At 39.7% G+C, this 61,857-nt stretch overlaps 5 protein-coding genes and 1 long non-coding RNA gene across 8 annotated transcripts in view; 5 read left to right on the top strand and 1 right to left on the bottom strand.

Moving 5' to 3' along the window:
* The window catches only part of zc4h2 (zinc finger, C4H2 domain containing), a 5,568-nt gene extending 1,237 nt beyond the window's left edge, over positions 1–4,331 (top strand). Inside the window, exons 2-5 of the mRNA XM_061249779.1 lie at positions 414–585; positions 1,268–1,440; positions 2,143–2,305; positions 3,170–4,331. Coding sequence (XP_061105763.1) covers positions 414–585; positions 1,268–1,440; positions 2,143–2,305; positions 3,170–3,283 — 622 coding nt within the window. The 3' untranslated portion in view covers positions 3,284–4,331. The remainder of the gene's footprint in view (positions 1–413; positions 586–1,267; positions 1,441–2,142; positions 2,306–3,169) is intronic.
* Positions 4,332–19,429: 15,098 nt separating this feature from the next.
* LOC133133723 (uncharacterized) lies at positions 19,430–32,197 on the bottom strand. 2 transcript variants are annotated; one of them, XR_009709208.1, is made up of 4 exons: positions 32,083–32,197; positions 30,288–30,492; positions 20,539–20,633; positions 19,430–20,440 (listed from the first exon to the last, which is right to left on the bottom strand). It is a non-coding gene; the product is annotated as an uncharacterized LOC133133723 (long non-coding RNA). The 2 variants fall into 2 exon arrangements; XR_009709207.1 differs by having other exon boundaries at positions 30,288–30,368; positions 32,083–32,185.
* On the top strand, positions 29,445–31,214 carry shisa2a (shisa family member 2a). The gene is made up of 2 exons (XM_061249886.1): positions 29,445–29,938; positions 30,277–31,214. The coding sequence occupies exons 1-2, from the start codon at positions 29,641–29,643 to the stop codon at positions 30,807–30,809; spliced, it is 831 nt and encodes a 276-aa protein (XP_061105870.1). The 5' UTR covers positions 29,445–29,640; the 3' UTR covers positions 30,810–31,214.
* A 1,253-nt stretch (positions 32,198–33,450) lies between the features above and the next one.
* mtmr8 (myotubularin related protein 8) lies at positions 33,451–46,869 on the top strand. The gene is made up of 14 exons (XM_061249854.1): positions 33,451–33,616; positions 34,610–34,732; positions 35,040–35,202; positions 35,377–35,534; positions 35,938–36,066; positions 36,879–37,013; positions 37,286–37,418; positions 37,671–37,780; positions 38,867–38,992; positions 40,073–40,122; positions 42,220–42,420; positions 42,731–42,859; positions 43,243–43,369; positions 43,772–46,869. The coding sequence occupies exons 1-14, from the start codon at positions 33,593–33,595 to the stop codon at positions 44,090–44,092; spliced, it is 1,929 nt and encodes a 642-aa protein (XP_061105838.1). The 5' UTR covers positions 33,451–33,592; the 3' UTR covers positions 44,093–46,869.
* A 2,643-nt stretch (positions 46,870–49,512) lies between these two features.
* On the top strand, positions 49,513–51,659 carry asb12a (ankyrin repeat and SOCS box-containing 12a). 2 transcript variants are annotated; one of them, XM_061249922.1, is made up of 3 exons: positions 49,513–49,655; positions 50,226–50,990; positions 51,138–51,659. In XM_061249922.1, the coding sequence occupies exons 2-3, from the start codon at positions 50,231–50,233 to the stop codon at positions 51,293–51,295; spliced, it is 918 nt and encodes a 305-aa protein (XP_061105906.1). In that variant the 5' UTR covers positions 49,513–49,655; positions 50,226–50,230; the 3' UTR covers positions 51,296–51,659. The 2 variants fall into 2 exon arrangements, with proteins under 2 accessions (XP_061105906.1, XP_061105907.1); XM_061249923.1 differs by having other exon boundaries at positions 49,520–49,655; positions 50,223–50,990.
* Positions 51,660–52,220: 561 nt separating this feature from the next.
* amer1 (APC membrane recruitment protein 1) lies at positions 52,221–60,187 on the top strand. Its single transcript, XM_061248627.1, has 2 exons — positions 52,221–52,347; positions 54,067–60,187. Exon 2 carries the CDS (start codon positions 54,162–54,164, stop codon positions 57,537–57,539), a length of 3,378 nt encoding a protein of 1,125 aa, XP_061104611.1. The 5' UTR covers positions 52,221–52,347; positions 54,067–54,161; the 3' UTR covers positions 57,540–60,187.
* Positions 60,188–61,857: the final 1,670 nt, after the last annotated feature.

Raw genomic sequence — 61,857 nt, 5'->3', positions numbered from 1 at the left:
AAAATACATTTTGGTTTCACCATGTATAGATTACAGCAGTGTTTATACAATGTTATGGAAATGAAAGTCGTCATGTTCGCCATTTTGTTGCATATCCTTTGCATGCAATGACTGCTTGAAGTCTGCGATTCATGGACATCACCAGTTGCTGGGTGTCTTCTCTGGCAATACTCTGCCAGGCCTGTACTGCAGCCATCTTTAGCAGATTCTTTTTTCAGGGGCTTGTCCCCTGAAGTTCTCTCTTCAGGATATGAAAGACATGCTCAATTGGGTTCAGATCAGGTGATTGACTTGGCCACTCAAGAAGCTTACCTTTGAAAAACTCCTTTGTTGCTGTATTAGTGTAATTGGGATTGTTATCTTGCTGTCATCTGAGTATGGCATTCTGGCATTCACTTGGCATTCTGTCATAGAAACAAGACCGTTCAAATGGACAAAATTCGATCCAGGCTGAAGAACGAATTTGAGGCGTTGGAGTCCGAGGAGAAGCATTTGAAGGAGTATAAGCAGGAGATGGACCTTCTGCTGCAGGAGAAGATGGCCCATGTGGAGGAACTGCGTCTCATCCATTCCGACATCAATGTGGTGTGTGTGTGATGACAGCCTAGAGGCTCCTGGGAGTTGTAGTCACCTGAAGGGGTCTGACCTGCAGACAATTCTGATTTATTTAATAGTACGTTACATTAATTTAGCAAATGCTCTTATCCATGGTGAAACATAATGAAAACGAGCTTAAGCCCATTCACCTGAGGTATATGAGCAGATCAACACCAAGTAAGCCAACTTGTACCACTAGAACCATAGTACATGGCAAGAGTAATGCACCATAACATTGTGCTAACATAATGCATAATCCACCATTTGCATAGTGCTACTTAGGTCCTCCCTCAATGGAATTCTACAGAGGGACATCCTTTGACTTCAACTGAGTTTTTGTAGCATCATAAAGAATAATGCAGAACTCTCTTCATGTAGTGTTCAGTTCTGTTTTTAATTATTATTTATTTGCCAACGCTGGTCTGTTTATGCAGCTAGGCAAATGTTGCTTCTGGGAGAATTAATGTGGATAATGTTCTACAAGCATAATGAGGACCCTGTAATTATACATGTAAACCCAGTGACTGCATCAGTCAATCAATGCATCCTTTTTACATGTTGATCTCCAAAGAGGCATTCCAATGTATGTATTGTTTAAATCACTCTGCTCATTACCACATTACCTTGTTTCTTTAAGACGAGGTGAACTGACCTTGTGTGTCGGCCCTAGATGGAGAACACGATCAAGCAGTCGGAGAACGACCTGAACAAGCTGCTGGAGTCTACAAGACGTCTTCACGAGGAGTATAAACCCCTGAAAGACCATGTGGATGCTCTGAGGATGAATCTAGGCCTGCAGAGACTGCCAGACCTATGCGAGGAGGAGGAGAAGCTAACACTCGAGTACGTCTTCGTGTTGGCTCTAATCTTCACTTCCAGGCTTCTGCAGTTAAACCTTTTTGATTCCTGAATTTTATTCCTTTGTCGAGCATTGAGAGAATACACCCGGTTGACACAGGGAATATGTTTTTGTTTCTGCGTAATGCAAGCCCATTTGTGAAAATGTTTTTGCTTTTGGAATGCCTTTGCTTTTGGAAAGTTTTGTTCCTTGCAATAGATTAGTGTTCACTACTGTAATGTAGAAAAGCATAATGTAGAAAAAAGTTATGTATTTTCATAGGTATAATTTCTGAAAGACTATGTTGCGAATCTGTGATTTTATAATTTATAATAATCAAATATAATAATTTGATATTTACTTCCAGTTGATTAGACTTGGCAGGGGACAATTCCTGTGTGGATCTTTTAGTGGCTACACCAGGGCTTGAACCACCAACCTTCTGGGTCCCTGTCATGTACTTTAGCCACTAGGCTACAGGCTGCCCTGTAGTTGCTCCCTTTTGGAAACATTCCACAGAAATGTGCATACCGATTACCATAATATCTAAGGAAATCTCATTTTCGTACAGCAGGTACTTGGTTGTTGTTGGTGAACTAAGTGGATGTGGACGTCTTCTGTCTGATGCCTTGTGGCTTTTCAGGTACAAGGGGTGTGATTCTCATTGTAATGAAGAAGTAATGCTCTCTTTCCTCCTGGTGGTCCAGCTACTTTGAGAAGCAGAAGGCAGAGTGGCAGACAGAACCCACGGAGCCCCCTATTCCTGAATCTCTAGCCGCTGCAGCTGCAGCTGCTCAACAGCTCCAGGTCGCCCGTAAGCAAGATATCCGACAGACTGCCACTTTCCGACAGCAGCCACCACCAATGAAGGTGAGTGCTCACTGTTGGCACTATATGAGGTCAAACCTGGACACTCAGAAATCACACTGGCAGCTTAATTTTGCATTTGTATATCTTAATAGGTTATGCTTGATTGACAACATCCATTTATGTTTTTGCTGATACCCTATACTGACAAGAAAAATAATTTATTTCAATAATAATAATTTATTTTGCTAATTATTTTGTACGGTTTCATTTTTGGCAATCTAGTGCAGTAATGATTAGGTGTGGGTCAGACTCTTTGGAGAAGAAATCACAGGTAGAAATCACAGTTCTATGTCCCAAAGGTGGTACATTATGCAATTAATTTAGTGTCCAAAGGGAAACATTAAACGAAATGACATTACCAGACCTGTGAATTTGCCTGGGCTATGCTCTTGGTTAGGACAGCCAGCAATGTTATACAGTGTATGCTTAAAGCCAATTGGGTGATTCATTTCTCTGAAGGAATGAAAGCGTGTTGAGGCGTGTGTGGCCGTTAACACGCTTGAGTGGAAAAGTAAGGCTGTTTTAATGATGAAAGGAGGCAAATCGCTTTCTTCCAGTATTAGACTTCTTCCTGTCTCCAGCTGAGCACAACTGTGAGAACATGCTGAGAAATCCTTCAGTCACTGTGGAAACACAGTGTATGTGCTTTAACAGTGTGCGCTAAAGGTAAAAATTGCTCACTTTTAAAAGGAAATTGTGGTCATTACTTGCTCCTATGTTAAATGTGCCATGCATACAAGCTTTAGGTTTAAAAGCTGTCTAATATTGCCTCGTGTCATTTCCTGAAATCGAAAATGTGCACTTATAAACTATAAAAACAAAATGTTTATGTTAATGACCAAAAATAACTTCTTTTTTTTTTAGGCATGTCTGTCTTGTCACCAGCAAATCCACCGGAATGCACCCATATGTCCACTCTGCAAGGCGAAAAGTCGCTCAAGAAATCCAAAGAAACCAAAGCGGAAGCCAGATGAGTAAATAGGTGCCGAACCAAACCTCAGCTTTGTGAAATCGGGTTACTGTGTTACATTACACATGCACCATTTACTTTATGTAGTTACATATGATGTAAACACAAACCCAAAGTTTAGGTTTCAGAAAAAGGGAGTGGCCATTTCATGTTTTTCTTTTCAGAAACTCATGCAATTCCTGTACCTTATAAAGGACAGTCGGGGTGGGCCTGTGAAAAAGAGCAACAAAGAATACGCAATGTATCTAGCGTTTTAGCGAGCCTTGTAAGGCTCTTTGACATTTGTGTGTGCTTTAAACCGCTAATCTAATGGGGTTTTGCTTTGGAATGTTTTTAGTTGCTTTTAGCGTATGTGAAGATGCAATTGTCATTTTGCCATCAAATACAAAATAGTTTTCATATCTGCTCTAGTATGAAATACTTTTTATTGAACCTAAAATAATTTCAAGACAATTCAGTACTAATATACTGTTTGTATTTAGGTATTTATTAGACTTTTTTATTTTTTATTGTTTACTCATTGGTCTTCTGCTGATGTAGCCCATCTACTTCAATGTTTGATGTGTTGTGTATTGAGAGATGCTCATACCACTGTTGTAATGTGTGGCTTTTGAGTTACTTTAACCTTCCTGTTTGCTTGAACCAGTCCAGTGATTGTTCTCTGACCTATCTCATTAACAAGGTGTTATCATTAAAGCAATATTTGGTTGCTATGCAACGGTTGGCAAAATGCTCAATAAAAAGATACTATTCATCATTAGTTGTGATGGAAAAGATCTCCGCAAACATGTTTGTTTTGTCTGGCACCTCCCAAATTCTGAAGGCTACCTGTGTTTGTGGTGAATAGGTAAAACCCAGATAGGCTGGTACAGTTAAAGCAAAAATAGCATTTTCAAAAAAGCCAAATATTTACATTAATATTTCCATTTTAGGCATTCAGCAGATGCTGCTGCCCAGAGCAATTTGGCTTATATTTAATATCCATCTAGTATATTTTCTGATCCCAGTGGTATACTTCTCTGGTATTTAATGTACACATCATGTAATTGTACTCTTTGTTGCTTATTTATAAAATAAATATAAAGTATAAAATAAAGAAAAGCTGTTTTTGTCTGCTGTTGAGCACAAACTTAATCTTCTAGGCCTACAGCATTTCACCTGTATGAAAATGTATGTTTTTTCTGTACTCCATGCAACTGACAAGGATAGGTTTGAATATTTTTCTGAGCCGCCCTTGGAATTAAGATTCTAAATGATCTGTGTCAGGTAAAGTAGAGGTAAAGTTACTAAGCATCAGAGAAGTCACATTCCAGTACGTGATTTCACTGATTCAAAGTATTGGAAGACTTATTTATACCATCTGACTTCATTGGCATTACATTTACCAGCAAATTGCTATTCTAATATAGTAGTTTTGAAATATAAAACGTAAAGAGTATTCCGGTATTCCTTTTAAGGTAAAGATATTCCTTTACCTACAGGTAGAAGTAGTGTGTACTGTTAAAAGTTGCTAATGTGATGAGCATTATTAAGTATAATCTTCTGTTAAAAGAGGAATGTTTACCTATAAAATGAAGTAAATGGAGTTGTATCAGTATTCTGCTGTTGCTCCAAATGTCGACTGCATTGTAAAGTTTCTTCAACCATGACCGTCTTAATCATGAATATTTCATTTTTGACCCCACAGTAAATGTAGATTATTCTGTTGAAACTGTGTGCTAAACATTTACATTTACCTTGTAATTATGATGGATGTCTGTGTCCACCTCACTCTTGTAATTGAACATCTCAGGATTTCCCATTAATGAACTAAATTGTAGCAGCCAAAATCTTTTCTCTGCTATAACGATCATAACTATAATAATAATAATAATACATCTACATGTTCTTTGCACTGACTATAGTCCCTTTTGAACACTGAAGTCCTGCATCTGAACTTCCACAAGCCATCAGCCCAGAACGCAGTCATTCTCTGCTGGACTGTGATTTGACCAAAATATGGCCCCGCCTCTCTGTGGAACCTCCTAAACAGTATAGTTTACTTCCTGAAAAGTGAAACACCAGAAATATTAAAATCCACTGCATTGAGAGAAAATGTTGCCCTCCTTAACGTTCTCTTCTTGTATACTCACAGTCTGCATTCGGGAGCACATTGCGTACTCATATAAGTATGCGGTATGTCTAGTAGATATACAAACATATTTTGAGGACCCAGTCATTAGAAGCATGTTCTGGACACAGGCCTGGTTTGCACCTGGTTTCAGTGGAAAACCAATCACATGCATGATCAGTTCATGTGCATTTTATTCTGCTTCTTCATGTCCCAAAGAGACACACCCATCTTACCTTCTGCTATTACTTAAATTAATTAAATGAATATGTATTTTTAAAAAATATATATGTATGACTGGCCCGTTTGGACCGGTTTCTGTAGCATCCCTAATTGGGTAGAAACATATCAGTGCCCTGGGATCAGTTCAAACCTCTTTGAAAGTCCATAAAATGGAATGATATCAATACATAATTGTCACTAGGCTGAACTTTCCAACTGATGCCTAATGCCTAAGATGGCCAACAGATGTCACTGTAACACAAAAACTGTCCATATATTTAAAAATAATTGTTTACGGAAGCTACTGTAATTCGTGCTTATCATGTATGTTTTCACCATTTAGGATTTTTCTAATGAATAATTGTCAAAACATCCTCACTTCACATCACAGGTACAGAGGAAGAGAACAACTTTCACCTGGGGGATGATTAGGTGGCAGGTGAGATTCAGGTTTTTAATTGAACCAGAACACTGGGCAACCCCTTACTCTTTGCAATGAGTCATGGGATCTTTAATAATAACAGTCAGCCAGGACATTGGTTTAAGGTGTCATCTGAAAGATAGCATCACCTGCAGCACAGTGTCCCCATCACTGTACTGGGGCATTATATTTGACCAGAAGGAAAATCGACCCCTACTGAGCCACCAATACCACTTCCATCTACAACTTTATCCCAAGAGGTATCCCATCCAATTATTAACCAAGCCCACACTTGGACTTGGGTAGTGCCCTAATTACTGGAAACACATTAATAATTGACTAGCTCTCTTTGCATAACTCTCAGTTATGAGGAAAAGACAACGTCAATGTGCCATTTTACCTTCCCAGCCTGCAAATGCCCCAAGGTTCTGGGAGATATTTTGATAACCTCACGAATTTCATAGACTGAAGAATGTAGCAATGTCTATGCTAATTAGTTTATAAAGAATGTTCTTGGCTTTTCCACATCTGTCCATCAAATAATTAGACATTATAAGTTACCTCAAGTACCGGATTTATGAAATACTTAAGAATTGTAAAGCTGAAAGTAATACAATATAATACAATATTAACAAAGCACATGCCATGTCTGCATGCTAAAATAAGCTATTTATTGGATATACACATACATATTTCTACAATGCAATAATCACAACTTCATATAATTACGTTTAAATTAATCAGCCAATTATTTCTTATAAAATAGTGCTGCAGAATCAAGGGGGGCAAGGACGTATGTATAAGGTAATTTTGTTTGTTATTTTGCTACTCACTGCAGTGTGAGGGCCTTTTAAAATTCCTTTTTGGCTCAGACAGAGTATGACACCTAACGAACTAATGAGAACCCTGTGTGAATTTGGGCCTTTCATCTCATGCCCAGCTAGTGCTATAAACCCATGTATTACCATCAGTAGTACATCATTAACAGGCCTTTACATCAGCTGGGTTTATAAACATCTTAATGGATTACAGATTCTTAATCGTTAAGAATAATTAGCAGCATTTCTCCCCAGTAGGACCAAATTCAGAAACTGCTTGATCCATGAGCAATGGTGTCAGGAAAATGTTTATACTTTAATGTTTCCCTCTAAGGCAGGATTCTGGGGAGACTCAACACAATGCAGACCTACCCAAGTCTTGCTTTAGCAAGAATTATTGAAATTTGTTGTAAAATCACACAAAAATGACTACGAATTCTTGGTTAAACGTTTGTTTATGATTGATGCTGAATATTTTTTCCCCTGTACCACACTTTGTTCAATACCAAAGTAACATTTCTATCTCGAAATATGTTTCTTGACAAAAATAATTATCATTCTGCTCCCTGCCTCAGGACTGTAAGGTACTGTAACAAATACATGAATAGGTATTAAATAAGTTTACATCCATTTCTATTATGCTATTGAATCCTTTGTTGTAAATGTTATGTCTTAATATGAAAAATTATACTGTTGACTAGACAGTATAAAAGCACCTACATTTCTAAAGATTACAGTAACTTAACAGACAAGTATAACTATGAGGGCCTTTTAATTTATTATAAGAATGAGTGATTATGCTAAAATGCCCTTAAGTCTACTTATGTAAGAGAATTAAATCATATTAGTGCTGATTAGTCCTGATTTTAAATGCATCATGGCTGAAAGAGACAGATGACCCTCCCATTGTGTTTGTGGCATGTGCTCTTCCCATCATGGCTGAATCACTTTCCATACCCTCCTTTGGGCTTTATGACTGTCTCTCACAGTGGAATGTGACACCAGACACCCTATCTATTAACCAAAATCAACTTCTCTCTGCAGGAGGCTCACTAGAAAAAGTGACGTTTATGGTGAATAGTTCATAATAGTTTTGAATGTGGGGTGGCTTTGTTTCTTGGACTTTAAGATTAAATTCATGTCTGAAAACATTTAACATCTGTCTAGTAATTATATGGCATATTTTAAAAGTGCTTATTTTAAGCAAAGAAAAAAGGCTGTTGTGCACATCCAACCCACGCAGGGTACAAGTGTAATGTGCAACTATCAGAGAAAACAAATAAATTTCCATACACCGAATTCTTGCTCCCATGGCTTATTCATGTAATGTATCGACCACCAGCAAGGTCTCTGTTCGACTAATACATAAACTGTGGTTTTATCTCCAATAAGTGAAAAAATGCCAAAATGTACATATGCAATTTTTTTATTTTTAGATCCAGATGAAGAAAAATCATGTTTATTTAGACCTAACCCTGCCGTTACCCCAAACACTAACCTAACCCTCTCCTTTGCCCAAAGCTAACCCTGTGGGCTGGTTTTCGTTACAACCACAATTGCAATCCCAAAATTTTAACAACTTCTCTAAATTAGGTAGTTGTCCTGTTTACCCTCTTAAGCCACATTATGTCTGACATTGCTATGCATGCCATGAACATGTGCTTATAATGTTATCTTAAGTAAACAATTTCATAAATGGGGTAACATTTTTTAGCTTATAGAATTAGAGAATTAGAGGTTGCTGAACACAGATGTTGAGCTCTTTCATAATTGTTCCCTTCAATAAACACTCACCGAGCACTTTATTAGGTATTTATTGGACTTCTACTGCTGTAGCCTATCCACTTGGATTTATGATGCATTGTGTGCGTGAAAATCCAAGGAGATCAGCAGTTTGAGAAACTCAAACCACCAGAAATGTATTATAATGATAAGAAATCTTACCAATTTCACTGATTTTCATCTAGTATGAATTAATAATTTTGTCAAGTTAGATCTTGAAGAATTACTTCTACTTTTTAGCAAATTCTGACGACTGATTCATTGGAATTGCTATTGGAATACCATGTGACTAGGCAATCCTGGTCATTTCATTCCATGGACTCTAATGTGAAATAGCCTCTTTCGTAACCCTTCCCTGTTCTAAATCAAATCTCCCCTAGGTCTCCTTTGTCTGAGACAAGAGATTAAAGTGTCTTATATCTCTGTCGGACCAGAACCTGCTATTTTCTTCTCTTCTTTTTCCAGAGATTTAGTATATTTTCAAGATGTGATCACCAGAGCAGAACGTGAAAAGAGCAAAAGAAAAGAAATAAAAGGCCTATCGGACATGGTGGGCTGAACGGCTGAAGGAGCCATGTTCTTTTCCACAGAGAATCCTCACATACTCGGGTTGGGTTTGGTCAGACAGTGCTCAGCTCTGACAAGCTTCACATCAAATTTCCTCTTTGGCTGCTTACAGTAATAAACAGTCCCATAACTAATTTACTTTAGCAAAACTTCAACTTTTACAACTCATGTTTCCTTGAAAGTTCCTTGGAGACTTGAAAGACGTACGTTTTAAAAACTTCAAGTCAAGCTGATGCAAATAGATTGACAATGAACTTTTCATCAAGATGAAGATTCATTTCTAATGGCAATGAAGATTAAGACAAGGTTAAACTAGCTATACAAGGAACAAAGCTTAGCACCCACTAATCATTCATAGTACTTTTGCAGTCCTCCAAAACCAAAAGATATCCCCCAGACTGAGCAGAACCTGATGCAGTGAACAGTGAAATGCAGGCACTTCAAGTGAAAGCACAGAGCTTGGTTTGGACAGGTGACCACATGACAGCGCGGCGACGGTTCTGAGGCAGTCGGATAATGAAGCCGTAATTCTGCCATCCCAGACAGAGGCGCATCACTGAGCCAGAGCACAGAGGGTGTTGATTTGAGATGTGAACAGTCCCTGAAGCTGACAGTTTCCGTGCAGGTCTGCAGCTGCTCCTGACTGTGGGTGGAAGGGAGGCAGTGGCACAATTACTTTGCGGCTGCCTTGGCTCTAAAATCCTTGTATAAAATCTTAACACTATTACAAAATCTCATATAAAAAAAGTAATTAGTACAATTATGAAAGCTAGATTTGAAATTGATGCTGTTTCTGTGTTTTGAAAAACAGTTCAGCTTAGGCGGATGCACTACCTTGGTGGTCTGTAGACAGGTGTTGACAATGGTCTCCCTGTAGGCAATGGGTTTGCAATGTTTATATCACAAATGCTCATTGTACTGTGTGTTTATAATATATTGCGTACACATCTATCTAGTTCCTGCATAACTAATCTTATAATTGCAAACACAGTTGAAAGCACACACTCATTCACACATAGTACATACCACACACTTGCTATACACACACACACACACACACACAGTACATACGTATCACAAACTGTATTTGCTGCACACACATACCTGTATACACACACACACACACACACATACCACACACCTCCTGTACACACACACACACACACACACACACACACACACACACACACACACACACACACTCAACCAGTGAGGTAAATGGTTGGGCGGAGGTAGCAAAAACGAAGGCTAGTGCAAACCGGGCACATCAGTATCTGTTGAGCAGGTTTCTCTCCCTCCACTTGCAATTGGTAAATAAACATTGTCTGTTTGAACCATTTGCTGCGGCTTTATTTTTGGAATTTGTAATGATCTAGGAAACCACTTCAAAAACGTAGAATTCTGTGACAAACGTTTTATGAATGAATTTGAAATGCCCATCAGGAAGGATGTTGTGCAACCTGTCTGCGGAGTGGTGGTGTATCTAGACAGTGTCATCATTAGCACACCTAAAAAAAGCCTTTTCTCCAGGACAATGGACCTTACAACATTGTCTGAGACTTCTAAATGCTTAAAATGTCTTCACATGCGCCAGGGCTTATCTGTCAGCTCATTAGCTTTCTGTTCTTGAGCTCAGTCGTCTGTCTACAGCATTTCACTGGGCTTATTTTGCTGTTGGCTGCTGGACCCTTTCTAGAGAGTTTTCCCCCTCTTTTTTCCCCTCTGCCTTCGTTAAAATTCTGTCAGCGCGGAGTTGTTATTTCTGACTGCAGTCAGAAATAGGCCAATGAGAAGTGCTCCTGAGGTGACTGTCAGCAACAACATTTGAAGGAAGTGGTCACAAATCCCACCTAGTATCAGCTAGGCCTCCTCTCCTTTTATGTTTTACCTCACTAAACTGCTTGGCTATAGAAAATATCTGAGAAATGTACAGGTAAGTCTATGCAATCATATTACATGTAAATGAACTTTTAACAGCTTGTAGCATAGTAACTAACATGACTTGGACCTGGAAGGTTGGTGTAGCCACGATAAGATCCACTTGAGCAAGGACCTTAACCCCACACTGCTCCAGGAGGGACTGTCCCCTGCTTAGTCTAATCAACTGCTTTGGATAAAAGCATCATATAAATAACAACATATTTACTTATTTATTATACATACTTCTGTGTAACAATGAATAAAATCTGAAAATGTCCAGTGCAATGACATTGTATCCTCTTATGTTCCATCATAATACTTTGTGTCTTTGGATCGTTATTGTGTTCAGTAATTATGAACACACCGTTAGCATTAAATTAATACAGTGAATTGCTTGCTTTCATTATACTGGTTTATACATTCTGTCACAACACTTAAAAACATCCTGTTTATCAGCTGGTTCTTATTTCAATCATTGTGGGGTGCACTTATTTTCTTTCTTGTTGTGCATTACATTTGATGTCACTTGGGTTCTTTTTATAATGTACTGTTATGCACCAGTGTGTAATATTCAAATATTATTGTGTTGTATTTTATTTTTCTCATGATAGTTTGTTTTTGCCTGTGTGGGATAAAATCCTAATAAATTGAATTGATCAGAAAATCAAAGAAGTTCCATTAACACAAACTGTTATTACGAGCAGGCACCTAGTGAGCCACCTGTGTATGGGACCTTTGAGAGACCCTTATATACACATTTATAGTGCTGAATTAGAAAGAATGTGTCTATACAGAACAGGGGGCCTCAGTAATCCTAGGTCCACACCAACTCAGCCTAACACTCCTTCCTCCCAAAGGTAGCTTTCAGACAAGGCGGAAGTGGATGAACAGCCAATGAGAGCAAGCATGCGAAAGAGGGTGCATTAAACACAAAACCTCAACACTTGCTAAGTCAGAAGGAAGCTGCTAAAAGGGTCTCATATCCCAGTAGAATCCTGTCTTCCAACCGTTGTGTCTGACATTTGTGCATAAAACAAAATGTGCCGGTGAGACTGTCCTCATTACCCTAAGGTGACAGATAATTGCTGCGTGTTCAGTTCCCATAGACTCCGTTATAACAGGTAAGTGAGAATCGTCAGCCACATACCACACAAAGCACATGAAGCACAAATGCAGAATAAAACAACATGCAATGGAGAATTAAACAAATTCTGAGTCTAGGCAAGACTAGAGTTATATAGAAGGACATGCAGCTGACCTTAATTGGCAATCAGACCACATGTGGCAGACAATTGGAATCAGTTGTCACCACGAGGGAATTGATTACCTAATCAATATTCATTGCCAAATTGGCAGAAATTGGCAAAAAGGTAATGCCTGGAAACAAATAAATATTTTCTCAAGTCACACAAGTTCTGAAATGTGAATAGCAGAGGATTTTTTCCCCCAAGATGGAAATCCCCATTTACTCCACATCAAGAACTGATGACTTGATATTAGAGTAAGAAATTCAGTTTTTAACCTAAAGATTGATGACTGGAGGGGCATATCTGTTGTGCAAAAAAGCAAGATGCAAAGTCCATGTGTGTTCTGACATATTGGCCCTTAAAATTAAATTAAAGTATTCAGTTTCAATTGAGAACTTACATGTCAATTGCAAATGCTTCAAAAACTATCAAACTCTTCATTGGTGTGCAAATTGCTGGTACTTTTTAATGACTGGGCTGAGACGATTGGAAGGCAATGACGATATTTTATGGAGATGAGGAGGGAGCTGGATTCTGAACTTTACACAAGTGTGGCTCCCATTTGTTTTATAAACTTCTCCACTGTGTGGATGGTGGTCCAACTGCCATGCTTCTTTAGTATTTGAAACTTTATTTACCTGTTATCATTTTGTCAATGCAAAAGTGGCTGGGATGACCTGTTTTCTATGGTTTGTCATGTTCTAGTTTCCCTTTGTTAAACCCCATCCACTCTACCCCCTTGTGGTTGAGTCATCGCCGGCTCAAATTATTGTTGCGTTCATATTTACAGTATATCATACAAAAAACTCTGACCTAATAAAACCGCAAAACTGTGATGCCAGATTGTTAAAAAGATTCTCTGCTAGCGAGAAGGCTAGATTTAGATTCTTATCAGCCGCATATTTGTAACGTTTTCTGACTAAAGTTGAAGTTTATTTTCTAATCTGTTCAGCCATGTTTTTGCCGGGACTATACCTAAGCAAATGGAATCTTGAACTAGTTATTGTTGCGTAAATGCATTGCTAGGTTATTTCAGTACCAAACTAATGTAAAACATGGCACACTTCTTGTACAAGGTTTCCTACCCTTTCCAACAATAATGTGTCATATTCAGGCGACGGACAGTTTAGGAATATTGCTGCATTCGCATAGCAGAATGAATATACAGACATGCGTTCCCTGAATTCCCAGGGAGCTGCAGTATCTGTGGGTTTTCATGGTTGCCTTTCAATCTGCTGTCAATGTGTGTGGATTCTTTAGCCAATCAAAGACTTAAATGAACCACAGGTGCGAGGAACAGCCCGAAAACCAGCAGACACTGCGGCCCTCCAGGACTGGAGTTTGACACCTGTGCTATAGATAAACCTTTAATTGTTCTAACGGGGATTTTTTTCTTTATTTTGTTAGAAAATGTTAGGTTGAGTAATCCTTTTTGGAGAGCTTTAGACTTTGGCTATGCTTTATAAAAACATACTCTGATATATGTGAATAAAACACACGTGAAGGTTAATTTTCTTCAATGAATCTGTTTTAATAGAACATATATGCAGATATTTTGTATTTGGTGAGATTTGGGGACACTTGATGACATCTGGGTGCAGTTTTGGGAAAACTCATGTGGAATTTGAATGCCTGTCGATATCTTTACCATATTTTGAACAGAAGTTGACATCAAGTTTATGCACAAATATAATGTAATTCTGGACTTATGGCTTGTTTGGCTCACTTTACACCTCTTGATTATAAATGAGCCCTCTGAGCCTCCTTGGTGACATGAAACTTTTGTATTGCTGAGACAAAGACTGATGGTCTCTGCTTTTGTTAGTCTCAGGGAGTGTCTGCTTAAAGGTAATAATGTTTTCAGGCTGTTCTTCTGACTCCTTTGTTCAGTGGGCTTGTCAATTCTGGCCCAATTTCTGAGTCTGGCTATTGTTATATGGGGTGTTAGGCTGTAACCATATCTAACTGTTTTATGCAGAGCTACTGGCATTTCACCAGAACCCTGTCAGAAAAGTCTGAATTTATGTAAATAACAGCATGATTTCAGCTGTGCTTCTGAAGGAAGCAAATGTCACCATCATTCAACTCACTGGTCAGTTGTGTCACTGGAGGGGTATACTGAAATACAAGAAAGACCTAACCAAATTTATAATCCAAACACATTTTATGTTTGGTCAACCATTTGCATTTGCCAGAAGCCTCAAAAGACAGGATGTTCATGCTAACATCAGCCTGCTCTTGATTAGCACAGATCGCTGAGCACCGATACAGTCCCGTATAGTAGGTACAGGTCTACAGTAATCACATGAAGTGCTTGGAGAAAATTACATAAGGGCTTGACATCCTGTCCAAAATAAACCACTTTTTTTTCTGACAGCATATTATTTTTGGTCCAGTGGAATAAAGATTTTGCTGATTTTCATACTGTCCCAAAGTGTTTTGAGACCAAAACTTGTAACACTGGAAGAAATGCAGGAATAAATCTGTCGTCTAGTCCAATGACACACCACAAATGTCACCTTCTCCAGTGCAACATGGAGCCCTGTTGCGAGATGGCATTTTGTGGGTGAGGGGGTGTCTTCCAGCTCATTGTTTTAGTGTCACGTAATTATCTCCGACCGTGTAGTTAATGAGCACGTTCAGCAAACTGCCGCTCACTGCCACAGTGGGGGGTCAGCGATTCTAATAAGCCTGCCAATTACAGGCCTCATCCTCACCAGCTGCGGCCAAATTTCATATCTTGCCATAAATGGAACAAATTAATCAATAAACCAATATGCCAATGTCACACGCCGTGACACACCCCTGGGCGGACAGAAGAGACGGACACAGGGAGGTAGAGCGAATCCCTGGTCGGGGAAGGGAGAGAGAACAAGAGAAAACAAAGAAAAAGGTCAACAAAAACTAAAATAAAGAAAACCAAAATCTTAACAGCAGCTTTTCAGCATAGTTGCGGTTCCACAAACACGCTCTCTCTCTGGCACCTTGGTCTCCAGTATCAGATGATCAGGGAAAGAGCACACATTCAACAATCTGGACTAATTCCTTGTGTAGTCCAGGTGTGTGCCTATTTAACCAGTAGGCATGGTCCTTGGACTGTGTAAGAATCCCCTCAGATACACCAAACGGCAGAAGTATCTAGGTGGTGAAGGAATGCATGTAGCCACACCTTGTGCTACTGGAATGGGATTAATTTCATACTATCTTGTGTATCCTCTGTGCTAACAGTTATACATAGAAGGAGACCGTGAATATAGGCTATGCTCTTTCTGCCTGTAGTGTGGCTCTATATGGATCTACATCTTGGTATATGTGGACATGCGACATGGGGGCGACATGGCTTAGGCAGTAAGAGCAGTCGTCTGGCAATCGGTGTTCAAAGATCTTTATTCAGTGCCCATCCTTGCCCACTTGATCCTGTGACAGCAGCTATCCAACAACACCAAAGTGATTAAACTGTATATGGAAAAAACTACTTCAATTAAGTTGCTTTGGAAGCATTCCACCAAGTTGGCAGAATGGGACAATAGCACTGTTTCTTTAGCAAACCTTTTGGTAATCCCACTGGCAAAGTCTGGTGAAGTCAATTTGATTCACTGGAAGTGTGTATGAAAGTCTGCATGAACCCCTTTGGGACTTGAGTCCTAATTCTAGCCATTCCACACTTAATGAGTGCTGTTAAATCTGGGGGAAAGACCAGACATTTGGTTTCAGCAACCATCTCACTGTCTAATCTTATCTGAAAAGGGCCAATGTTGATGCAGGATTTTGGTTTCAGACCAACACAAAGATACTTACTAGCAAGATTAGATATAAGATTAGATATAAGACCATGATTAGTTCATAATTAAATGAGTGGGCACGGTTTGCAGAAGGAAGCAGGGCAATCCGAGGACCAAGCCTTCTGGTTAAGTAGGCACACACCTGGACTACGTTTCAAATTAGTCCAGGCTGTTAAACGTGTGCTCTTTTCTGCAGTAGGTGTCTGAGACCGGGGAACCATGGACGAGAGAGCTGTTGTTAGAGAGAGACGGGGTTGAAACTGACAGAGCTGAAAAGTGACAGAGTGAAAGCTACAGCCTGCTTTGATTTCTTTTGCCTTTATTATTTTAGTTTATTATTTTTACCTGGATCCCATGAGGGTGATGGGCAAATATCTTTTGTTTATTTATAAATTCGCTCTCGCTCTCTCTCTCTCTCCCTTCCCTGCTCAGCATTGAACTGAATAGAACTCCGGTGAAATCCGGACTTTTGATATCTCCCAATGTCCAATTCGTCTATCCTCTCAGGGATGTGTATCAGCATGTGACAGGGTGCTAAAACAAAAACTTTCAGATTGAGTACCCCTGGTCTAACTCAAAAAGCATGCCACTGACCTACATTGCTAAATTAAGGAAGACCACAAATGGAAAATATAGAAGCACTGGAAGCATATTTCCATTTGGAAATATTCCACAAAAAAGCAAGTAATGTATTGACTCCTGAAAAAGGCCACTGCATGGGATTTAAGAGGAAATATCCATATTTCAAATAAAGCTATGTTTTGTGTTGTGGGATGAACTAAAATGAAACCTCATTCATCTGAATCCATGCAAAAAAGAACCAGTAAAAAAAAACATAAACTTTTTGAATGTCCGCATTCTCTGAAATCCCATTAATGTGACACAGCATGGTGCCTTATGGAAACGGGACAGACTGCTGGGCAGAGACTCAAAATCATGGAAGGAATGGCAAATATTTGTGGTAGGCTATAATGTAATTGGCACTAGACAATATAATATTAATAAGTATGGCATTTTCTAAATACTTAAGTTCAATAAACAGCACTGTAGAAAGCAGGGCACATGAAGTTCAGCTCTAATAACACAAATAAGAAATATGATTCCAATATGTACTTGCATATCTTAAACTGGAAATGCATGTGTATTTCATTTTATATTATATATATAATGAAAGATTATAGAAAGTATATTTGACTTACAGAATGCATAGGGACACTTACAATGCAGTATAAATATAATTTAATTACCATGCATTTTGCATGCATTTACAATATTTATGTACTGTAAACCTTTTTGTATAATAAAAAGGTATCGATTCCTGTATTTCTTTTAAGAAATGGAGTGTTATACTTTTTTGTATGCTTCAATTAAATCAAAATGAAAAAAAGGCAAAAAGACCACATTTCTATGGGTTTTTGTCATTTGGATTTCCCACATTTGAACAGCAATCATGAGAGTAGCATTCTGCAGTTTTGTAGTTGGAAAGTTCAGTTGTCAGGTAGTCTCTAATTAAAGGTGCTCAAGTAACTGAATTGTTTCCAAGGCAACAGTGCTATGCCCAAATGGCCGACATTGAGAGCTACTGTTGGCACCAGACAGTGCATGGCAAGTTCTGGCTGTCATACTGGCACAAGCTTTGCACTCTCATAACAACTGGTGGGATCAGGCACCCACACACTGAAACTGCATACACAGCTGTACCTCAATAGTAATGATGTACAGTGATATTTTAAGATGCAAGTTCTTGAGGGGTTGGGTAAACTTGGTTAAATGACTGTAATTGGTGTAACGAATAGGGAGGAAAATATCAGAATGGACTGAGAAGTGTGCCTTTGCAGTATACCCTTTGCTTCACATACGTAGTTTAATATGTCCATTATATGAAGTGGAATATACAAATGTTGCCATATAATGAATCCCTGGGAAGAATCCCTGTGTCATTAATAACCTCAATTCCCAATTTGTATCTGCTATAAACTCATTACATTACTCAGTACATTATCGATTTGTTTATGAAAAGGGTTGACCTGTTTTAAAGGGGCAAGTTAATGGGGCGCCGTAAACTTTTCATATGTGGTATCCGAATTAGTATCTAATGCGGTTTAGACATTCTTAAGAAAGAGCTGGAATACATCTAAGCAACACACCATACTTGTAAAGCTGTATGCTGTTTAAGGAACCATTAAACACTTGGGAGAGGGAGAGAGAGAGAGAGAGAGAGAGAGAGAGAGCAGGAGGGGAACAGAGGGAGGGAGTTTGACACTGAGGAACTGAGGAGGGAGGTTTCGGTTGCTCTGACTGCAGCACAGACAACAAGCCAATTCAGCAATATTCCCATCTTAGAAAGACATGCCTCACGCCCAGTTTCAGTTCATACACCGAGCTGTCATCTGGAGTTCCGTTTCCTTCCTTCACCAGGCAGCCTCTTGCACTTCATTTACCAAATTCCTCCGATCTCGCTGATGCACCAACAACTCGGGTAAGTATCCGTGAATTATTTTTTATTTAGTGTAAATGAAGATCCAGGTGGGAGAATATCTGAACGTGGGGACATTGCTGTCTGTTTGTGCTGTGGCATATCAAATGACCTGGGTATGGTCATTATGATGCATGGGCATGACATGATAATGAATAAGTGCGTGCTGTGTATGCATGGACAGACAGTTATTCTTTGGATCATTTGCTAAGACTACAGTGGAGTGGGCATTGCAGTTGTGTTATATGGTATTAAGTGAAATAGAAAGATATTTCTGAGATATTGCTATTACAATAGAGGAGGAGGATATCTTTCTAACAATGACATGCATAATTATACAAATTGCCATTCACAGTTTGTTATTTTGTTAATTTGACCCAAGGAACATTTTTATAAGTAATATGCTGAAACTTATTCTGTTAGAGATGTGTAAATGAAATATGTCTGAAGTGTTTGTTATCAGGTTAAGCTCAGTATTATATGTGTATATTTCTATTCAAATGATCTAAATTATAGACTGGTAGGTGAAATACATTAAAGAAGTCATTACTTTTGAAATATTATAAAATTTGCTTGCAAAATCCTGATGTTTTAATTGAACAGTGATGAGTTATGACAGTGTGATTCCCTGTCCTGTGTTCAAGGGTGCCCTCATCAGTGCGTGCTGAGCACTGCTGGGTGCCATTGTTCCCTCAGTCAAGCATGGCTACTGTCCCCTTAATGGAAATGTAAATTTAGCAGCATTTCTTAGCCTTGAGTTTCATGTCATGGCAGGACAAAATATCAGTACTCATCTTAAAAGTGAAAACTTTCTTAAATGTTTCCGTCCAAAGGTTTTTAATAGTTTCTTCCATTCACTTTGCCCATTTATGAAAATGGCAGATGAGAAATTACAATAATAAGTATCAGTAAAGCACCCAGACAGTAATGGGCACAGGGCCTCATGCTAGCACATAAAGGCTTAGCTACAGATCAGCTCCTGATAACAAGTAAGCTGGAGGAAACGGACATCAGAGAGAGTTCTCATTAAATTTCCCCGTCCTTGGGCAGACCAGAGAAACAAAAGTGAAAGTATTTCTCTCCTCATTTTCATTGGTAACATGTGAAATGTTACCAAAATCAAACTCAAATAACATTTATTTCCATTCTAGACTGAACCTTTGAAGATGCTGGCAGACGCCTTCTTTAATTGCTGAGGAAACGGGAGGGGTACTCAGCGAAAAGAATAAGGGAAGGAAGGATCTCAGAAGCATGTCTGGAAGAGACAACGAAAAACAACAAAATGAAAAGTAGAGCATCATGCAGAATCCCTTAAAGTGATCTGTGTGTCAGCTGTGTTGGTGTGACTTCCACACAGTCCCATATAAGGCAGACAGCCTCCAAATTTAGCTGCTGGTTCAGGGGTAATTTCAGCAGTTTCGCAAGGATGCATTGTTTTTGTAACTGGAGCAACATATAGGAGAAAGGCATATGGGGGCTAATGAGATGATTCACCTGATATAGGTCAGTATAGGCACTGCAAGTGAAACATTATCTTCGCCCCCCTCCCTCCCACTCCCGTAGACATATTTTGTTCTCGGTTGCCCCATTCAAGCTGTGCCTTCGAAATGAGACCCAAGGAACCGGGCGCCTCCGCGGACACCTTTCCGTTTGCCAATTTCACAGACGGGCCGGCCGGGTACGGTTGGTTCGATGAAGACTCCTCCTCCATCTTAGCTCTGCTGGTGGTGGTTACCCTGGCCCTTGCTGTGATGGTCACTTCCCTGGTGACGTTTCACTGTCACAGATCACAGCTGAAGGGCAGGAGGCTGCAGAGGGCACTGCACGAGTACGAAAGAGATTACGGGAAAAGTGTGAAGGAACAAGGCGCTGGGACCTGATGTACAGAAAGCACGAAGTCTCCGAGCACTCGTCTCACCTGGCTCTTATTGACATTGGGGCTCTTCTCCAGAGCGACGAACAACAAAGTGCAACGTGCATACCCATAACCAGGGACATGTGCGCGGAAAGACCCTAGAGGGAAGTAAAACTTCAAGTGCTAAGAGAGACAACAAAGATCGGGCCTATTTGATTTGTCTGCTTAATGGATTATATTTATATCTAAAAACTGTTTATACAGCACAACACAATAGAATGATATACACTTCCATATGAACAATAAACAGCTTACATAACCAAAACTGCATCAGATGAAGTCTCAAGGATTCATCTGAGGAAGAAATTCTATCCCATGAACCTTCAAGAAGTGAGATTTCAACAGAACATCTGGTGGTCTTACTTGTTTTTCCGTCTTAAATTGACCTTAATCGGGGAGGGCAATGCAATAACCGCATAATTCTGATGTAAAATTGTGTAGCCTTGGTTAACATAGCAGTGTTTAGCTATATGGTGAGTAATACAGTATTGTTCATATAACTCCCATTCATCCTTAGGTTTTGTCACAGTTCATGTTATGGCATATGATATAGACATGTATACAAATATAATCATTTCAAACTTTTCATTTTTAACTAAATCCATTCAATGTAATCCATTCAAACATATGTTGATTTATAAACCTTATGCCTGCCTGAATATATAATATGTTGAATCAATTATTGGCTGCTATGTTTCATAATTGTACTGACCCATATTCTATATTGCTATTTTTGGACTTTATATGCTTGAAGATTACATTTAATATAAATAAATATAGAAAAAATATAATACTTTTATATTTGTCATAATTACCAAAAAGTGATCAAGCTGCTTTTATAAGGTGAATGAATCATTGCTTGCATGTCTTCTGCATATCAGTTAAATATTCTTGTTGCAAGCAATTTTGAGTTGGCTACTTTTGGTTACTAAATCGTTTATTTTGACTTATTGTATGTGTTCAATCAGTGCAATCATTTCACTGTCCTAACCATCAAAATACCAATATATAAGTGGGTTTTTTTGCACTTTAATTTAGATATGTATGGTGAGCTCAATGCCAGGCTTCTCACTGCATCTGAGTGCAATGTGCGTAAGGGGGTTTTAATCTGGTCAGGGTTCTGACTGCATTCAGACGTAAGGGGGTTTTAGCTGGTCAGGTTTCTGACTGCATTCAGACGTAAAATGAGTTTAATCTGGTCAGGGTCAATTTAAGCTGGTCTGGTTGTAAAGGTTGTTTAAATTGGCCAGGTGGATTTATGTTGGCTGTAAACAGGCTTTATGCAAAAAAATGTATACTGATTCTGTTACTGTCACATGGATGCTTTTAAAAAATGCTTTGCTTCAATTTGCTTCCAATTATACTTTTTAGGTTCCCAATTTTAATTGTTTAGGTTCATTCAAATAAACGAACACATTTGACTCCGGAGAATGTGCACTAATCAGTCAAATGTGTAGCATTGAGATGACTGCAAACCCTTTCCTTCTTGGAGAAGAGAGGAAAATGTAATTAGTTGGAAGGTAATTGGTAGTACTGTATTTCAAAAATAGTTACAAAAATAGTCACAAAATCACCACCAGGGGGCAAAATAAAAAATCCATTATAGGAGTTTGCCAGGACTCAGCTTCCTATCTGAGGCACCCAGATTACCTACCAAGGTTTCCAAGTACTTTGTTGAATTGATTGTGCTATTGTTCGTAGTATCTTATGGTGCCCCTGGACCACTGGCAGCAAAACATCTCCAAAACATCAATGAGACCACCACCATATTTGACAGTAGGTGCTTCTCCTTGTATGCATGCCATTTTGCTGCCAAACATGTCGATGGTGTGTATGGCCAAATCATTCAATTTTGTCTCATCTGACCATAGTGCTCTTCCAGTCATAATTCCAATCAGGTTTGTCAAACTCGAGATGCTTGGTTTTGTTTATTGTGCTCAGTAATGTCTGTAAGTGCCACCCTTCCACAGAGTTTGCTGGTATGGAGGTGCCATTTTATGTTTTTGTTTTTGACCCCAAGACACAAACAATCTCTGCAATTCTTAAATTGAGATCCTGAGTTATTTATGGCCTCCCGCACCATCTTCCTTACTATCCATGGGGATAATATGCACTTCCTGGCAAGTTTGCAACCATTCCATATGTTTTACGCATTGTTTTTTTTTACAGAACTAAGTGATATGTTTAACCGTTTATGTATTTTGTATTTTTTTTGCAACCACATGACTTGTGATGATCAATTACCATCTGTGTCTTCTGAATTGACAGTATGTTGGCTTTTCCCATGTTGATGGTTGACAAAGGGATTTTGCATGCTTGTTACCTCATTTTTTATACCCTTGTGAAACAGGAAGTGATGGAATGACACAATATAGTTCTTTAGACTTAACTAAATAGATTTTATGTATACCAAATATAGTGATGGGCCAAGGATATCAATGCTTCTGGAAAGTTCTGCATGGAGTAATGGTCAAAAATCCCTCCAATTGTATTCTCTAATCGTATCACAACTATAGGAAAAGGTTCATGGCTGTCATCTTCGTCAGGGGTGTTTGTATTAAAGTATTAAACAAGGGGTGCCAATAATTGTGGAACCTGTTTTTTGCGGAAATATTTTTTATTTGAATTTGGTTTGATTCCATTGAATCATTAATAAAGTGCCCTACTTTACGCATGATGGAATAGTGCATGTCCATGTTGTTGTTGTGGTACAGCACTTTTTGTGCATATTTCCACCAATAATTCTGGAGCTCACTGTATGCAATTAAGAATATTTATAGATTTATTTTCATTTCTAGTATTTTTTTTCTTATTTCTTTGTACATCTACAAACTGAAAACACTTTCTGAAGGTTATTAACAATAACAAAAACAATACCAATAATTAACTTTGTCAAAGCCAGCAAGGAACTGTGAGGGTCCACGGATAGGAAAATGGGGAAACGGTCACTGGAAGAGCTGGATCAGTTTCTCAAATGTGTTGAACGTGAACATACCAGCATGTTGTAGCCAGAAAAAATAACTGGGACTGTGCAATGCCATAGGGATGACAGGCAGCTGTTCAGCGAAAATCCCCTTCCTCTGCTTTTACCACAGCCCCTCCCCTCCCCTCCCCTTCCCTCCCCCGTACCGTGCCCCAGCTAGTGCACTCAGACACCCTTCCGCTGCACCCTTTTGATCTGGTACGCTCCAGATCGAGGAATGAAAAGAGCCTTCATTTTTTAAAAAGCGTTTCCTGCTCCGGTCAATGTAAGCGGTAACCTGAGATATGGTGAGAGAACAATGGGCCTGAGCCAGCGGCCCTCTGGATGAAGTGCATTTCTGTTCTGCGGATCTGCTCCCCAACCTTAATTGAAGCTCCATTGTGGACGGAGCGCTGACAGCCAAACCTTGTCCCGAGACTCCTGGGATATGTTGGGTCTAGCTGAGCTTCTGCGATGGCTGCCATGAGTCAACCTGATAACTCATCTAAACAACACAACTCACACATAGAGGGAGAGATAATAATTTGATGAGGATAAAAATGTATTTTAGATCCATGAATGATGAAAATGACCCACCACTATGTTTAACAGCAGAGAAATCCTCAAAATGATCGTTTTTCAACTTGAAATTTGATGACACAACTTGAAGTTTGTGATGAGTTACAGGTTGTTTCTTCATGCAATATATAATTAAATTCATTAAATTCAATTAAGCTGCTTTATTTTGGGGGTTTAGTCAAGGCAGGTAATTTTTTACCCTTAGGACAAGGGGAGTATACAGAATGTTAAGACTACACAAGGGTTAAACAATAGAACAGAATATTCATACTTTTAAACTTCAGTTTAGAGATATGTACAGGGGCAGACCTTCACTGTAGACCTTGAGCTATCAAGCATATGGAATTTCTGGTTTGTTTTCTTACTTTGTTGCTCCTCTGTCTTATTTGATTAAATACAATGCTGCCCCTGCCAGACTGGCAGATCTCCCTGGACCAGTTTTTCCCTTTGCTTAAGCCAATCCCCTTTTCAAAGTCTCTCATTTGGAATTTGAATTACATTAATGGAGGCCAGGTCTCAGTTTCTCCTGCAACTGTACATATTCCAAATGGTAGATTACTTGAGGTTTTGCCCTGAAAGTGACCAGAAATGGTTCATATTCATATTCTTTATCAATTGCCCGAATTTCCAAAGATTATTCACTTATTTTCGGTTTCAGAAGAAGTTACTCCATAGAATTTTTTTTTTTTCCAGTGATGGAAAAAATCTTGTGCAGAATCTCAAACTCTGAAGATAAAGAAAAAAAAAACATGCAGTTGAAAGGGGATTCTGTAAGACAGAACAAAACAAAACATTAGCAATATTATTATTAAGGGTGATATTCATAGAATATTCAGTATTTTGTACTGCAGTACTTCTAGTTCCAGGAATTGTATCAGTCATCCATTGACTACTCCTTGTTGTGTTAGTACCAGCATTATTCAATTATAATAAACCAACATGGATGGCATGCCCTGGGCATGTCTTAGTTCATGCCCCCAAGAATCCATTTGTGTTATCATACTTTATGGATGCTTTTGGGATACGGATTTTGCTTTCAAATAGCCAAACAAAACTGGGGCTTAGAGCTTTGGAAAGTAGTGAAAGCAAACCCGTCTATGTATTTATTTATTTATTGTTCCTATAGATAGTTTTAATGTTTTTAAATGTGTGATCTGGACCAATTTACAACGTAGTCAGAAAGCTGTGGTTTCTGAGTTGTTGCGAAATGTTGTTAATCACCACAATGTCACTCCAACATCTGAAAAAAACATTTCAGATTTTGTACTCCCTGTCCTAACAAGAATCGACTACAGTTACCCGCTCTCTTACCATTGGGTGTTCATCTTTACTTCCAGAAAAGTACCCCTTCACAGTCAGCAGATTACTCAAACCCAGCTTTGAGTTTTCACACTCTCCGCATCAGTCAAATCAGTCTCACTGTTAAATCACTGTCACATGGAATGTTGGAGAAGTGTGCCTGAAGTGCACTGAGTGCACACAACAGACAGGCAGCAGAGCCATCGAAAAAAAAACTGCCATGACATGACATCAACTGGCCTAAAATCCATCGGTACACTTTCAGATGTAAATGGCATTCTAACAAATAAATAGAATAGTTCCAACTTTCAAATTTGAATAAGGGTTATAACCTAATTTAGTGGATAATTTCACAGATTGCTGCCCTATACAACAATTTCAGGCCAATTGGTTCTTCAAGCAATTTGCTGTATGGTGTATGCTGGAGCCAATCAGAGTTAACACTCTGAATCACCTCTCCTGCATCTTGTCTGAACAGAACCCCAGCCTCATTCACACATGTACATTTGTATAGACAGCTCATAATCACATGTAAAACATGACTGAGGCATGTAATAACCTGAATGTTTATGTACATCTCTCAGATCTTTTTTTTTTCTTTGAGGAGGGGATGGGGGGGGGGGATTCTAAAAGCACTTCCAGGATGTCAAAGGTCCTATAATTGTTACATCCAGTTGAATTCTTAAATTAAGGTTAATTATTACCACCCGACTTGCTTGCCATGCCTAATTAAGCCTGCAACGGGTATCCACACACTGTGATTAAAAAAAAAACATGTAATGTAGGCCTACATATAAAGATGGAACTCAAACTATTTCTCTGTTTTTTAGTTCTGACCTATCACACAGCTCAGCGAAAACATAGGTATTGTCAAGCACATCATTGGGGTGACTGGAAAGGCTGAATTACAGTACCTGCGGCCATGAGGGATGTGGCTGTGGAACCAATGAGAACATCGCCACTGGTGAGGGCCACACAGAAGCACAGGACCTGCCTTTTCATTGGCTGTGCAGACCGGCTCCAACAATCCTGACCTCTGCCACCTTTTTTGATTTACAACAGCTTGTTGCCTCAACAAACTACAGCAAGCTTGCCTGCTTGCGTCATTAGAACATCTCTGTGGGGTGACAAGCTAATGCCTTGCCATACCCCCTCATCACCCCAGTATATCTGCGGCTTTTCTCCAAGTGACAGTTAGGTAAGTTGTTAAAGGGTGGTCTAGCGAGATTTCCCTAATTGCTGGGGAGGTACCCCACTGATAGCCCTATTATCATAAGAACAGCCCTCTGACCACTCAGTTTACAATCTGATAACTGAGAAAATGCAATTGTGGCATCTACCCTATTTCAGCACAAGCTATAACCATGTGTAAATATAATCAGACATGTAAAACAAATGTAAACTGCATTATATGTTAATTACCCCTGTTCTACTTTATGGCAGGCCAATGGCATAAACAAGTGTCCTCAAAATGATTATCATTTTCTCCAAATGATGTTTTGTGGATATTTGCCATTTTCATTGGATGGCAATCATTAAAACAAGGATTATCAATCAATCAGATGATCAGAGGTAACTGTGAGACATTAAGAACATTTAAATTAAATTATTCAAATAAGATGTGGGTAACACAAAAAAAGATAAAGTGGCAGAAATTCAAATAAGGATCAAAATCCTTAGAACAATAGATTTCTTAACATTGGGGACCACACACACACACACACACACACACACACACACACACACACACACACACACACACACACACACACACACACACACACACACACACACACACACACACACACACACACACACGTATGTATATGGAAGAATTCTCTGGAAAAAACAGAAAATTTGAAGAAGGTTGGTCATGTCATTGTCTCATTAGTCCAGATTAGTAAAACCTGTTGAGCATAATTGTCCATTCTCTAAAGTAGCAGGGGATTAGCATGTGGCAAACAATGCCACCCACCTCTAGTGGTGTGATGCTAATTTTGTAAGCTTTTCTTACTGTATTTGACTTGGCGGGGGTACATTGCCTTTAACTATCTGCTAATCTATTAAATACATTCAAATGACAATGCACATTGCAGATAAATTCTTTACTGGCGGCATTGCAACAGAATTAATGAGCCCATGGAATAATGTGGATGTAAAATGCCTGATGCGACAAAGTGCAGATGTAAACTTAGTTTAAGATTGAGTTTATAAATGTGCAAACACATTTATGAACTCAATACTGATTTAAACAAACATTGCCTTAGATTCTTCACATTTAGTATATGCTCTTGTCCAGAGAGACTTACACAGATAATATTTCTGTCACAATGCAGCAGAAATACAATGTGCTCTTAAAGTTCTTGGAATGTAATGTCATGTAAATGTAGTTATGTCAACCAAAATATAAAATTGTATATGCCTATGTTCACATAAGTGCTCATATACTGTATTATCATCCATAATTACACAGGGAAAAGGGTATGTTGCCTTTCTGAAGTAATTCAATTACTCATGACATGCATTATTTCTAAACTGAGAGAGCATTTACAGAACTGAACCTTTTAGTCACATATATTGAACCAAATAACCATAAATGTCTTGCTTTGTGGAAATCCAATGAGGTAAAATGAATTATATCAAATTTGCCCCCCCAACAGAATATACTGTAACTGGTAAAATCCTTGCCCATGAGCATTTCTAAAGAGCAAGCTGTACCACAAGAAAATGGAGTAATGACCCACACCTCTCATTACATTACATTACATTATTGGCATTTGGCAGACGCTCTTATCCTCTCACAAGAGGCAAAAATGCTAATCTAGGTGCGGACTTGTCCAGAGCAATTTATGCAGTTCAAATCCTTACACACAATCTACTTATACAGCTGGATATTGACTGAAGAAATTCAGCTTCAGTATTTCTTAAAGATACAATGGCCTTGCTCCACCTGGCAATCGAACCTAGAGCTTCAAAATTGCTAGCGCACTCCTTCAAAAAATATTCTACACTGTCCTACATCCCAGTCCTTTCCATAACACCATTTCCAGACATGTTAGCTTGTCTTCAGCTACCTCCAGCCAACCGGGGATGCTAGCCTTCATGGCTTTTGCAGATGAGCTAGTTGCACTCGGCGCCACTCCCGGGACCAAAAAATTAGGCAATTAACCTAAAAGCCGCTCCCCTCCCCCCCACTGCACTGTCGTGGCTGAGCATGTTGTTTGCACAGTTGGTTTATTCGACCCTGTGGGTTGGACAGCTGGGGGATGGTTGGGGGAGGAAAGCGAACACCTGTCTGAGTCTTGTAGGTCCTGCACCGTCTAGAGGAAAGCCAGCTGGCGTCTGTAGTCTGGTCAGCCCACCTCGGGGAGCCACTGAAACGTACTGTATTAAGTTACTTCTGTTTTAAACACAGACCCTCTCCAATGTCTATGCAGAACAGCTTCTACCAGATAAAGAAAGGCACAGTATTTTGTGATTTTCTTTGGTGATAAATCAAATCTACTCTCATCTACTCCTATTTTATCATGAGAAAAAGCTCACAGATCCTTACCAGAATTTGCCCCACAGTATAAACCAATCAACAAATCAATGTCCACAAGACAACAAACAAGCAAACAGTAGAGATTAATATGACAATTCTGAAAACTCCTTAAAGACATTTAGTAGCTTTATAATTGTTAGAATGGAGTTGTTGATGAAAAAATTAAAATCCTAATTACCATTATGATAATTACAAAGTACAGTCATTTTTGTAGGAGTATTAGAGTGTCTTCTAAACCATTTACTTCGTCAACGCTGATAACATTTTTATCTTCACGTATTAAAATCGCAGTGTAGGATACACGTATATCTTGTGGGGAAAAAAACTTTTAAAGAACTTTGTGTGAGGTCAAAAGCAATTTAAAACTTTGTTGAACACCCCTGATGTTGCAGATTACTAGGGAGAAAACTTGTCGGCAATCGCTTTTAATTGGTCTGGAAGCCACCCCTGGACTCCACCCACCATTGAGAGGAGATTACCGTGAGGGGCAGGGGGATAAAATCCTGTTGCCGGAGACCCCAGTGGTGTCACATATCTCGTAGCTTTCAGACTTCGTGGAACCAATTTCATTGTACACGGCGTATCTGCTTTGTATTGTGGAACCCACTCGTTCGCCCACACGGATAATTTTGAAGTTGCCTACTTTTAACCTATTTAGAGCGTGCTTGTGGATATTTTATTAAACGGACCGCATTTACCGAGGTACGTTGGGTGGCTAACGATGGCCATTTGTTTTGTAGTTTGTTTTTTGTATTTGCTGGTCTCTGCTTTGCAACCAGAATGCGTGGATAGCACTGGAGAGTACTGTCACGGCTGGGCCGACGCATACAACGTCTGGCACACGGGCTTTCAATGTCCGGAGCTTTACGACGGCGAGGACTCGAGGTATTGCTGCGGGACTTGCACGCTGAGGTACTGTTGCACAGCGGCAGAGGCCAGGTTGGACCAGAGCAGCTGTGACAACGATAATTTTTTTGAGTTTGAAAAAGACGGGAAGACGGAACCTGAGCCTCCTCAAGGTGAGTCTAAATATCTAAATATTGGTACAAACAGTATAGTTTTAGTTCATAATTTAGACTTTTAATTTTGTTTATCGTTTGCTAGCATATTTTCTCTGACTGTGTTTTTGACAAAAAACAAAACAAAACTTATGTCTAAGGAAACCTAATCCTGTAAAGATTTGGAATTCGGTACGCTGCACTTTTTAGTGGCTCAAGGGGAGGTATTGAATTACATGTGTTTGGGAGTATGGTGGGGTTCACATTTTGCAGAACTGGTCAAACCACCTAACAGTTTCATTATGGGAACAGGCTAAAACGTTTTCAAACTTTAATTGTTCCCATTTGCCTTTCTACAGTACCCACATACTTGCCGTTCCTGATTGTCGCAAGTGCCTTTGTGTCCTTCGTGGTGGTTGGATCGGTCTTCGCCATTTGTTGCTGCCACTGCCTGAAACCCAAGCCCAGGGACCGTCAGGGTGGATCGGTGCCAGCCCAGAGCCGTCTGCTCGAGTCCAGCGGCCCCTCCTCAGACGGAATGACACCCTCCCGCCATTCCAGCGCCAGCTCAAGTTCTGCAGGGAGGTCCACCGTGACCGCCCGGCAGCAGAACATTTGCACCCCTGGTACGGAGGTTACTGTTAACATGTACGGGCCAGCGGGGGGCGGGTACCCGATTGCGGGCCCACAGGCCCAACAGTACATACCCGCTGCGCAACCCCATGGCCCCTTCTTCCAGCCCTACCTGAACTATGGGATTCCCCCAGAGCACAGCATGATGATGACTCAAGCCTTCTTAGACACCCGGTCTACCTACAGCCAGCAGCCGGCCCATGCCTTCCAACAGGCCCCCATGCACACTGAACAGCTGTACACAGGGGTGAACATATGAGCCCTCTGTCAGACTCTTGCAGCGATTGATCTGGGACCGCTACAGAGTGGTTTGTCATCCACATTAGGGTCATGCGAGGGAAGAGGCCCAGAGTTGAGAACCCTACAGAGATTGGATATGAGCGTTCCAGACGTGAAAGATGGCGGTCCATTGGATGCATGTTTGGCGCTCAGTGACTTTTCAACTTCCTGATCTTCACAAGGACCGCCATGGGGATTCTTTTATACAATGAGATCACGTTAAACAATGTTTATAAGATTAGAATATTATACTCCTAACACGATGTGCCTTTTTAATTATGTTTTACAGAATTGCTAATGTTTTGGATTGTATTTCTTAAAAGGGATATTTTTGCATGTAATATATTATCCATAGATGTGCAGGAAAAATGCATATTCATATTGAATGGCCACTTCTGTTTAGCAAGTACTTTAGATTAGTGTTGCTTCTGAAAAAGGAGTGCTTAATGTTTTATAACATTTTTGTAAAATGATACATTTTCACTGTTTTCAGTGCTCATTTAAATACTATTAAAAAAACAATGTGTCAATGTGCATTACTTGTTTATATTAATTCTAATAAGCAATGTATATCTCCATATTTTGCTTATTAGGATAATAGATGTTTTAAATCTGCACCATTTGACTGAGATTGAAAATGGTTAAGGGTATGCCTAAATCATACATGTTAAGATTTGTGTATGGGTGTATTAGTTTCACCTATCAATAACAACTTGATTACAGACACGATGGAAGCCTTTTTTTCCTCATTTAATCACAGTTTCAGCATGGTTTCCTAAGTAATTTAATAGCCCATGGTAATTACAAAAGAGTCAGTGCTTGCATTCTTAAATTGCAAGCATTTAGTTCTAGTAGTTCAATAGAGGCTATTTTCTGGGCTAAATGGGCCATGCTCTTGAGGAGTGGAATTTCAAGTGTTTGGTGCTGGTTTGTTTGGAATTGGTCTTAGTCTCAAAGACTTGGATTTCTATGCTTTAATGATGTGGTTCTGCTATCTTCACACCCACATGCCTCAATGATTCCAGGTTGGGAAGATTAATTAAATCTCCCTAGATTTGGGAGAGGTGTGAAAGTAAAGAAAATAAAATGGCCTGCTCCTTTAAGAAAATAGTGCACCTCAACAGCAAATGGAATATAAATTAAAATGTTGCACTGCAATTGTGCATATTTACTTCCATGGTATACAACATACTTACAGGTAGACATTGATGAATATACAAGGATTAAACATACATTTCTCTACCAACACTGACCTGAGGTTTGAGCAGTCTGCAGTTCTTACAATGTTGTTCTGGGATCTTTGACTACTTCTCTCTGATAAGGTTTGGTATGAGTGAGGTTCAGGGCTGGCTGCAGTCAAGCCTGGCTGCATTCAATCAACTGAATCAGATTATCAATTACATTTGATTAAATGGTTGAGTTACTTTTTCACATGGGTGATATGGGTGCTTGAACTTTTTTCATTAGATAAATTAAATTATTTTAATGGGGTTTGTGTTTATTCAGTTTCACTTTGTACATAAAGTTCATAGGCTACGTAATTATAGAGGAAATCAAGAAGGGGGCATTTACTAAAATACTATGCAAAATTCTATCACACCCAAGAAATGCAGACGAATAATGCCGAAGCCAGCATGATAGCCTACATGTCAATACAGATGATAAGCCTAGTGTCAATAGTCACAACAATTAGCCAATTACATGACAATGCCAAGACCATTAGTCGGGAGATTTTAGCCCTTGATGCAAATTAAAGCATTAGGCTAAATTTGTAGCCTGGGCGACTTAAAACGGGCATCCATCTTGTTACATTATACGCGTTCTTCTCCTACAGACCAAGATAAATAACGAAACTTTAAAAGTAAAATAGTACTTATGAAAACAGGGCAAGAAAGGTCTTCAATATCCACATAATCCAGGCTACTAATGGCCTACGTGTGTGCACGAGTCAGCACATGTGTTGGGATTGATGTGATAGAAATTAGTTGAATGGAGACATCTAGCGAGTGGACCAGAAACTACACAGGCTACAATCATCGGTGTTAAACTTTTAGCTGTATATTGGATAGACTGTAAACGTATCCGTAAGCATACAACACAGTAGGTGTTGTGTCAGCGCAATCCAAACTAATATTTTGTTGCCTAACACACTTATAGAAACGTAGCATATAAAATAGAAAGTAGCCTATAATACGTTCAAAAATAAAATACTTATTTCAAATTATCATATAGAGCTGCAAGTAGATAAAAATGCTTATCCTGGCAATTGCACTTTATGTGTTGGACTACCTTTGTATTTTGAATCGATATGTTGACGCAAGATATTGCTGGTATAATGACAATGGTAACTTTAGGCTCTTTCAAGAGACATTTGTAACATAAGATGATATGTTACTATAGCTAGACATTTAGATGATATGTTACTACCGCTATACATTTAGATGGCCAGATAGTATCGTGATTACTTCTATGGCGATGTACTGACGATGCGGATTTTATTTGAGACTAAATTGGTTTTGGAACATAGAATAATTTGTGCGTTTAACACTGTCAGATCACGGACCTTGCTCTCGCGTTAGTTGGGTTCCTTTGATCAGATGACTACGATAATACATGAGAAATATGGTGAAATGTGGAGGACGATTTCCTGTAGACCATAGTAGGAGGCAATATAAAGTAATAGATTTGGAGCAATAATCACATAATTCATAGATCAATTCTCCTGCGCCAAGAACAAGGATTTCCGTATACCATTGTCTTGTCATGGAGCACATTACAACGCCAAAGGTATGAATCTCGCTAGCTAATGTTAACGGAACCCTTTTCCGTGTTGCTATCTTGCTAGCTGGTTATATGCAGCTGGACAGCTAGCGAGCGCTGAGTACATGATTGATGCCAGCTAACTTTAGTGGGTAGCGAGACTTGGCACAGCAAGTTAGCTAACTGACTAAAACATCAGCTAGTAAATTGGACATGTGACTAACACAGAGATGACAGTTAACATGAAGCTGGCTGTTTGGAGCTTCCTTGATTGCTGGAACATTAGTCTGTGAACCGTAATAGCCTAACTTACCCCAAGTGTCCTCGAACAGTTAGTTTACCCACTTGCTGGTCAAGCTGGCTCAAAATCATAAACGTGAGTCTTCAATTTGGACTAAACTTTCAATTTATTATGTTAACAATCTGTTTTTTATTGCAGTATAATTGTATATAAAATCAGTGTCAATCAGGGATTGCATTGAAAAATAAATATATTTATTGGAACTTTAGATTTCTAGAATATCTCACAATCCCAGCATTACACCCTGTTTAATTTAGATATGTTTTCTATGAACCTTCTCGTGATCTGCTTACAAACGTAGTTCGTAGTTCGACCTAAATAGATTGTTCGATGCATAGGTCATTTTCACATTGTATTGGTCTGTGTTTATCACCGAACGAGACTCCTCAATTAGCTTGCGGGTCATTTGATATTCTCACGATTCTCTTGATTTAGGTATTCTAGATGAGCACTTTAGTATTTAACCGAATAGACTGCGATGTTCTGCAGACCAGGATATGAGATTGCTTTTCACATTAGTGCAAGTCAGCAGAGTAGCAGGAACTTCAGCTTGGTTTCCTGAAATGCTCGTGTGTCGTTTTCTTTTAGGCATTTTGGAAATGATACATTATGGAGATGTAGGCAATGAAACAAATATATACTTGTACAAGAAATGTGCTTGAACGCAGTTTGTCGTGAACTGTGTGCGAACTGTTCTGCATTTGTTTTGAACATGTCAGGTAGAACAAGTAAAGTTATTGGACAGATACACCTCTAAGAAGCCAGCAGTGGGCACACTTTATCTGACAGCGACACATCTGATCTATGTGGAGACGACCGCAAATGTACGCAAGGAGACCTGGGTAAGAATTTAATGCAAATAGTATTTCCTTTTTACCTTTTATTCATGCAGATATATTTGTGTGCACTCTCTGTGCATGCAATTATTGCATTTAGCCTCCATAATACCCCCCACTGTTTGCAACAACTAAATAAGTACATTTATTGCGGGTTTTGAAAAGCTGTTTACTCTACAATACAATAGAGTATGCCTAATATGTAGATATGGGGGTCTGACTCTAAATGAGTTTACAGGTTAATTGGATTTTCAGGAAGCTGTAACTATGAACATCCCAGATTTATGTAGTTCTTGTCATTCCTACTGGATAGATTCTGCACCATCACATTGCCACGGTAGAGAAGCTACCCTTAACCACCACTGGATGCCCACTTCTTATCCACTGCAAGAACTTCCGCGTTGCCCACTTTGTTCTTCCCCGTGAGAGAGATTGTCAAGAGGTTTCCCAGTCCTTGCTGAAACTCTCCCAGCCAGGTATTGTTGCTGTTCCCCATAGCTTGTGGGATTGTCCATTGATGACAAGTTTGAATCAATGAAATCAAGAAGAGCAAAGAACAAGCATCACTTGCTTGCGTGTGTGACCATGAGTATGTTATGCTTACTGTTGAACTACTATTCATCTGTAAGTCTGAATTCTTCTTTCAATAGCTAAAGAAGAAGAGCTGTACGCTTTTCTTTACAACCCTAAACAAGATGAAAATGACCGAAGAGTTGGATGGACTGCTGTGGACCTGAAAATGGAATTCAAAAGAATGGGGTTGCCCAATGACTTATGGGAGTTGACTGATCTCAACAAGAATTATGGGGTAACTGTTTTTCTGTGTCTTTGTGTATCAGGCTTCTTAAATTATTACAATTGTCAAGCATTACTGATGAATTACTATATTTGTTATGCATACATATTTGTATGTTTTCGTCTATGCACCCAGTTCAATTGAACTAATGGGTTTCAACAAAATTTAAAAAGAAAAAAAATATTTTCAAAATACTCTCAGGATTAGACAGAAGGGCATAACTGAGCCCTGTTATCACCATTTCCAGGGTTATATATTCAAATCTCTTCTGTAACTTGTTTTCTCATGGTACTTTCAGTTCAGCAACCCTCCAGGGTGACCATGGTACTCTCAGCAACCCTCCAGGGTGACCGTGGTACTCTCAGGAACCCTCCAGTGTTACAGTGATATTCCAGCTACCCGTTTTCTCCTACAGATCTGCAGCACGTACCCCGCAGATCTGGTTGTGCCCAAGGCAGCAGGCAAGGCCACGATAGTGGGAAGCACCAAGTTCAGGAGCAGAGGACGCTTTCCGATTCTCTCCTACTTCCACAAACAAACAAATGTAAGTTAAGTGGCTTAGTCAGAATGTCTCTCCAGTCGTTTTAGAACTAATTTCTTGATGTAACGCCAAGGATAAATCACTATGCAGTCGGGCCTGTTAACATGACGGGGTTTTGTTTCCTCTGGTGGTTGGTCCTCCTGCAGTACAGTCAGGCATTCCGCAGACCTTATCCAGAACAACATACACAGCTTACATTATTTCAATTCAGTTCATTTTTGTATAGCGCTTTTCACAGAAGACTGTCACGAAGAGGGTTTACAAAGTAACACAGAATGGAATAAAACATATTAGCCCTAAGCCCCCAAATAGCATATGAGGTAAACCACTCCCCTATGGGGAGAAACACCCTCAAAAAACACCCCGATGGGAAGCAATCTCTGGAGGAACCCGGCTGTAGTGGCATGCCTATCCTCCGCTGGAGGCTATTTATGTAAAGTCCATTTTTTTACTGATCTATCCTGTTGTAACCCTTATTCAATGGTGAAATGGTAGTGCTCCGACTGGAATTTGAACCTGCAAGCTCTAAGCTACTTTTAACTATTATGCTGCACCACCCCTCCTAAAATCTGTGGTATGAAGCAGCTTCATGTATAAACATGCAGCATGCCCCACAGACAGGATCATTTTATTTTTTAGCAAGGCCATTACCTGCTAAAATACAAATCTATTTGACTGTGGTGTAGTGTGTAAGAACATAGTCAGCAGTCAAATCCAGTTGTCCTGTGCCAGGGGAGATGGCAGTATAATATTAAGCTACTGGGTAATGTATCAGAGCTGATTCTGAGGCAATTCACTGTTCCCCCGGCTTTCAGGCTGCAATCTGCAGATGCAGCCAGCCCTTGTCCGGGTTCAACGCTCGCTGTGTGGAGGATGAACAGATGCTTCAGGCCATCAGCAGGGCTAACCCCAAGAGCTCCTTCATGTATGTGATGGACACCCGACCAAAGGTAGCCTATCATTTACATTGAAATGTTTAGCACAAGGCCTAACCCAGAGCAATTTGTGAGTAAAAAGGTTAGTTTTAACACTAGTATAAAGACGGATTGTCTGCTACATAATTGAAACGGCGTCACTGGTTTGCAAAAACACTGCTGTAATGAACTAGTTATTTCACCTAAATACTATACTATACTATACGAGTTGTTGCAGTAGCACACATTTTTAATGCAAGGGTTTTTGGAGTGGAGCACTGCCTCACAGCTGTTCCCTTCTTGAGCAGCTAAACGCCATGGCAAACCGTGCTGCAGGGAAGGGCTACGAAAACGAAGATCATTACTCCAACATCCGCTTCCAGTTTGTGGGCATCGAGAACATCCACGTGATGAGGAACAGCCTGCAGAAGCTGGTGGAAGGTGACAGGGCTGACATGACAACAGCAGACACAGCTCACCCTTTCTTGGTGTCTCAAGCTGTATAGACAAATCATTTACCAATTGGTTAGGTTGTAACTTATTTCTCTGGCATGAGTGGAACGGTTTAAATGCATATCGAGCAAACTTGCGAACCGTTGAGAGTTTGTTAGCTTGTAATTACTGCTGGGTTTGGCCAGTATATTGCACTGCTTAACAAATGACCCCCCCCCCCCCCTACATTTTGGACCCTAGTATGCGCAATGAAATCTCCAACAATGAGCGACTACCTGACGGGACTGGAGAATTCGGGCTGGCTGCGGCACATCAAAGCCGTCATGGATGCAGGGGTTTTCTTAGCCAAGGTATCGTACTGACGAAATGCCAGAGCCCCGTGTCTGGCATAGATTCCTATTTGTTTTTAATTTGGTAATATGGCGTACTTTAGCGAGAGTAAAATCCAAAGAAACCAACAATCATTCCACAGTCTAAGTCACTTAGATCACATTTCCTCCCCATTTGGTCTGGAAAACAGCTGAACCTCTTGACCACATCTGCCTGCTTTTATGCATTTTTGCTGCCACGTGATTGGCTGATTAAATGTTTGCATTGACAAGCTGGTGTCCAGGTCTGCCTAATAAAGTGGTCACTGAGTGTGTCAAGTACTTTTTTTGACAAGAACTGTTTTGAAAGAATATATTGCTGGAGTCCGTCAGTGCCTTCATGATCATCTTGTGTATGACTTGTGCAAGGTGAAACATGGTTCTCCCCAAAGCATGTAACTCAAATGTTCCCTCAATTGGGCCACTGCGTAATGATTTGTTCAGTCACTATAAAGCATAAGAGATTAATTTAATTGAGCGAATTTATTGTGGAGATGCAGCAGGTTATTATAGTCTGCCCGTTATTAGGTGAGAATGTGTCAAGCCCATTGTGAAACATTTCAATCTTCTTTAATGTTAAAATGTATCTCAACCTAGATTTTTACCTCTCTAGATATCTAAATCCTGGCTTTTGCTCACTGGAATATTGTTAAATTGACTCTGCGGTAGCCTCATCAGCAAGTTCAAGTGAATCCTGTAATGGTTCCACGCTTTTGTTTCAAAGCTAATGTGTAATTATTTTGAGATAAAATGCCATGTTGCATTTGACAAGTTGTTGAATGAAATGGCCTACAGGGTTTTGGCGTGAGACACCGGCTCTCACTCTACCCATCACGTAAAATAAAAATCCCAAATTAAAAACAAAGCTGCTCCCTCATTATACAAATTAATCAGCTCGTTGGGCAAAGTAAATTGTTTCAAACTAGACATTGCCATCAGAACTGTAGGCTGTTTTCCCACTGCCAAAAACAACACTGGTTTACCAGTATTGATGCCTGGCTTGGATTGTCAGCACTGGTAGGGATGTAAGGGGGGCTGATTTTGAGGCTGTCCTGCTGTCTCTGACAGGCCTTGGTGGACGAGAAGGCCAGTGTGCTGGTGCACTGCTCAGACGGCTGGGACCGAACTGCCCAGGTCTGCTCCCTGGCCGGCGTTCTTCTGGACCCCTACTACCACACCATCAAGGGCCTGATGGTAGGACATGCTGATGATGTTTACATTTTCGGCATTTTGCAGACACCATTACACACAGTGACTCGGGTGAATGTATAGGTTTGGGCAATGAACAGCAGTGAAGTTATCGGGGTCACAGTCAGTATATTAACTTGCTTCATAAACCTCTGTGCTGTAGTAGGTGTAAGAGGAAAATGGAGAATGCAGTATTATTAGGAATCAGAATGGTTAAGGATTATAGTTTTAGGTTTAGTATAGGTAGGGCTGTAATGGTAGTCACTTCTGTGGGGTTTGAAGCATGCAACCTATGAGTAGGTTATTGCTGGATCTAACCTTGATGCAGTCTCCTTGTGTTCAAACCTGCCACTGTAAAAAGCATATAGATATGTGAAACCTCAAAAAGGTTACATATGTGAAATGTCTATAATTTATGATAACATAATAATTTGATTTACAGCTGTTTTTCTTAAGTAGCATATAATTCTCCAAGGAAGAATTCACCTGAAATGTACAAAATATATTGTGTGTATATCTGCAGATGATTAGACAAAAAAAGCCAAAGAAGATGGCTTCGTTAACATTCAGACAAATGAATCCTGATGATTAAAGTGGGAAGACCTCTGCTCTGGTTTTAATATAAAACGTTAAATGTGCATCAGTGTTCAGGTTTAGTGTCCAGCTGATTGTTATTATCCTTCAAAAGCAATCAGTATGATTGAAGATACATATATACAAATATAAGCAAAGAGTGTACCCACTACCCAGTCGTACCCCACCTTGTCTCCCCGTAACTTATTTTGACGAGATGTCCCACTACTTATCCGTAAAATTTGTTTTACTGAGCATGACAGAATTGCAAAAAGATACAATTCATAAGCTATAAAAAGATATAAACTATATTTGGTTTGATTCGTACCACATTAATGTGTAAATTGGACAAATTGTGTTGAATTTTTCATTTTATTAAAAGCAGACTAACATGTTTTTGTGATAATGGGACTGACATTTAGCACATGGATGTGTAAAACTATTAACGATTGTATTCACCTGTTCACTTGAATGCTTGAATTTAACATGCCATTCTTTCTCTCTCATCTGAAGGTTTTAATAGAAAAAGAATGGATTTCTATGGGTCATAAATTCACACAAAGGTATTAATATTTAATATCTTTTTGAAACTAAGTGAGCTGCATAGTAGATTTGTATTACTTTAATGCCAGTTCAGCTCAAGAAGTCATCAGTTAGGGATATTTTAGAATATCTTCATACAGGTGTTTATGACAGTTCAGGTGTTTTCCATTGCTTCCTTGGTGAGCTTTCAGTATTTAGTCTTGATTCTATGTTTTTGGTTGCCTTTGGAATCTGTTATTGGCATTTGTCAACATAGGGCCAGAGTTGTGCCAGTGAAAGTCAAGGAAACCATTATGAAATAAGAAAAGAAAGAGTCAGAAACATAGGCCAAACACAAACTACCATTTGGACCACCATTAAGAAGAGAGTACTGGTGAGCTCAATAATCACAAAGGGCTTTGTAGGCCAAGGAGGACCTCTACCATAGATTACATACATAGGAGGCAGGCATGGATGTGTCAGTAACTCCTGTCCACAGGTGGTTACCAGAGGTATTGTAGTTTATTAAGCCTCTGGTGCCATCGTGAAATAATTTGGATGGAACTATGAGTTTTAATGCTTTCAAATGGTTTATTGTGTAACCATATTAATTGAAAATCTCACCACAAAAACTATTGCAAAACTATGTCTTTGTCCCAAGATTTATGGAGCTCATAGTATTCAAAAGGAATAGGTTTCATACTCCACCCTAGTATTGATTCTGACGTCATTCTAATAACATTGTTAAATCATTTGCCATCTTCTCATTGGGTTATAACAATATAATAACAGCAAGCTAGTCTTGCCCCATTTCCAGTCACCTTTCTAACAATGTTGTGATCACCAAAACATTGCTGTCATGTTCTAACCACACTCTGACTTCTAAAATCCCTGTCCTAACATACATTATATCGTACATTCCTATTCTAGTACAGACATAAAGGGAATGAAACTAAGCCTCTTTCTTGTGACTTTATTTATTATCCAAAGCTGCATTTGTGAAAAGTGTGGCAATTATATATAATCGCTTTGAAGTAAATTACTGCGAGATGACATCACCTAACAGAGTTTGTTGAACTGATGTGTTTTGGAACCGCTGCATGACTTGCACCTTTTAAGTGTTCATCTGTTATCAGAGACTTTCCTTTTACTCCAGATTGATGCTGCATATATAACATTATACATGTATTAATAATAGCTTTGTAGTTTATGGTTTTAATCTATTTGTGTTGACATTTAACCAAAAAACAAAATGTGTCGTGTGAGGGACACATGGTCTAACATAGCTGTCTTTTTCCAAGCATTATTGGTGTGTGCTCCTGTAATAGCTAAAAGCTTTGCGGCGATCAGTATGAGAACAATGACACTGGCTTGGGGCTCTGCAGTCTAATGTATCTCCTGCTTTTTTTCCATTATTGCCCTTTCCATTCATTCTTCACTCCATCTTCATTCCACTGTCCACAGAGAACTTAAGAGATTGGGGTCATTTATTTCAGTGTTCTCATAATAACACTCCATTCTAATAGGCCTGCTTTAATGGACTTTCTGTCATTTAGTCATTTTATCGGGCTTACATGTCTAGGGTGCTCTAAGCCAGCTGCTGGACAGTGTAGTACCAAATATGCAGATGTAATCGAACCAAGTCACTGGAGTTAAACATTAGATTTTAGTGCTGGGAGGTGTTTTTACTCCACAGTTATAAAAGGCTTTTAGAGTCAACACGTGACCATATTAAAATCTGAAGGCAAGAGTCCTGTCACTTAAATAATATCATTTTAGATAAATTATTTTGGTAAAAGGTTCATGTGCATCAATGTGTTTGCAAATTGCTCAAAGTAAAGCTGATGTCATATTAAAGATGTATTTATCAAAATATGTAGCTATTCAAAACTGTTTGCGTGTATTGTGATGATAGTTAAATTGCTGTGGGCCTTTAAAGTTAGGAGTCGGCACCTACACAAAAATACGTAATAGTTGAAATTTCTTGAGGTAATGTAGCTGATTCCATGCATTTATTGTGTGCTGTGTAGTTGTGTGTGTTTATACACATGTATCTAAATATGTATTATTTATGTGTAATATACACTTTATTAATAATATACACAGAGGTGTCATCCAAAGTACAAACTGTTTTATAGGTGTGGCCATTTAGAAGGGGACCCCAAGGAGGTGTCTCCTGTTTTCACTCAGTTCATTGAATGCCTGTGGCACCTGATGGAGCAGTACCCCTGTGCTTTTGAATTCAACGAAAAGTACCTCATCGAAATCCATGACCATGTTTACTCCTGCCAATTTGGGAACTTCATCGGAAACTGCCAGAAAGAGCGAGTAGAGCTGAGGTGAGGACCCCCTTGACTGACTTCACTGTGGTTTACTGTGACGGGAGGAAACGTCGTTTCTGCTCTCGGCAGGCTGAATATTCTGTTTCTGCCAGTGTTCTCGGCAGACGTTAAAGTGTGAACTTAGGCTGTTTGTTTTTAATATAATACAATCTAAGGTGACTATATTGGACCAAAACCTATTTTCTTATTTTGATTAGATTTCTTCTACATTCTCATCGGAGACATCGGACTGGATTTATGTTATTATAATTCTGTCAATTAGCATTCGTGCTGATAATTAAGTCTAACACTGCACATCACTGTTTAGGTTAGATGAGAGAACCTACTCTGTTTGGCCTTTCCTTCTGGAGAAGAGGGAAGAGTTCAGAAACCCTCTGTACAAAGGCCCCTTAAAGGTTGCCATGCTGAGACCAAACACTCTGCCCTTCAACTTCAAGTAAGTTCCAAGTTTCCATGTCACCTTGGGGTTTTGACATGAGCATGACCTCCTAGACATTTAGGGCTCTATTTTCTGTAATCGAAGGCACATGACAAATGGGCGCAGTCAATGGCCCAGCATATGGGTGCATGCACTGGCCGTGGCTACTGAATGTTGGTATTTTCATGCCCAGAGGCAAGGAGGAGGACATACTCATCAGAAGAAGCTTTTCTTGAGAGTGTAGGGTAGGAGCTTGTGATGGACTAGCCGGAAAACAGCCTTTAATGTCAATACTTTGCCTAGATGGCTGCAGTCATGGTCAGTGCTGTGTGTCTTCAGTTGCCCTTATGCTGCAGTGTATTTGTAATAGAAATAAGCTGAATGTAAACTAATGTCTCCAGGCTTTGGTGTGCCATGTATAACCGCTTTGACAAGGGAATGCATCCAAAGCAGTCCATCCTGGATCACCTGCTTACTCTCACGCGACAGAAGGCAGAGGAGGAAGAAAAGGTGATGGAACTTCAAAAAGTAAGCTATTTCTGTGCTATCCATTCCACACTGTAACTGAGGTCCATGCACATACTCTTGGTTATGGTGCCTGGCTAACAATTCCTTTTATAGTTTTCAAAGCTAAGATGGTAAGAAAAAAGGAGCATTTTGCAGCTTGTGTACAACATGGCATCCTGCGCAAGTATGGTACAGTTTACAGTAAAGTCAGGAGTGTATTGTTTGGTATTCTGTGGAAATGCAGTGAATATTTTGGTACAGTCAAGAGCGTATCCTGTGGAAATGTGGCACAGTTTACAGTGCAGTCTCTGTCATGACCCACCTCTTCAAATTAAACTGATAAACCGTGTGGGAGCATTCTGTTGTATATTTTGAAAGACATCTCCCTGATGTGTTGCCCCCTGTACTGTTTTTCCTATGAAGAAGTTGGCAGCAATTGATGGTGTCTTGGCAAATGAAGTCCATCTGTGTGAAGCCAGTGCTTCAGCCAAGCAGCCCACAGCAGTGCCACCCACTACCCACAGTTCCTCTGTCTGTGAAAGGGAATTAACGGCCCACTTGACCAATGGCACTTCAGAAGACACGAACCCTATCACGGGCTCAGCCAACGGGAAAGAGCAAGATGAATTGTCAGGCCTAGAATCCAGCCTGACTGTAACCAATGGCAAAGCACTTACCATGGAGATCCCCGAAAGCCAGATGGTTGAAGCAGAATCTCCTACAAGATCCACTGTGGAGGAATAGCATTGGCTGATATTTGGCTGTTATCTCTGAAAACCCATGGATCTTACTAGTAGCCAAGTAACATCCTACAAGGATGGCAGATTTCCAGCTTAATTGAATAATTACTTTAATTTTTACTAAACTATAGGAATGGTAATTGCAAGCAGGGAATATGCATAAAACATGAGGGTGAGACAAGACATTTAGTTTAATTTTGGATCATTGTTGTGAAAGGTTTGCTAATGACTGTCAGTCTTTTACAGAGAAAGAAGTGCGACCTTGTGTTCATGCTGTGAATGTAAGTGGCGACTGATTTGTGAGGTTGTAAGGGACACATTTTTAAGCAAGAAGCTTTGAGTTTGTGTAAGAGTTATATTTACATGTGGTTAACAATCTATGTAAAGGGATTTTGGTAGCACAAACACTTAAAGGGAAAACTTTCCAAATATATACGCCAAAATTAGTTTTGTTTTGTAATGTGTAAACTTTTTTTTGTTTGTGATTGTATTGTAACCTGCTTCAGTTAGACTGTAAGAACATTTTCTTTCCTACATTCAGAGACTTCTTTAGTCTGGAGATAGAAATGCATTGTACTATGCATATGCCTTTGAGCAATATAGCATGTGAATGAAAATGTGAAAAAAATGGAAAAGTTTTAATAATTAGAATTTGATCAATTTCTTTAGCAAAAGTAGCAGTCCTGAACAAATAATATGCAATGATGATACACTGTCAGTTCTGTCAGTTAGGTTCTTTTCACAGTTTGCACATATTACAGGAGATGTTAGCCATCTTCCCTGTGAATGTAAAAACAGATTACGTTAAAGGCTTACATAAAGAGTATTGATGTGCAAAATGAATGGTATGATTGTATTGTATGACAGTACGTTGAGTGTTGTGGCCAGTTCTATTTCTAGTCATGAGATGCAGAATTGGGTCCAGTCAGTATTATTGTTTTTCAGTGTAGTACTGGATAACATTCTCACATTTTAGGCATTCAGCAGACGTTCTTATCGAGAACGACATGCACAGATTACACTCTTTAGATATAAGCCATCTATACAGCTGGATATTTGCTGAAGCCATTCAGGTTGAGTTCCCTGATCGAGGGTTACGATGGCAGTGCCCCATATTGGAATCAAACCTACAATTTCTCAATAAATCCCAATTTCCTAACCATTAGACTTCACTGGACTACAGTTCAGTACCAGAACCTGTTGCTCCCAGAAAACAAAGAGTTGAACATGCGTGCCTCTCTCAATACTATAACAGTATCTAATTATGCCTTCATAGTATATGAAAGAAGAAAGACACTGGGATAATTTTTGTAATCATATATTTATCTATTGCTTAGTTTCATTACTATTTCCTATCTGTATTGTTCCTTCTTTTTTTTGCACTCAAAGCAATATTACTAAAGACTGTAGAAAAATAAGTCTGTGTGGAGATAATAAATGATCAAGTGCAATGGCAGTTCAAAATCCCAAATTGGACTACGGCTAAAATAAAGGTTTGATCCAGCTGCTAGATAAAGACATAAGCATTATTCCCATAAGACCTATTATTGGTGAGACAAGTTCAGTCAGTTTTGACATCAGATTCAGAGTCAGATTCAGGAAAATAATGGCACACTGTGTAAGCCAGTGTTATTTTATCACATTTGCGTACAGTACAAATGCCAAAATAAATGCCTCTCAATAATGACAAAATTAGAGGTAGTCACTCAATCTTGCCTGGGTTCTGGGTTTCTCTCAGATGACCAGAAAGCTTAGATGCATGAAATCTAGATGGAGAAATGTAAAACTATAAAATATATTTACAAGAAAAAAAACTGTCGAACCATTTCAGTGTGTTGCACACTGGCATTAGTTCCTGAGATTTGTATGTAATTGGGTTGTTACTGTTCAGGGTCTTATTGACCAGGTCTTGATGTGGGATGATATGAGCCATGTGTATCAAATGTATTCAAGACCGTACCAAGAATTTCTTTGGTTTCCTGAAAAATTTATTAGCTTGAAACGGTTCAAGCGAAGAAAAGTAGTTTGGTTGCTGGGTTTACTTGTCTTCCATTTCAAAAGCAATTTCTGTCAATAAAATATTTCCAAAATTATTTAAAATACCATGAAATAAATTATAAACATTCGTACCCTTTTTTTAACAGTATTTGACATGATTAAAGGTAAATAGTGTTTCTTTGTTGGAGGAAATGATAAAATCACTTTAGGGGTGGCAGAAGGGATATGGAGTTCTGTGAACATATTTCTAGTTTATATTATGAACGTTTTATTTTTTAGTTTAACATTTTCAAATCCTTCTAAACATGTATTACAACAGTGCTTCACTATGTAAACTTTACATATTATAAGCTTTGAATGTTGCTACTGTAAATCTTGATGATGTAAAAAGTTGTTTCAAACTTCTTTTAAATGCATTTGTCTACTCTAAAAACACTGTAAATCTTTGTTGATTCTGCTATTGTGAGAGCACAATACCATTTGGATGGACATTTCAGCTTTATTTTCTGTAAACGTATTAAATACAATTTGTTAATATCAAACTGATGGAAAAAGCTGTAGTGTTGAACAGTTGCCAAAGGGAAGGGTATTTGACTTACTGTATTATCATTTTATTTGGAATTTTTTTTAATTGAATCAGTGTAATTCAAATTGTTTACTCACAAGACTTTTGTACTGTATTTGATAATGGCACTTTTTGTTTTTTTCTTCTTTAAAGTGTTTGTAAGAACATGTTTTGTAAGAAAATTCTTCTTTTCCAGAATAAATGTTCTCAATATGTAATGTCCATATTTACTTCCTTGTGATCACAATGTAATTATTTTGCATGTGAATGTCATGCACTGTACATATCAGACTTAAAAGATATTGTTTGCGCTGAATTAGGTTAAAAATTTATGTTTGTACTGCCGTTTTTGGTGTAACTGAAAAATAGCCATTTCTGCAATCTTAACTGGATTGGTTTAGCCACTAGTTAAAGCAGTTCTATCGAGGGATACAAGTAACATGGGTGATGATTGTGTATTCTAAAAGGGTTAATTTAATGGACATGAGATTGAAGTGCAAATACGCATCAATACAGTTTTGTATGCAACTCCCTCCTATTGAGTTTCATTGCACTGTATACCAATAGCTGGTTAGATATAATTTACACAAAGTAATTGTTTTCCTTTAGATTGGACCATTTCCATCAAGAACCATGTCATTGTTTTGCCTCATTTGTTCCAAACTGCTATAAAAAATATATTAAGCCAAAATGTGACAAATAGCTTGTGTTATGGATGTGACGCAAAAAGTCAGGTATTTTGAGGAGACTATACACTTTCAAAAGAAAAAAATCTAATGCAGAAAGTTTGATCAATGTAATGTAGGAGGCTTCACTTCTTCCACATTTTGTTATGTTACAGCCTTATTCCAAAATTGATTAAATTCATTTTTTCCCTCCAAATTCTACACACAATACTCCATAATGACAACATGAAAAAAGGTTTTTTGAGATTTTTGCAAATTTTTAAAAATAGAAAACAAAGATTGAACTCTTTGGCGTGAATGCCAGGTGTCATGTTTGGAGGAAACCAGGCACCGCTCATCACCTGGCCAATACCATCCCAACAGTGAAGCATGGTGTTGGCAGCATCATGCTGTGGGGATGTTTTTCAGCGACAGGAACTGGGAGACTAGTCTGGATTGAGGGAAAGATGAATGCAGCAATGTACAGAGACATCCTGGATGAAAACCTGCTCCAGAGCGCTCTTGACCTCAGACTGGGGCGACGGTTCATCTTTCAGCAGGACAACGACCCTAAGCTCACAGCCAAGATATCAAAGGAGTGGCTTCAGGACAACTCTGTGAATGTCCTTGAGTGGCCCAGCCAGAGCCCAGACTTGAATCTGATTGAACATCTCTGGAGAGATCTGAAAATGGCTGTGCACCGACGCTCCCCATCCCTGATGGAGCTTGAGAGGTGCTGCAAAGAGGAATGGGCGAAACTGCCCAAAGATAGGTGTGCCAAGCTTGTGGCATCATATTCAAAAAGACTTGAGGCTGTAATTGCTGCCAAAGGTGCATCAACAAAGTATTGAGCAAAGGCTGTGAATACTTATGTACATGTGATTTCTTAGTTTTTTATTTTTAATAAATTTGCAAAAATTTCAAAAACTTCTTTCATGTTGTCATTATGGGGTGTTGTGTGTAGAATTTTGAGGAAAAAAATGAATTTATACCATTTTGGAATAAGGCTGTAACATAACAAAATGTGGGAAAAGTGAAGCGCTGTGAATACTTTCCGGATGCACTGTTATCTTCGTCTTGATTTTTTTGAGGAGATACCAGTGTTATGTATGTCACATGTCTGAAATGCCTACTTCCCAATCAAATTTTATCATAACACATTTATTGTTATCTGAAATGGTTCTGAATGTCAGTTTGACATTGAGAAAACCATCTGAAATGGTTTTGAATGTTTTCAAGTTGGCCGCGAAATAGCATTGATTTCAATGGTAATGCGACTAATAAATCAATTTCTAAGCATCTTCCCATTGTTAACCTACATTTGATCAGATTTCAAAATGGTCACAGTCTACTTTTTGGGACAAAAATAGGTTTAATTGGTAACTTACTCAGTATGTTTATTTTTTCATGCTAAGGTTGACATCACTGTGGAACTGCCCATATATACATGCTCAGTGAGCACTTTATTAGGTAGGCCTGTATACCAGTTTGCTAATGCAAATATTTAATCAGCCAATTATGTGGCAGCAACTAAAGGCATACAAGCATGCAAACATGGTCAAGAAGTTAAGCTGTTTTTCAGGTCAAATGACAGAATGGGGGAAAAAATGTGATTTTTGTGACTTGGAATGATTGTTGGTACCAGACAGGGTGGTTTGAGTATCACAGAAATTATCTCCAAGGATTTTCACGCACAACAGTCTCTAGAGTTTGCAGAGAATGGTGTGAAAAACAAAAAACATCCAGTGAGCAGCAGTTCTGGAGGCAAAACTGTGTTAATGAGATGTCAGAGGAGAAGGGCCAGACTGGGCAAAACTGACATGAAGGTGACTCATTACAACAGTGGTATGCAGAAGAGCATCTCTGAACACACAACGCGTCAAACCTCTAAGTGGATAGGCTACAGCAGAAGACCAATAATAATAATAATAATAATAATAATAATAAAAACCTAATAATGTGCTCAGGGAGTGTGAGTATGTGTGTGCTGCTAGCAAAGCAATACATTTTAAAATATGGACGAAAAGAAACGAGCGAATGCCTGGCTTTGATAGTCTCTTAATTACGTCATCTAACTTCAAAGGACGACAGGAACGGCCCCAAGACTATCTGGGTAAACCTATTTCTCATTGGCTAAAAGCTCTTAATCTACGTGTCAATTGGACAATTGAATGTCAATCACAGACCATACAGCACATTTACAGCCAATCACTTGTCAGTGAAGGGTTGTGATGTGAGCGGAAGGAAGGCTTTTACAGTAGCTTATGCGGTGTTTAAGCCAACAAACGCTAGTTATGAAATTTCGGAATCTAATATAATCGTAACGTCTTCTTATTAAGGTAAGTGATCTTTGTAGAAGCTGAATCTATCTGCCATTGTATTAAAATGAAGCAGTGACCCGGACGATGAGGCAAATGCATTAAGAAGCCAGTTTTCTAGCTTTAATAGCTGGAGACGAACTGCAGATAGCTGTATATCAAGCTTCAATGTCTGAGGTGTCGATTTGGAGTAGTTTATTCAGTGCGCTTGTGTCAGTTAGTCGACTTGGTTTAAATATTGCAGAATCTTATTCGTCTGTTAGCCTGCAGCGTATTGCTTTTGTGACATGTCAACAAGCTATATGCGTACCTATCTAACTGCGCGGTTGTGCTGCATATATTTTATATTAAGTAACGTTAGCTAGCCGTTAAGTAGTCCACCTTAGAACTATTAAATAACTTCTTTAAATGAAAATCGATATGGTTATTTATCAAGACATCAAATCATGATTTTATTTTTTTGCGGAATGTGTATTATAACGTTGTTCAACATTAATCGAGAAGCGTAGTCTACATGAAGGAAAACCTCAAGATAAGCGTTAGCCTACATATTGTAAATACGTTTACTAACAATAACATTTTCCCAAGTAGTTTTCATGCTGCATACAAAACGCGAGGACGGAGAGGACAACGGTGAAAGCCGACTACTCAACCAAGCAGTGTTCAAAGACGATGACAAACTCCTGGCCAGTCTACTCTCCCAGGATAGGTACAGGAAGTTCATCAACAGCAGGAGTGGCTGGGGGATTCCGGGTACGCCTTTACGGATGGCTGCATCTCGGGGTCACCTCCGGTGTATGGAGGTCCTTCTGGCCCATGGCGCGGAGGTGGACAGCCTGGATGTGAAAGCGCAGACCCCTCTTTTCACAGCTGTCAGTGGGAAGTATCTAAGTTGTGTCTTGGCTCTGCTCAAGGCAGGAGCCAACCCCAATGGCAGCATGTACAACAACTGCTCTCCTGTGCTCACTGCAGCACGGGAGGGGGATGTGGAAATCTTGAAAGAGCTCCTGCAGCACGGTGCAGAGGTCAATGCACGGTCAAAGGTTCTGCTGTGGGCTTCCAATGCCTCAGTCTCCAGCGGACCACTCTATCTGTCAGCAGTGTATGGACACTTGGACTGTTTCAAGGTCCTGCTTCTCCATGGGGCTGATCCCAATTACAACTGCACTGATGAGAAACTCTTCAGGAGGATCAAGCAGCCCAAGACGGTGATGGAGATGTGCCTGAGACATGGCTGTGGTGTGGAGTACGTACAGCTCCTGATAGACTTTGGGGCAAATGTTTACCTTCCCACTCTCATCATAGAAAAATCTACAAAACAGAATGAAGCAGTAGAACTCTTACTGAAGGAAAGAGGTGATTATGCTTCCTGTTGTGCATACAATGTGTAAACCTGTCTCTTAATGTGATGGCTCCTTAAATTCTGAATTGTAAGCAACCAGTCTTATTTATCTCATTAAATAATGGTTAATCCAAACTCTGCTCTGTTTTTCTCCATTGAAGGTTGTCCAAAATCCCTGATGTCACAGTGTCGACTTGCTATTCGAATGCACCAGAAAAAGATCAACAAAATGCATTTTATTGATGACCTGGAAATACCACCAGTCCTGAAGAACTTCTTGACTTACAGAACAACACCTTCAAGAAGCTTAACATTCTGACTTAAGTGTGTGACTGTGCCTTTTTAGACAATATTATCAGTTTACAATGTGGATAATGTGACACTTAGAGGACAGTGGTATATCTTCAGTGATTTTACTTTATTTTATTAGTCAAATTTGTATTTTATTTCCAAGCATAATCTCTTTGCAGCATTTTGGTTTATATATTTTCATCATTGTTCAATAATGGAAAACATCAAGAAGATTATTGTCCATCTCTCACTGCTCTAGAGGACTGGAGCAGAATCGAGTACTATGCTTATTTTGAGGCATTTCACAATGTCACAGCACTTCATAATACATGCTAGCCAAGCTTCTCTCATAAATGGAACCATTCATGGTTCAATAAAGTGCTGTCATCAAATGTCGGCTTTACATCGTTTATTTCCCTCTATTATTATTCTTGTTGTTATTATTATTAGTCATAGTAGCAATCATTTGATATGTTGCTTAAGCCTATTTGTGGAAAAACTTTTAACTTATTGTGCTGAAATGAATAGTCTTGCACCCCATAGAATGAGCATGCAAGTAACGCCTAAATCTGTGCGGCATTTATTTTATTTATTTGTATTAGGCTACACGATGTGTGCCAACCCATTATTTATCAAGAGTTAAAGTAATTACTTGAAAACACCACGGTGACGTCTGCTAATGATTATGAGTGTTATATTAGCACAAAATGTGCGAAATCAATCGACAGACGGTGTGCAGCGTGAAAATGAATCAGCCAACACTGAAAAAGTTTGTGATGATTTCAATGTCTATTTGAGCAATATCTGGTACTCTGGCTCCACCTACTCATACGTTGATCAGGCTACAACATTACATTTTCTGCTTGTCAATTGGACCGTTTCTCATCACTCAAATTCCCCGTATCGCTCCTCCCAAGTTTGTACTACTAGTGCCGCCAGTAGCTATGTTGCTTGTCACCGAGTTGCATTACCTAAACAGAAGGCTGAATCTGCAGAACAAAGTGGATCTGATTGAGCCGGTACAACTTAGTAGCGTTTAAACATTTTGGTTCCACCTTAAGGGATATTGCTGATAAGAAGGTGAGACAATTAATTTTCTCATCGCTTAATGATTTTCGAAGCTTTATCTACCAAAACAACAGAATGACATAGCTAGCTAAGTTCCCTATGCATTATAGCTAGCTAGCTAGGTAGCTGACCTTCCTTTGAAAATAACGTTAACTTCAATGGACTTTATTGTATAACCGCTATTTTAAACGAATGCTTTGCCAATGATTTAGATTTAACGCAAACATTTCAGCCTAGCACCACTGCACTCCACTTCATTTGTTGGAGAATATGTTGAAGATGTGCTAGCAAGCTAGCGACATACTGATGATACTCAGACAGTAGGCCCAGATGGTGGCTAGTTAGCGGTTTTTGCAGTAACGTTAAGGTGTAATGTTACACTTTGGTTGTGCTGGTTAGTCTGCAACTAACCTTGCACATGTTAAATTGCTACCAAATTAACTTGTTAACATCAGTTTCGATGTAAGCTATTTCTAGCTATATGAACGTATGTGCAACGCTGTCGAGTATCTGTGAACCAGAGCCCAGTCTGCTGTACAGGTTTGTCTACACTGTTGCTCGACTTTCCCTTACAGATTGAACAGAATGTTCCTCTGTTTGGATGTGTCCTCTATTGAATATTTTTTGGTTCTACACCGCAATGTCCTATCTTTATTCAACAATCCGATTGCTACTCATTATTTAATAACTACAGACACAAAGTGTGCAATGCTTGGTGCTAGGGCTATGCACATTCCCTAAACTGCGGTATGAGTGAGATCGAAACAAAAATAATGAATTCTAGATAAGAACGGTCTCGCCATATTTGGCTGTCAAGGTTACGAATGGGAATGGCAAAGTGCTTGCACTCCCCATTTCTGCGACCACTTCAGAATAGTGCTGCATCACCAGCTGGTCGACCTGCTCATGTAATTAACGTGAACGCACACTACAGAAACAGCAGTGATGTTAATTTAAGTAACGTTATAATGTATTTATTTACGTGTAAAAGACAATAGAAAAGAGATTAATTTACATTTTAGGTTTATCTCTCATACTCGCGCTGTGGCCACCACCCGCTTTATTAAGATCCGCCATATGATCGGACTAACCAGGGAATGTTTTCGATCCTTCAGGCAGTAGTTCAGAGGTACAGGGATGGATTCAATACTTCAGCGAAAATACACCTTTTAATTTTAGAATGTGTGCCACTGTACGTTTTTCTTTATAGAGGTGATCTATAAAACATGTTGACAATTCTGTAGTGCACATTAATTGTCTGATTCCTGTACACCCCATAACGTTGTGTTGTATATTAAAATATATATAATAATTGTATTTGTTGAAAGTAATTGTTCCTGGAAGTTTCAGGGAAAGGTGCATTAGGAATGGATCACTAGTTTCTGGTGTCATTAGCACCTGTTCAATGCCGATGGCATCATTGTACGAGATATAGAATGGTAGTGAGACAAGGACTTGTTTGATGTTGCATTTTTACATATTGGTACTTTTGCTGCAGCTTTCTTTGATTTAGGGACTATATAATTGTTTTCTATCGTAATCTGATACATTTTTATACGCTTGTTTATTTTTGTTTCCTTAAGCTTGTTAGAAGTGAATGTTGCTCAGGCAAATAACTTTCAGATGGATCTGTTGAATCATCCATGCAATATAAACAGTTTTCTGAGAAACAGATTTCATAGCCTCATTGTTCACGACCTGATTGTTTGTTTTCCTTTGTTTGAATTTCAGAAATGATGTCATCTTGTGGTTTCGAAGGAGACCCCGACAGCAGTGTTTTCAGCCATGTTCACTCTTGAGCGCATCCTCCAATAGACAGCGTTGCCATGGAGCCGAGCAGAGGAAGTGAGCTGGCAAGTAAAACAAAGCCTTTGTCTGATGGCTGTGAGGAGACAGCTAGGGGGAGCGAGGCCCTGCAGCCTGCAGCGGAGCCTCCGTCCGAGTCCCCTGAATCAAGTCCTCCTGAGCCGCAGCCACCCGGGAGGCTGAGGAAGACTGCCTTCAAGCTCTTCGGGGGCCGCAAGAGCATTTGCTCCTTGCCCAGCTTCTTTGGAGGTAAAAACAAAAGCCAAGGGAAGGGGTCTTCCAAAAAGGGAATAAGCAAGAGCAAAACACATGACTGCATCAACAGGTTGGCTTGGGATGATGGCAGAGGCGCCGGGTGCGTCACAGCCGGGGACTTTGAGTACCACAGGCAAAAGGGATCTGTCGGTAAAACCCTGACCAGCTCTGTGAGCGCGCATTCCATGAATGACCCTGGGAAAAGGACAGATTTTCCCAAAGGGGAGTCATCCCACACGCTCTCTTTGGAGGCCGGCGATCACAAACTCTCTGTCGACAAACCCGCTCTGTCCTTACCCCGTTCAAAGAGGGGGTTGAAAGGGCTGTTCAGCAGCATCCGGCGTCACCGAAAAAGTAAAAATGTAGAATCTGAGAAAAGCGAGACATTTGAAATGTCTGTTGACATCTCAAAAGACTTGGTGCCTGCCTGTCAGCCAGGCATTGATCAGCCTGATTCCAAACATGTGGATAGTTTAGCAGAACCCAATGTGCCTGTATTAAAGGTCAAAGATGGTTTTATCATTACCCATGAATGTATTAAGGATAAAGCTTTATCTGAAAATGATATTGCCCTAATCAAAGGGGACAGTGAACATTTGAAGCAAGGTTGGATTTTGAGAGAAGCAGTCAGCGATGTGGAGCAGCGGACTGGAATCCTGAAGGCAAACAATGAAGCTCTTTGCTCGAACTCCGAGTTCACATATCCACCCAGCATGAAACTAGGCTGCACGGATAACGACCAGCCTTCTCTTCACTCCTCGGATCAGCTCAACTACATTTTTGGGGATGTGGCTTCCTTGAAGAGTTTTGACTCGCTCACTGGCTGTGGAGACATCATCGCAGACCAAGATGATGACAGTGTTGCTGAAAGCACCGTCTCAGGGGAAAGGAGTCGTAATGCTGGAAAAAGGAGCTCTTGCTATGTCACTTACCAGGGTGGTGGGGAAGAAATGGCCACCCCGAACGAGGTTGATGGTGATTATCTCCAGGGCTTGTGGGAAGATGAAGGTAAAGCAGATGTTTGCTACACCGCCAGCCAACAGTCAGATCTTACGGAGCAAGGTGGGTGCCTAACAGCAGGTATGGTCTCTTCTGAGATGGAAGTTACCAGAAGTTCCACCTTCCCTCGTGCTGTTGTGGATGGTTGCCTCACACCTGGGGATGCACTGACCCCCCAAAGTGACCAGCAGGAGTCGGTCCCCAACAGCGATGAGGGTTACTACGATTCCACCACCCCAGGGCCTGATGAGGACGGAGACAGAGTTGGCGGGTTAGGAAGTGAGAGACTGCCGAGGGATAGTTACAGTGGCGATGCACTTTACGAGTTGTTTGAGGCAGATGACAGTCTTATGAGTCCCTCCCTTCAACACGAGTCCTCCTTAGAGACACAGCCACCTACCCCAGATCCATTGGAATTTTTGGGGGTCACGCTGGAGAGCAGTGACGCGAAATTACACCCTGCTTTCAGTCACAAAACGGGTCTGATGGAAACTGAGGAGGCCCGTTTAACAAAAATCCAACGGGACCTTCTCTGCTGCGAACTGCAAAGCATGCAGAAAGCACCAAAGGAGTCCATTGTGTTGGGAAAGGGCAGATTCTACCCTGAAAAAAGCCTTACTGAGTGTGTCCCCAAACTTAAAAAACAGCATCAACTCAGTCTCAAAGAAGATCGGGTTATTTCACAATCAGAAAGCCAAAAAGGAAAAAACGGCATGCAACAGAGAGCACACAGTCTTGAAGGAAGTCCAGCAGAGGCTGCCCCTTGCAATGGAGGGAGCAGTCAGAAGAAGCATGACAAAGCTCTGCACATAGATGCTGTTGAAGCAGTTTGCGGCACATGTATCTCCAAGACGTCACAACCATTACAAGAGTATGAGGAACAAGGCGAGCAAAGGGCCATTTTGATTGAGAACAAAAATGTATGCTCAAGCAAAGAAGAGCCTGAAGCAGAGCACAACCATACTGTTTGCTTTTCCCAAGCCTTGGTGGATTTCACGAAGCATTCCCAGCTCTTCAGCAGTTTGTCCGATGGTCTGGAAGGTTCAGAGTCCAGCTCTTCTTTTGCCCAGAATTTAGATTCACTTCCAGCTATGGTCACATTTGACATTGTGGACATGGAGGATGATGGAGAATGCAATCGCCAAATAAACATGGTGACGGACGAGGATATTGTGTCACCCCATGAAGCTTTTGATGAAAGCTACCTGCAGAAGGATGCTTTTGCTGAATGTGATAAAATGTTTGACTTCTATGACCAGGCTATGTTTCTCGGGAACACCTGGGGAGTTGCTAGTCTCCCACGGCACCTTAGCCTCACCAGGGTCAATCAACCCATGCCAGTCCCACTGTCTTTAAATAGGAGAAGCAGGTCCCTGGACACTGACAGTCTGGAGTTTGAGCTGGGTGGCATGTATCTAGGACAGTCCAAGGTTAGTCCCTCTCCGATTCTACCCCAGAGAATGGAGAGGGACACCAAGCGGGCATCATCCCTCCACAGCAGACGGACCGGGCACTCAGCTGGCTCAGAGATAACCAGAAACCTCACGGCTGCATCACGGCAACAAGAGCCTGTCGTGTCCTTTCCACTTTCTCCAGCAGATGGGAGGAGAGTGTGCCAGGGGCAGGGTCTCGTTCCTGCTCGGAAGGAAAGACCAAAGCCAACATGTGGCCTCACAGGACCACTTGAGGCTGAGCCAGATAATCGCACTCCCAGCCGTAAACCCAGAACCTCGATTTCAAAGCCTGAGGTGGAAGACTGTGGGGCCTGTAATCCTACACCACAGAGCCCCGGGCACTTGACTAGACCGTCCCATCTGCCCTTGAGGTCTGGAGACTGTGGCTCTCAACCCCAGCACACTTTAACCGGGGGATCCAGAGAGAGCTCGTGTGACAGAACCCATCATGCCTCAGATGACCGGAGTGCGTTGTACTTCGTGAATTATGCCTCAACACAGTACTCTGAATCGTCCAATCTGCATGCTAAGGTCAAACCCATAGGGGTCACCCAGGGGATGCCTCATTTTCACTCTGACACTAGTGGCGCATCAAAAGCAGCCATCTTTCAGGAACACCGAGAACTTGTTAAAGGAAGAAAAGTGGTTGATGGGGCATTGTCTGCTGAATGTAACAAACACACTACGTAGTCTGCACCCTCTGAACACAAGGCTTTTAGTATTTTTAGTTAAATTTGTATGTAGCCAATTTTGTCATCTCACATGCCACCAAAGACACCTTGCTGGATGTTTACTTCACCAATAACTTAATTGCTGGCCTAGTAGCTTTCTTTTTATCCTATACAGTATATGGCAAAAATGTGACACTTTTGTATGTAGTTTGTGAATGCTGCCAGCTCACCTCATGAACTTAAAAATTATATCTCAAAACCTAATCATGAGGTGCCATGCTGCATCGATCAAAGCTGTTCTGTAGTTAAGCCTCATAACTCCGTATCATGCTCTTTTGTCAAAATGTAGTTTAAAATTGTATAGCTCTAAGAGCTATAAGAGTTACTTATTATTTATAGAAGTAAGAAATGTGTTTAGGAAAAAGAATTTTACTTTTTTTATATATATATTTACTTGATAAGCTAGTATTTGTTGGAGGAAAAAGGTTTTCCTGGAAAGAAACTTCTCTTTTGCCTCATTCTGGAAGGTACTGGAAACATTGTATAGGATGAGAGCATCTGTTTTTCCAATCTTTAAGATGACCTGGCTTAAAGTCACAGCCACTATCTTCTCCACTCTCGGGCACAGATCAACAGTCAACGCTGCAGGACATTTGAAAGGATGTGTCTTGAAATGGCTCACTGGATGAATGGGACTAAGTTCAGTGTGCTCCTCTCACATGATATGGTTCTTATGTTTGTATGGTGGCTGCTGGATGCATCTTGGTTCTTTACATTGTTTTTAATGTTTACAACTATTCTTTTTTCACATTGTTCCCCTTTGCATAGTTTAGCAGTGAGTATGATTGGGAAAAGAAAAAAAAAAAAAAGGTCATTTCCATGTGTACATGAGTATACAATGCTGTGAAGACGTGCAGCAGGTGGTTTTTGGGCTGTGACCCAAAGTAGGATCGAAACCTACTAAACTACTGTTTTTTCATTGCTTTGCTTGTTTGTGATGGAATCTTCTGTGCCCAGTATCAGGGATGCACACATACATAACTATTTGTGGATAATTAATTTTTTATGCCACTGTGCTTAGTTTCAGTATGCTGAATACAACCGTTGTTGTGCATTAAATATTACTACTAAGCTTCCGTTTAAGCCAGTCAACATATAAATGTGTACCCTAAATGAGGGGTAAAAAAACCTACATCTTAAATGTTTCGATACCGCTTCCTTGACAAAGTCATGTGCTGTTTTGTGCCTTGTGTATAAATGCTTTGATGTGTAGCCCAAAGCATGCATGACATTTAGATGTCATGTAAAACATGGCTTACTCTTTCATATAAAGTCACAACATATTTCCAGAGAGATGTTAAATGCTTTCCTGAAAGCCTTTGGCTAGAGACGGCCACATACAAGTACAAAATGCATTCTAAACACAGATTAATCTGGATCTCTAAGCACTTACAAGAAATCTTTCAAATCTACCGTTCCATCCCCCTGTAGTATCCATTCCGTTCCAGTGTCAACTGCTGTGGTCCTTAGGCATAGTTTAACGAAGGCCAGGGAATTTGTTGAAGCTCCTAATCCCAAATTAAAATGGGGAAAGAATTTCCCCTCTTGATGAAAAAAAAAAAAATGCTTTGAATAGCTTGCTTCAAAGTCAATTGTTTGATATTGGTGTATACCACACTTTGGGATGCTGCTAGAACCTTTCGACACAATTCAGCATGTGATTTCCTATAACAAATGGGCAGATTAGGACAAAAGTTGGTGTGCACTCAAGTGCCTTTTCAATGTTGTGCTCACATACGAGTGAAACACTAGCTATTCCTTTGTTTCGTGTAAAGTGTCCTATTGTCTTTAATGCTCATTGCTCACTGTTGATGGTGTGTGCTTTGTTTTGTTGTTCACCCTGTCCTGACTCTGAAACTACGTTTGAACAAAGAATGTGCCCTCGTCTCCTGCCATCTGAAATGGAAGGTCCTCATCCATATCAGTCATTTGTATTCATTTTATTTGTGGTCCTGTTTGACGGACTGCTGCTGAAGCCTGGTCTGTGACCAGCTGTCTGCCTTTTGGTACCAAGTCCTAGTTGGTAACCAAAGAACGCTAGTTCATACAATCATTCGATGACACTTTTGAAGAGGTAAAACAACCAACCTCATGTTAAAAAAAGGTTTGATTCTTGTGATATTGTTTCTTCATTGAAACTTGAATATGTTGGTGATTTGTGAAATATATTGTTACATTGAAAGTAAATGGAAATGGTAGTTTTGAGACTGCAATTTAATATTCACAAATTTCCTTAATTCAGTTCTTTATCAGATTTACATTCTCACTTTGAATTGAGTCACCATAAATCATACTGTCATGTATGCAATTTTCCAGAGTTGAAGTCTACATTCTTAGTGGATATGAAGTGCCATTGATCGTGACAGCGTAGTGACATGATTCGTAGAGAAACATCGGTTTTGTTTTAGGTTTCTTTCATGTTTGTAATAATTGTTTTGTTTTATTTTTATTTTTTTAAAGAACATTTTAGTGTATTGTCTGAATTATTTTGTCATGCTTTGTTCACAAATGTTTTTCACTTATGTCTTCTTCTTTGTCTGATGCTATTGTGGCGACAGACATTGTGTTACAAGCTGTCAAAATAAACTTTAAACAATGCATATGAAACTTCTGTTAATCTTTCTGACAATTTTATCAATTTGCCCAATTCCCTAGAAATATAACAACTGAAAACTGAAATTGATGGACATTTATAGTTGTTGTTTGTTAAACTCTCAGAGAGCTGTATTTTCATGTTTTTCAATTCATAAAGAGTTGCCATATTTCAAATTTGTATTTGAAACTAGTCTGTCCTGGAATTTCCACTCATTTTTGGTTCCCAATATTCTGCAAAGCTTTGCATTTCAGTATCATCTAGATTTTGTTTGTCTATTGTGGTTTAATTAGGCATTTTTTGACCAAATAAAAATATGCTTTGGGGGATTTAGATGAGTGACAAGGGCAATGCCACCAGGAGCTGAAATCACAGTGATTCTTTCTAATTTTATTGTGGTGACCGTGACTTGCAGTGCTCAGATTGGTATAGCAACACCTGGGGCTTTAGTCTGCTTTTCCAAACAGCTGGATTTATCCTCTTTCTGATACATTACAAACAGAAAAGCCCTCAACCCTGAATCAGCGGGTTACCATGACAACCATGAGAATTTTCCCTGCTCTCTATTATCTCCTGTTATACAAAACTGGCCCCATTTTTTCCTTCACTGCTCACTTGCTTTCCTGACAGTGTATTGCAGTGATGGGCAATGATGGCTGTTTCTCTTCCTGAATTTCAGACCAACTTCTGCTCTTATTTAATTCGCCCAATCATTTACATGATCTGTCATTTTTAGCTACATTCTGTGAAACAGCTGCCGATAAATCTTCTTGTATTGTACCATTTTATTGTGCTCTAATTTGCAAGTGAATCAGACATTGTGCATATGGCTAATTAGCTGATTGAGCCAGGGTAACTGGTGGTAGCAAAATCCTGCATACACACTGGCCCTCCAGGACTGGAGTTGCCCGTCCCTGGTATATAGCAATGCATTCTCGCGTCATACTGGAAATATATGGAATTTGTGTACAATCCTATACTCTGCAATTACATCACAATTACTTTAAAAGCTTCAGAGGATCAGTCTGAACAACATGACCTAATGTTGAGAAATTTTTGTAAAGAACCTCTGACAATTCCCCATAAGCGATACGTTGGAAGCTAGCTAAGTTGTAACTTGTAAGCAAAACATTTGACCAACTGAAAGTTCTCTTGGGACATTCATATAATACTCGGTAATAGTGAATGAATGATGGAGATATTTAGATTTGTTGATTGATTTAGCTACAGTAACCCCGTATATTTGCATCATTACAGTGGATACACTTGATAAAACATTAACTTTGGAGCATTCTAATTCAAAAACAGTGAATCGTTTCAGCCATACCAAGCCTTCATCAGAACAAATTTTGTAATGTAGTTTCTCTTACCACCATGTAGTTTTTTAAAACCCTCTCCAGATGCCTGTAGCGTAGTGGTCAAGGTACATGACTGGGACCCACAAGGTCACTGGTTCGATCCCCGGTGTAGCCACACAGCCGTTGGGCCCTTAAGCAAGGCTCTTAACCCTGCATTGCTCCAGGTGAGGATTGTCTCCTGCTTAGTCTAATCAACTTTGCCTCACTCTGGATAAGAGCATCTGCCAAATGCCATTAATGTAATGTAATGCATTGTTGTGCATTGGAATTGCATGTTCATTTCAACTGATACCACTCAGTTGGTGGGAATAACTAACTGAGTCCAG

The sequence above is a fragment of the Conger conger genome, chromosome 7, assembly GCF_963514075.1.
Source record: "Conger conger chromosome 7, fConCon1.1, whole genome shotgun sequence".
In the NCBI taxonomy this organism is placed as follows: Eukaryota; Metazoa; Chordata; class Actinopteri; order Anguilliformes; family Congridae; genus Conger; species Conger conger.
This window is presented reverse-complemented; position numbering and strand designations above follow the sequence as displayed.

What these genes read in the sequence shown, in the direction of transcription:
- shisa2a (XM_061249886.1), top strand. Translation starts at nt 29,641, where the DNA reads ATGGCCATTTGTTTTGTAGTTTGTTTTTTGTATTTGCTGGTCTCTGCT. An exon ending in GGAACCTGAGCCTCCTCAAG is followed by an intron (nt 29,939 to 30,276) that starts GTGAGTCTAAAT and finishes GCCTTTCTACAG; the next exon opens with TACCCACATACTTGCCGTTC.
- mtmr8 (XM_061249854.1), top strand. Translation starts at nt 33,593, where the DNA reads ATGGAGCACATTACAACGCCAAAG. An exon ending in ATGTACGCAAGGAGACCTGG is followed by an intron (nt 34,733 to 35,039) that starts GTAAGAATTTAA and finishes CCTACTGGATAG; the next exon opens with ATTCTGCACCATCACATTGC. An exon ending in ACTTCCACAAACAAACAAAT is followed by an intron (nt 36,067 to 36,878) that starts GTAAGTTAAGTG and finishes CCCGGCTTTCAG; the next exon opens with GCTGCAATCTGCAGATGCAG.
- asb12a (XM_061249922.1), top strand. Translation starts at nt 50,231, where the DNA reads ATGCTGCATACAAAACGCGAGGACGGAGAGGACAACGGTGAAAGCCGA. An exon ending in ACTCTTACTGAAGGAAAGAG is followed by an intron (nt 50,991 to 51,137) that starts GTGATTATGCTT and finishes TCTCCATTGAAG; the next exon opens with GTTGTCCAAAATCCCTGATG.
- amer1 (XM_061248627.1), top strand. Translation starts at nt 54,162, where the DNA reads ATGGAGCCGAGCAGAGGAAGTGAGCTGGCAAGTAAAACAAAGCCTTTG.